The following is a 72,089-nucleotide window of genomic DNA, read 5'->3' on the forward strand; positions in this document are numbered from 1 at the left end:
CTTTAATGCTATAAAATGTTCCAATATCCTTTACCTCAAAGATGGATTCTAAGGAGCATTGACAAAACACACTGCAGAAATTCACCAAAGATCTTCAGATAGCATCTTTAGATAGATGCCATCAAGATATACAAGGGCAGTTGCTGTATGGGAATATCACCAACTGCAAGTTTTCTTCCAAGCTACCTAGCATCCAAACTTGGAAACATATCACATTCCTTCAGTGTCATTGGGTCAAAATCCTCAAATTCCTTCTCTAATGGCATTGTGGGTCTACCTGCAGCTCATCACCATCTTCTCAAGGGCAAGTAGAGACTAGCAATAGGTGCTGGCCTAGCCAGAAACACACATGTTCCACAGATGAATTTTAAAAAAAACTTAAGTAGGAAATGAGTATATTTCAACAGAGGGTCAAGGATGGAATTCCAAAGTTTAGTCCCTTGACAGCTGAAAGCATAGCCATCAACGGTATTGCAGTTATAATCCTGGTTGCTCAAGATGACAAATGGAGTAGCACAAATAATGTGGGAAGAGTCATGGACTGGAAGAGATTAGAGACAGTTTGAGCATGGGAAAGTCAGCCAGGAAGTATTGTAATAAGCCAAGGAGCGACTAAGGATTAGGGTGCATCGGGTTGAAGACCAACCTATTGGCTTGAATAGAGAATTCTTAAGGAAGTCAGAGATATAGAGTAGAGGGAATGGAAATTATATTCAAATTAGCACAATGGTTTGAGTGGTTTTGCAAGGCATCCAGCTTCTCACTATATTTCTAAATGGAGAGAGAGAGTCATTTGTCATCAGCAAGCTTAGATAGCCAGTTAGGTGGCATAGTCCTCAAGAAGGAAGTAGAAGTTGCAAAGAAACTTTGAAATAAGGCATAATTGGTAAATAAAACCTGAATACAGTAAACAGATTACCAGTTTGGATCAAATATACATTAAAATAAATAATGTTTTCTAAACAGAAGATTATTACAATGCCACAAGGTTAAATGTGCTAAATTATAAGTACAGGTTTCATTGGCAAAGTTCAAATCCCCTTGGAGTATAGATAGATATGGGGTGAGCTACTTGAGGTGTTTACCGCGATAAAAGAGTCAATAGGCAAACCATCTCCTTTCATGGGGAGGTCAAGAATAAGGCAAAACCATTAGAGCTAAGCCATTCAACAGTGAAGAAAAAAAAGCATTTTGTTTGCAAGTTGTAATTGAAATCTGGAACACAATCGTCCAAAGAGTTGTTGAGGCTAAATTGAGTTTTTGTTTGTTAGCATGCATGTAAAAAACACAGAATATTTTTTATGGATGACTTTCATTTTCAGGTAGACTGGGAAAATCAAATTGAGAAATGAAGAATTCGTACACTGTATTCAGGGAGGTTTCCCTAGGACGATGTTGCGATTTGGCTATTTTGTATCTGATAATCTGGAATAAGGCAAGTTGAATAAATCAGAATAAAAGATCTCATTGGGAAGTGAGCATAACATGGTAAAATTTAGCATTCAGCTTGAGAATGGGAAACTTGGGATGTAATCTGCTGTGCTATGATCTATAGTGCCATAATGTCATTGAATGGATCAGATCAATAAAGCCAAATAGTCTAGTTCTACTTCTCATTCCTGATGAAGAGCTTTTGCCCGAATGTCGATTCTCTTGCCCTTCGGATACTGCCTGACCTGCTGTGCTTTTCCAATGCCACACCCTCGACTCTAATCTACAGCATCTGGAGTCCTCACTTTCGCCTAGCTTTATTTCTGTCTTATAGTATTAAGCATTACCAATCATGGAAATAACAGGAGACAAAAGAAATAGGAGCCAAGGCCATTTGGCTCTCTGTGCCTTTGCCATTTGATAAGATCATGAGCTGATTACGCCTAATTTCGACTTTCCAATTTAGGTCCTATATAATCTGATTTCCCTTCTCATCAATTATCTTAAACTTTAAAATTATTCAATTTGTGTTCCAGAATTAGTGGGCGGCACGGTGGCACAGTGGTTAGCACTGCTGCCTCACAGCGCCTGTAGACCCGGGTTCAATTCCCGACTCAGGCGACTGACTGTGTGGAGTTTGCACGTTCTCCCCGTGTCTGCGTGGGTTTCCTCCGGGTGCTCCGGTTTCCTCCCACAGTCACAAAGATGTGTGGGTCAGGTGAATTGGCCAAGCTAAATTGCCCAAGCTAAATTGCCCGTAGTGTTAGGTAAGGGATAAATGTATGGGTGGGTTGCGCTTCGGCGGGTCGGTGTGGACTTGTTGGGCCGAAGGGCCTGTTTCCACACTGTAAGTCTAATCTAAAAAAAAAATTCCACAGGCTACTGACACTCAGAAAAAGACTCCTCTCAATTATAAATGGGAAACCCTTTCTTTTTAAATTATGTCTCCAGTGCAAATTCATCCTCTTGGCAGTCATCATTTCACATTCCCTCAAGATTCTTTAAAGAGATCAATAAGAACACTTCATTCTTTTATACTCTGGCAGTACGAACATAACCTGTCCAAAGTTTCCCATAAGCTAAGCTTGAAAAGCAACTAAAACAATCGCATTTAGTCTCAGAAGCTAACTGATTTCACTCTCTGACATCCAGAGGAAATGAATCCAACCTTTTTCAAAACTTATTCATTATTAAGCATTTACCAGCCAGAAATAGCGCATATTCTCAATATTTCTACAGATGTAAGGTAGAAAAGTGATGATTCCTCCAAACCTAACAACCTCTTGATGTCTTTTGACTCAACCTACATGTGAAGACTGTATAGTTGGACACTGAACGCACGGGTTTTGAATTGCTGCCCGAGAATTTTTTTTAAATCAATGTCAAGCATAGGGAGGCTAGATGATTGTATTATTGCATCCAGCCAGAAAGTAATAGGCTCAAACAGCCCTGCCATGAATTGAACAAATAAGGAAAGCTAATATTTTCAGAAATGTTGTCTGTGGATGAATCATTAAACTGAGGTCTCACTTACTCCTTCACGTGGAGTAAGTTACAACCTTCCAAATTCATACATGCTTCATTACTAAGACTGCCTACTTCTACCTTTACACACTGACCCAGACTTGGCTCTTCTGCTGTTGAAGCCCTCTTCCATGTTAATGTTATTTTTTGACTCCTCAATTGCATGGTTTTCAGGGGAGTTACTCTACACAAAACCTTTACATGTAATTCAGCTGCTCAAATCTTAACTCGCACCCAGACTCATTCACACATCATCCCTTCAAAACATACACTGATTCATTGTCCATCAATATCTCAATTGTAAAATCTGCAAGCTAATTTTTAAATACTTCAATCAATGCTCCCTCTAACATCTCCCCACTGGGAAGCTAACCAGTGTGCTAATGAAGGGCTTCCATGTTCAGAAGCCACCGGCACTCAAGGGCCTCGGAGATTCACTTAGAATAAAAAGATTTACAGAAACATTGGGCCTCATCTATTCCTATCGCTCCAGTCTCATCCACCCACAGAAACCTTACTGATCTTTGTGCTCCCACTGATCCTGGCCTCATGTCAAACCCAAGTTTTAATCACTCTACCTGTGGCTCCAGGCTTGTGGGTGCCTTGGCTGTAAATACACCCCCTTAGATATCTCCATATTTCCACCTTGCTTTCTTCAAGATTGTCCTTTTATATAAATGCTATTTCTCGCATGACTTAGTGTAATTTTGGTTCATAAAGTTTTTAATCACATCCCTTGGGATGGAAGCAGGCAGTGTTGGTAACGAAGCACATATGAATTTAGAAGGCTTTAAGTTACTCCATGTGAAGGAGGAAATGAAACTATGGTTTTCTGGCTGTGGCAATTATACTATCAACTGGCCTCCTTATACTCTACATTTGATTTTTTAAATTCTCAGGCAGCGACTACTTTTTTTCATTTGCAGCATTTGAAACTCTGTCCCTTTTGTAAAGACATTAATAATATAGCATTAATAGTTCAGAATTTAACATCCAAAAATGTGAAAATTCTCCATAAAATCAAAACCTGTACATCTAATAATTCTGATTCCAAAGAATAATTTTTATTTGTTGATATCATTAACGGCAAGTACTAAATTATACACATTAGTTTTAACAAATCACCAACATGGAAATTAAAGTTCAACTTTTCAGGTTAGCCCTGCCTCTGTTTGTGCCTGGGATGAGACTTGCAGTACACATATAATCGCCCCCGTCTACGCACAAAGAAGCAATCCTTGCATCGCTTCTTTAGAGAAGTCTTAGTTTTCATTCCTGCAAGATCCTGTACAGTTTGCAGTTGGCATGGTTGAAGAAACGGCATGGCAGCAAATCTCACTGTCTTGATGGGATCTGGCCCAATTTTGGGCTTCATTGTGACAACCATACTCAGAGGCTTATGTGTCACCAAACAGACGGATGGCCTACAGAGGACTGAACACTTGCTCAACTGCCACAGAGGCTTGTTGATCACCTGGAGCAGATTCTTCACAAGAAAGGCCATCCTGTTCACACCTACAATGAAAAAGACATGTTAAGATGATTGTGACATTTTGTTTGATATTAATTTTACTCCAGGAATTACAAATACGTTATTAAAGTCATACAAAATAAATGAATTGAAAAGCCAAATAATCTAATTAGTCAGTTTGACAAGAAAGTTTTGGTTTGCCTATATATTGATCAATGTGTGGCACAGTAATTCATTATTTGTGCAAAGCTCATTTATGTCACTACTTGTTCTGTTATTATTAGTTCGCATAAGTTTTGTACTCCCCCCCCCCCCCAAAATGCTACCCAAGCAAGTATAATGCACATTAAATTTGATTTACTTAGCATTAGATATTGAGTCAAGGGTTAATTACAAATGATATTATTAAAGCATTCACCACTGCAAATGCAGTCAGGTGCAAAATAAGTCTGCTGTTCTGACAAGGAAGGTACCAGCTTTGATATTCACGTTGTTCAGCTGGCTGCAGTAACAGTCATCTTAGAATTGGCATCAGCATTTGAGGAGGGTTAAAGATGAAATCAGTGACTGCTCCTGGACACATTAAGATCCCCAACTCACAAAGCTCCCCATCATATCGGAGGAAGCCAAAAAAGAGCTATTCACTTTAATCTCTTTGACACTTCAGGATCCATAGCCTTACAGCTTATGGTACTCCAAATGCAAATCATTTTTTTTTCCCTCTTCCCCCAAACACAAGGCAGAGGGTTTCTGCCTTTACCAGGTGGTGATTTCCAGAGCCTGCATGGGTGGAAAATTCAACTGCCCTCCAATTCTTCTGTTAATTACTTTTAACTATCTTCCTGATTATTCACATGTTCTAGGTCCCTTAATTTTATATATCTCCCTCCTCAAATGCAAATAAGCTAGGCTAATTCTTTTGAGCTGTTAACATTCTCCACACTAGACAAAATCCTAAATTTCATCATTTCATTTTCAATTACATGTTAATTACATTAAATGACTAGAATTGCATATTGTATCCAATTGTAGCTCAACTAGTTTTACATAGTTTGAGAAATAACATCGCTGCTCTTCAATTTCACCTCAGCATCGTACTGACCAGGTTTCCTCAACCGAACTAAGCCTGCATATAACCTACATCACACTAAACCTTTCCTACTCTCATATCCATCCAAATGTCTTTTAAAATTGGTAATTGTACCTGTCTCTACCACTTTCTCTGGCCGTTCAATCCAAACACGCACCACCTTCTGTATGAAAACGTTGCCCTTTAGGTACCTATTAAATCTGTCCCACCTCACCTTAAACTTATGCCCTCTAGTTTCGGATTCCCCTACCCTGGAACAGAAAACCTTAGCTATTCACCTTATCTATGCCCCTCATGATCTTATAAAGCTGTACGGTCAGTCTTCAGGCTCCAAAGTTCTGGGGTAAAACGTGCCAGCCTCTCCTTATAATTCAAACTCTCCAATTACAGCAGCATCCTTGTAAGTTTTTTTCTGCATCTCTCCAATTTAACAACATCCTTCCTGTAACAGGACAACCAGAATTATCCACAGTATTCCAAGAGTGACCTTTACCAACGTCTTGGACAGCTGCAACATGAAATCCCAAATCCTATGCTCCATATCTAATAAAAGGAAAGTATCCAATGTACCTACTGAACGATGTTATTTACCTGTCTTGATACCTATAGGGATATTGACATCAACTTCAGGATCACTCTATTCCACACAGACAGTCGTCAGAGGTTGGGAATCGAACCTGGGACCCTGGTGCTGTGAGGCGACAGTGCTAATGATTGAGCCAACATGCCGCCCTTTGTAACTTTATTGTCCTTTAAAACTATCTCCCATAAAGGGACCAACAAAGTTAGGCCAACAGGCTTTTAATTACTCTTCCTTCCTTTTTTAAAAGTAGATTAAAATCTTATTTTACAAAACTATGTTTCTACCTTAGGATTTGCAAAATGAAGGTAAGAGTCTGTTATGTTTTCCCTTACTTCTGTTTGCAGCCTGGAATAGAGTTTATTCAGACCTACACTATTCATCCACTTGTAAATACTTATATCCTTAATCGTATTGAAATATACAAGATTCTTAGGGAACTTGACAGGGTTGATGTAAAAATATTGATTCTTATTGTGAGAAAGTCTAGGGCCACAAGGCATAACCTCAAAATAAGGGCTTAAGGATATAAGAACCAGGATGAGTAGGCCATTTGAGCCCACTCTGCCATTCAATGTCATCATGGCTAATCAACCAACTCAACCGCCCCGTGGCTGAACACTAACTCCCCCTCCCACTCCCACTCCACCAAGGACATGCAGGTCCTTGGCTTCCTCCATCGCCAGACCCTGACCACACGACACCTGGAGGAAGAGCGCCTCATCTTCCGCCGAGGAACCCTCCAACCACAAGGGATGAATGCAGATTTCTCCACCTTCCTCATTTCCCCTCCCCTCACCTTATCTCAGTCCCAACCCTCGGACTCAGCACCACCTTCTTGACCTGCAATCTTCTTCCAATCTCTCCGCCCCCACCCCCACTCCGGTCTATCACCCTCACCTTAACCTCCTTCCACCTATCGCATTCCCAACACCCCTCCCCCAAGTCCCTCCTCCCTACCTTTTATCTTAGCCTGCTTGGCACACCCTCTTCATTCCTGAAGAAGGGCTCATGCCTGAAACGTCGATTCTCCTGCTCCTTTGATGCTGCCTGACCTGCTGCGCTTTTCATAGAATTCCAGTAAAATTAGTTAAGGATGACCTGCCTTTCATGAACCCATGCGGTGTCTATCCTACGGGACGATTTCTATTTTGATGTCTTGCTATTTCTTCCTCCCTAATAAATTCAAACATTTTCCCCACTACAGAAGTTAAGCTAACCAGCTTATATTTCCCCATGTTTTGTCTACCTAATTTAAAAAAAAACAGTAGCACCACATTTGCTGTTTTCTGATCTGCTGGAACTGCCAGGGCCCAGCTAATTTTGGAAAATTACTACAAATGCATTTGCTCTTTCTCCTGCTGTCACTTTTAGTATCCTGCAACGCATTCCATCAGGGCCAGCAGACTTATCTACCTTTAGTTCCATTAGTATGCCCAATGTTACCTCTTTCATGATAATGTCCGTTTCTAGGTCCTCACCTATCTTAGCCTCTTTCCCAATTACTGGCATGTTATTCATGTACTCCGCCATGAATACGGACACAAAATACCTGCACGTTTTAGATCGAGATGAGGAATTTCTTCTCTGAAAGCAGTGAATCTGTGAAATTCTTTACCACAGAAGGCTGCTGAGGCTGGGTCATTAAGTATATTCAAGGTTGAGAAAAACAGATCTTTGATCAGTAAGAAAATCAAGAGAAAGGATAGTAACATGGAGTTATGGACGATGAGATCAGCCATGATTAAATTGAATGGCAGAGCAGACACAATGGGCTGAATGGTCTACTTCTGCTCCTACATCTTATTCCCTCTTTTACATGCTTATCCCATTGCACACCTGCCCAATTACAATAAGTGTATTCCCCCACTTCTGTAAAAACAGGTGAAATCTATTCATTACAGGACTTTACTTCAGGTATAGCCCCAATGTAGGTAGTTTTGGACTCCTTACCCAAGGTAAAGGTTAATTTCACACACAATTAAGATGAGAGAAATATCCTACAAGTTAAGAATGAGAACAGATAGAATTGAAGCATATAAAACTCAAAATAGCTTTGACAGGCTAGATGCTGAGAAATTGTGCGCCCTGGACATGGAGTCACAGTCTCAAAAATAATGAATTGGATATTTTGACTTTCTTAATTTCCTTTTTAAATCTAAACTTTATTTGCCTAGCTTCCTGTAATATTGACCTGTCCCCAAAATAAGCTTTTTCCTTTTCTGCATGTTTTTTTCAGATCTGGGGTTAGGAATGTGGGTGCGGGTGAGGCAGTTATCATTAGATGATGGTGAGCCTACATTTTAAAAGTAACACACAAATACAGAAATTGCTGGAGAAACTCTTCCCCAAAGGAGAATCCCTGGACTTGAAATGTTAACTGTCTTTGCTCTCCATAGTTGCTAACAGACCTGCTAATTTCTTCAGCAATTTCAGTTTTTCTGTTCCAGCATCTGCAGTCTTTTCTTTTATGTATATATTTGAAATAAGGTGGACAATTCCAACTGCAAATTCCCAGTTCCATGATCAACAGCATATTTGTCTACTCTGGAAACTGCTGTCTGACAAACTCTATGAAAGCACTGTTACACTCACTATTGTTGCAAACAAATTCCAGACCATTACTTTGGATTTTTGTTCCAATATGACAGGATCAATGAATTACTGTAGAGTAAAGGCACCTCGAGGTGGCTTTGATCAAAATATGTCTAAACGTTACATTCAGTTTGAAATGGAGAATGGGTGGAAGACTAGTACTTTAAACTTAAGTAAGGGCTGCTCCATGTACATTAAAACTGAGTTAACTGAAGTGAACTGGTGTATTAATCTAAGCGAGAGATCAATAGTAAAGCAGGGCCAGACATTTAAAGCGATATTTTGGAATACTCACAATAAGTACATCCCTGCTAAAAAGAAAAATCCCAAAGGGAGGACTCACTATCTATAGTTAATTGATGAAGTTAAGCAAAGCATCAAACTTAAGGATAAAGATATAATTGTAATAGCAACGGCCGGTCAAAACACAGAGTACAGGTCGTTCTTCTATAACATGCATTTCGTCAGCACGATTTGGCTGTAATACAATTGGTGAATCGGGGAATGAGTTTTTTTAAAAACATGAACTCCAGTTGCCATTCCTTCCCTGGTTGCCTTCAGTCCACTCTCAGTGTTCACTTCTGCAAACTCTTGCGGATCCATATTTTAAAATTACTTCCAGTCTCCACAAACGCTCCAGATCAGACCACTGCTCTCTCTGTACTCTCCTCCACTCCCAACAATCTTTCCTATTGGTGTCACTTCCTTCAGAACGCCCTTGTCTCCAGCTTCCCAAAACCTCTTCCCACTATTGTAAACCTCGGGATTTCTGCACCATCCTCTTCTGGTTAAATCTTTCTTATCTTGTTAACCTCCTCTAGTCTCTACAACACTCTCAAACTGTGAAACCTCTTCAAGTCCCTACAATCCTCCTGACCTCCATAACCTCCTCCACCACCATGGACCCTCACAATTACTAAAGCCTTTATTTGGATTTTTTTTCTCATTACTTTTAAATGGCAGTTTTGAGAGATGCAGGAATTGGTTTCCTAGTGGCAAGAATGAAACCTTTATCTTTAACCCTGACCCATGCAGTGGAGTTTTATGGATTCTGTTATTCTCCACAGACTGTCACTCAGCCATTTGCATAACCAAGATGTGGAGTACAGACAGACATGACCTGCACTGTAACTCAGCAAACTCTGAAATCCCCTTAATGTTAAATTTATTGTATTATTTCATTAGAATATATGATTTTAACATTTACTTAGACTGTGCTACCATTTGTGTTAGGCTAACTACTATTGCCATTTCAATTTTTACTGATAGTTTTGGTGGCTCGCCCCAAACCTGTTTTCCACATAGAAATAATGGAGCCTATTGCATGATTTTCTATAACATGCACTTGCACAAGAACACAAACTACCACATTATAGCAGAACGGACTGTATGACAGAGAACAACTAAAAGATTATCGGGACAAAAAGAATGAGCAAGAGAGGAAGCTAGCTAGTAGCGTGAAAATCAATGGCTGCCATTTCTCGAGATACAAAGGCACCAAAACTGCACAGCTCTGGAGAATAAGAATGAGAGGCTTCAGTTACACAGGGCATTGGTGGGGCTACATCTCAAATACTGTGTGCAGTTTTGGTATCCTTATTGAAGAATGGATGTAAATGCATTAGAGACTGTTCAGAGAAGGTTTATTACATTGACAACTGGAGTGAGCAGGTTGCCTTAGGAAACGTTAGACAGGTTTTTTTTAAAATTACCAGAGTTTGAGCGAAGGGTATTTGACTGAAGTTTATAAGAACCTGAATAGTCTTGACCAGGTAGATATGCAAAAAGATATTTACTCTACAGGGTCAGTCCAGGACTAGGGGAGTCGAAAAGTGTGGTGCTGGAAAAGCACAGCCGGTCAGACAACATGCGAGAAGCAGAAGAGTCGACATTTTCGGTCGACATTTTAAAATTAGAGGAGTGCCCTTTTAGAAGAGATGAACAGAACAAATGAGGAAATGTTCCACCTTAGGATTAAACAAAAAAACTGCAGGTGCAGGAGATCCAAAACACAAACAGAAATGGCTGGCGAAACTCAGCGTGTCTGGCAGTATCTATGAGAAAAAAAAGCAGAGTTAAATGTTTTGAGCACAATGACTCTTCAACAGAAAGACTCAAAACATTAACTTCCCAAAGATGGTGTCAGACCTGCTGGTTTCACCAGCAGTTTTTGTAACATTTGAGGATATAATCAGGCTAAGCCAAAGCAGGCTCACATGCATCCAGTTTTTGGAGTACAATGTGCTTTTTATGCAAATTCAAAATATTAAATCAAACTCCAAACCTGATAACTCAAAATGACTCATTTCTATTTAGCTCTATGTCTGAGAATGAGAACGTACGAGGGTGTGATGATGCAGTGGGTGCATTATTGGACGAGTAGCCACAGTAGTCCCACGCATATAAAGAATATTCCAAAGGAAAGAAGTTCAAATCCCATTGTAGAAATTGAAGAATTTGAATGAACTGATTAAGCAGTTGGAAATTAATAAAATTGCAGTATAAGTGATAATGATAAACAGTTTGATTTCCATGTCTTTTAGTGACAGGTTCCATATGAAAGTGAACTTGACTATAGCAAGCAAAAGGTAACGACCAACTATCTTATGATGGACAGGCAATAAATATTGACTTCTTCAGTCATTCACACAAAGCACTTTTTAAAAAATTTAATAAGTAAAATACACTGGGTCCTAGAGATCTGAAACAAAACAGGAAAGTGCTGAAGAAACGCCGTTCTGGCAGCATCAGCGGAGTGGAAAAAAAAACTTAATGTTTGAAATCTCTTCAGTGAACAACTTTCCAAATAGTTATTGCCAAATAGTTATTGCACGCAAAATACTAAGTCAGTTTCTCAAACTTCTCTCTCTACAGATGCTACCAGACCTGAATTTGTCCAGCACTGTGTTTCTACTTTGAAATTTTGGTTGCCATATAGGGTCAGGTCTGAAGGCACAGTACATTTGCAGCTAAACATCACATTCAAACAGCATCGCCAAAGCATACCATAGCAAAATTAATTAATATTTGAAATCTTGGTGCATGCACATTAGCTGCAACAGCTCATATAACAAGCATAGTATTCAAAGTAGAACTGGAAATGCGTTGCTGGAAAAGCGCAGCAGGTCAGGCACATCCGAGGAGCAGGAGAATCGATGTTTTGGGCATGAGCCCTTCTTCAGGAATATTCAAAGTAATTTGATGAAGCAGAGTACTTAACAGACATTGCAGCATTCAACACAATAGTTTCAGATTTACAGCATATGCGGATCAAAGTTAAAAAGTGTGGTGCTGGAAAAGCACAGCAGGTCAGACAACATGCAAGAAGCAGAAGAGTCGACATTTCGGGCACTGTTTTAAAATTAGGGGAGCAGCCTTTTAGGGGACATGAATAGAACAGATTAGGAAGCGTTCCACCTGAGGATAAAACAAAAAAAATTGCAGGTGCTGGAGATCCAAAACAAAAACAGAAATTGCTGGCAAAACTCAGCGTGTCTGGCAGCACCTATGAGAAAAAAAAGTTAAATCTTTCAAGCACAGTGACTCTTTAACAGAAACAGACTCGAAACATTAACTTCTCAAAGATGGTGTCAGACCTGCTGGTTTCACCAGCAGTTTTTGTACCATCTGAGGGTGTAATCAGGCCAAGTCAAAGCAGGCTCACACGCATCCGGAACGTCGATTCCCCTGCTCCTCGGATACTGGCTGGCTGTGGCCTTCCAGCGCCACACTCTCGATTCCGATCCGCAGTTCTCACACTCTCCCAGCATGTGTGCACCAAAGGGTTTGAGGAGCTTCCCGACACCAACCCTGGATTAATGTTGCTGTCCCCTTGGCCCACTCACACTGTTACTATATTTACATTAATACCAGATTCAGTTTCAGTTGCTTACTTCTGGGGAATAAAATTCCAATGTTCTCCAACCCTTGGCTCAGGGTCAGTTTAAGGTCCCTTGCAGCACTGAGCTCGGGGAGGACTTAGAGTTGAGCATAAACTCAACAAACTTCCCCCATTACCTTTACCTTCGCCCGAATACCCTACAACTTCCGGAGACACGAAGATAACCCAGGAAGCACAACTCACGCCCGCCTCCTCCTGCGTCGCTGCTCGCTCTCACTTCCGGCGCTCCCAGGCTGGCGCTTGCGCAGTGTGCGCTCTTGACCTGAGGGACGCTGGGAGAACCGCAACCCACTTCCGCGCCCCGCCCCCCCCCCCCTGCGTGACCCTCCTGCGGAATGTCACTGAAGACCCAACGTTTTGGGCCGCCCGGCCAGACACTTCGGAGCATGCGCACTATTCCCCTCTTGGGGGAGGGGGAATCAACGGGGGAGGGGGAATCAGGCTGTGGGGGAGTGAATCGGGGGGGGGGTAGTGTAACAGGCTGGGGGGGTTAATCAGGTTGGGGGGCGTGAATCAGGCTGGGGGAGGTAGTGAATCAGGCTGGGGGGGTAGTGAATCAGGCTGTGGGGGAGAGTGAATCAGGCTGTGGGGGGGGTGAATCAGGCTGGGGGGGGGGTGAATCAGGCTGGGGGGAGGGGTAGTGAATCAGTTTGGGGGAGTGAATCAGGCTGGGGGGGGTTAAATCAGGTTGGGGGGCTAGTGAATCAAATTGGAGTAGGGGAAGTGAATCAGGGGGAGGAGTGAATCAGGCTGGGGGGAGTGAATCAGGCTGGGGGAGGTAGTGAATCAAATTGGGGGAGTAGGGGGAGTGAATCACACTGGGGTGGGTGAATCAGGCTGGGGGGAGTGAATCAGGATGGGGTGGGTGAATCTGGCTGGGGGAGTAGTGAATCAGGCTGGGGGGGAGTGAATCAGACTGTGTGGTGGTGAATCAGGCTGGGGGGGGAGGGAGATCAATCTGGGGAGGAGGGGAAATCAAATGGGAGAAAGTGAGGACTGCAGATGCTGGAGATCAGAGTCGAGAGTGTGTGGTGCTGGAAAAACACAGCAGGTCAGGCAGCATCCTAGGAGCAGGAGAATCGACGTTTCGGGCAGGAGCTCTTCATCAGGAAGGGTGGAATCAGAGAGGGGGGAGATCAGGCTGGGGAGGGGAAATCAGATGGGGGATGGGACCGGTGAATCAGAATTTGGGTTCAAATTCTGCCATGGTGGGATTTGTAGTCAATTTAGAGGATATCTGGAATTAAGTGTGTAACAATGACTGTGAAACAATTGCTGATTTTTGGGACAAAAAAAATCTGTTCACTAATGACCTTTAGGGAAGGAATTTGCCATCCTTATCTAGTCTGGCTGACATATGATTCAGACCCATAGCAATGTCCTTGTCTCCAACTACCTTCTGGGCAATTAGGGACAGGAAATAAATGCTGGCCTAGCCAATGGCGCCGTCATCCAATGAATGACTAAAAAATAGTAGACAGTTTCTTTCCCCTGCCTCCCACCTTAGGTATTGGTCTGGGAAACCTCTGAATTACTTCCAATGCATATACATTCTACCTTGTATAAGGTGACCAATGCAGTGCACTGAACTCTAGATACAGTTTCACTAATTCCCTGCATTCCTGAAGCAAAACCTCCTAACCTTAATGTTCAATTCCCCTTGCAATAAACGGTAACATTGTATTTGCTTTCCTAATTACTTGATGTACCTGCATACCAATATTTTGCAATTCATGCACAAAGACACCCAGATACCACTGCAATCTTTCACCATTTAGAATAATATACTTTTGTTTCTTTCTGCTCAAATGCATAATGTCATATTTTCCCACTTTATACTCCATTGCTACATCTTTGCTCACTCCTTAAACTATCCATATAGTTTTGAGTCAGCCTAATACCCTTGTCACAATGTACTTTTCCACATTTGGATCATCAGCAAATTTGGCAACCATACCTTCTGTCCCTTCATCTTAGTCGTAGAGTCAAACAGCACAGAAACAGACCCTTCAGTCCAACTTGTTCATGCTGACCAGATATCCCAATCTGACCCAGTCCCATTTGGCCCAGAACCCTCTAAATCCTTCCTATTCATATACCCATCCAGTTCCTTTCAGGTTGCAATTGCACCTGCCTACACCAATTCCTCTGGCAGCTCATTCCATACATGCAACATCCTCCCCATGATAAAGTTACTCGAGGTCATTCTTAAATATTTCCCCTCTCAAATTAAACCTGTGCCCTCTAGTTTTTGGCTTGCCCACCTCAGAAAAAAACCTTGACAATGCATCCTATCCATGTTCCCCATGATTATATACACCTTTAAAATGTCACATTTAAAAAGTCACCCCTTAGCTTCTGACACTTAAGGGAAAAAAGCCCCAGCCTATTCAGCCTCTTCCTATAACTAAAGTTGTCCAGTCCTGGCAACATCCTTTGAAATCATTTTTGCACCCTCTCAAGTTTAACAATGTCCTTCCTATAATTTATATAAATTGTAAACAATTGATGTCCTGGCAGCAATCTCTGTGGCACATCATTCATTACATCTTTTCAAATTGAAAAGGACCCATTTTTGTTTATCTTCTATCCATGCCAATATGCTACTCTTGTACCCAGGAGCATTTTTATTCTGCAATAATCCAAGATGCGGCACTTTAAGGTGTCAAATATAGCCTCCAACCCCAAGGGATGAACTCAAGATTTCTTCAGTTTCCATTTCCCCTCCCCCACCTTGTCTCAGTCAAATCCCTCGAACTCAGCACTGCCTTCCTAATCTGCAATCGTCTTCCTGACCTCTCTGCCCCCCACCTCCACTCCGGCCTATCACTCTCACCTTGACCTGCTTCCACCTATCGCATTTCCAACGCCTCTCCCCCAAGTCCCTCCACCCTACCTTTTATCTTAGCCTGCTGAACACACTTTCCTCATTCCTGAAGAAGGGCTCATGCCCGAAATGTCGATTCTCCTGCTCCTTAGATGCTGCCTGACCTACTGCGCTTTTCCAGCAACACATTTTCAGCCCTGAGTAACATCCAACATCATGGGCAATCCAGCATAGCCAATTCACCTGACCTGCACATCTTTGGATTGTGGGAGGAAACTGGAGCACCCGGAGGAAAACCACATAGGCATGGGGAGAATGTGCAAACTCCACACAGTTACCTGAGCGGGAATTGAACCTGGTCCCTGGCGCTGTGAGGCAGCAGTGATAACCATTGAGCCACTGTGATGATTACATTGAAATTATCTAAGTCTCCTATGATAATTTATTTGATAATAGCTTCTAATGTTTTCTGTATGCCGGATGTTACACCTGTAATTTCCTGCATTCTGTTTTTTTTTATCTCTTTTAGAATGGATGATGCAGTGGTAATATTACTGAAGCTGGCAAAAAATTGTAAATGCAGATTAATAAAATGTATAATTTAAAGCTTGTCTCAGTAACTGACCATGACGAAACAATCAAAAGTTAAAAAGAAGTTCATAAATGTCCTTTAAAGAAGGAAATCCACTGTCCACACACGTAACTTGGTCAAAAAGCAGTCTACTCTTAACTGCTCCCTGAAGTAACAGTTCAAGGGCAGTTGTGATGGCCAACAGGTGATGGCCTAATGATAGCGACTTTCCATTAAAAAACTAATATACAGAACAACCTCGGTTATCCGAACATCAATTATCAAATATCGGACTATCCGCACAAGTTGTCAAGGCCCTGCGCAAAAACAGTATCCGTTATCCGAACAATCAGTTATCCAAACAAAATACTATCCCTGCCCATTTCATTAGGACAATCTGTGATGCAAAGAATCACTTAATGCCAACTTGTCACAATTTAGAAATCGATCAACAAATGCAGATTTATCCTTTGGCCAGTTTCATTCACAAGGGCCATACATAAAGTTAAAAGAAAACACATTTGCTTGCATTGCTTTAATTCTGAGGTTTAGCAGCCACTTGCACCTTCTGCAAGCAGGGCTGTGGGAGAGCTGGCGCGCATGCGCAGCAAGGCTCCCTGAAGGTGACTGACGGTTATGGCGGCCGCCGCCGGGACTCTGCGCCTCTCGCTCCGGAGTAAGATCGTGCCCGGCCTGCCCGGCCTGCTCAGCCGCCTCAGGCCTCTCCCAGGAACTGCCGCGGTGGGCACGGCCGGCAGGCGGGCTGCGGAGAAAATAACACACACAGGACAGGTAACAGTGACCGCGGGAGGGGAGGAAGTGAGGTACAAACACTCTGACAGAGATATAGGAGGGGGAGAGTGGGGGGGGAGACACGGGGGAGAGTGGGGGGGGAGACACGGGGGAGAGACACGGGGGAGAGTGGGGGGGGAGACACGGGGGAGAGTGGGGGGGGAGACACGGGGGAGAGTGGGGGGAGAGACACGGGGGAGAGTGGGGGGAGAGACACGGGGGAGAGTGGGGGGAGAGTGGGGGGGGGAGACACGGGGGAGAGTGGGGGGGGAGACACGGGGGAGAGTGGGGGGAGAGACACGGGGGAGAGTGGGGGGAGAGACACGGGGGAGAGTGGGGGGAGAGTGGGGGGGGAGACACGGGGGAGAGTGGGGGGAGAGACACGGGGGAGAGTGGGGGGAGAGACACGGGGGAGAGTGGGGGGAGAGTGGGGGGGGGAGACACGGGGGAGAGTGGGGGGGGAGACACGGGGGAGAGTGGGGGGGGAGACACGGGGGAGAGTGGGGGGAGAGACACGGGGGAGAGACACGGGGGAGAGTGGGGGGGGAGACACGGGGGAGAGGGGGGGAGAGTGGGGGGAGAGACACGGGGGAGAGACACGGGGGAGAGTGGGGGGGGAGACACGGGGGAGAGTGGGGGGAGAGACACGGGGGAGAGTGGGGGGGGAGACACGGGGGAGAGTGGGGGGGGAGACACGGGGGAGAGTGGGGGGGGAGACACGGGGGAGAGTGGGGGGGGAGACACGGGGGAGAGTGGGGGGGGGGAGACACGGGGGAGAGTGGGGGGGGAGACACGGGGGAGAGTGGGGGGGGAGACACGGGGGAGAGTGGGGGAGAGAGACACGGGGGAGAGTGGGGGGGGAGACACGGGGGAGAGTGGGGGGGAGAGACACGGGGGAGAGTGACACGGGGGAGAGTGGGGGGAGAGACACGGGGGAGAGTGGGGGGAGAGACACGGGGGAGAGTGGGGGGAGAGACACGGGGGAGAGTGGGGGGGGAGACACGGGGAGAGTGGGGGGGAGAGACACGGGGGAGAGTGACACGGGGGAGAGACACGGGGGAGAGTGGGGGGGAGAGACACGGGGGAGAGTGGGGGGGGAGACACGGGGGAGAGTGGGGGGGAGAGACACGGGGGAGAGTGACACGGGGGAGAGTGGGGGGAGAGACACGGGGGAGAGTGACACGGGGGAGAGTGGGGGGAGAGACACGGGGGAGAGTGGGGGGAGAGACACGGGGGAGAGTGGGGGGAGAGACACGGGGGAGAGTGGGGGGGGAGACACGGGGAGAGTGGGGGGGAGAGACACGGGGGAGAGTGACACGGGGGAGAGACACGGGGGAGAGTGGGGGGGAGAGTGGGGGGGAGAGACACGGGGGAGAGTGGGGGGGGGAGACACGGGGGAGAGTGGGGGGGAGAGACACGGGGGAGAGTGACACGGGGGAGAGTGGGGGGAGAGACACGGGGGAGAGTGGGGGGAGAGACACGGGGGAGAGTGGGGGGGGAGACACGGGGAGAGTGGGGGGGAGAGACACGGGGGAGAGTGACACGGGGGAGAGACACGGGGGAGAGTGGGGGGGAGAGACACGGGGGAGAGTGGGGGGGGAGACACGGGGGAGAGTGGGGGGGAGAGACACGGGGGAGAGTGACACGGGGGAGAGTGGGGGGAGAGACACGGGGGAGAGTGGGGGGAGAGACACGGGGGAGAGTGGGGGGGGAGACACGGGGAGAGTGGGGGGGAGAGACACGGGGGGAGAGTGACACGGGGGAGAGACACGGGGGAGAGTGGGGGGGAGAGACACGGGGGAGAGTGGGGGGGGAGACACGGGGGAGAGTGGGGGGGGAGACACGGGGGAGAGTGGGGGGGAGAGACACGGGGGAGAGTGACACGGGGGAGAGTGGCACGGGGGAGAGTGGGGGGAGAGACACGGGGGAGAGTGGGGGAGAGACACGGGGGAGAGTGGGGGGGGAGACACGGGGAGAGGGGGGGGGAGAGACACGGGGGAGAGTGACACGGGGGAGAGACACGGGGGAGAGTGGGGGGGAGAGTGGGGGGGAGAGACACGGGGGAGAGTGGGGGGGGAGACACGGGGGAGAGTGGGGGGGAGAGACACGGGGGAGAGTGACACGGGGGAGAGTGGGGGGAGAGACACGGGGGAGAGTGGGGGGAGAGACACGGGGGAGAGTGGGGGGAGAGACACGGGGGAGAGTGGGGGGGGAGACACGGGGAGAGTGGGGGGGAGAGACACGGGGGAGAGTGACACGGGGGAGAGACACGGGGGAGAGTGGGGGGGAGAGACACGGGGGAGAGTGGGGGGGAGAGACACGGGGGAGAGTGACACGGGGGAGAGTGGGGGGGGAGACACGGGGGAGAGTGGGGGGAGAGACACGGGGGAGAGTGGGGGGAGAGACACGGGGGAGAGTGGGGGGGGAGACACGGGGAGAGTGGGGGGGAGAGACACGGGGGAGAGTGACACGGGGGAGAGACACGGGGGAGAGTGGGGGGGAGAGACACGGGGGAGAGTGGGGGGGGAGACACGGGGGAGAGTGGGGGGGAGAGACACGGGGGAGAGTGACACGGGGGAGAGTGGCACGGGGGAGAGTGGGGGGAGAGACACGGGGGAGAGTGGGGGGAGAGACACGGGGGAGAGTGGGGGGAGAGACACGGGGGAGAGACACGGGGGAGAGTGGGGGGAGAGACACGGGGGAGAGTGGGGGGAGAGACACGGGGGAGAGTGGGGGGGGAGACACGGGGAGAGTGGGGGGGAGAGACACGGGGGAGAGTGACACGGGGGAGAGACACGGGGGAGAGTGGGGGGGAGAGTGGGGGGGAGAGACACGGGGGAGAGTGGGGGGGGAGACACGGGGGAGAGTGGGGGGGAGAGACACGGGGGAGAGACAGGGGGGAGAGACACGGGGGAGAGACAGGGGGGAGAGACACGGGGGAGAGTGGGGGGGAGAGACACGGGGGAGAGTGGGGGGCAGAGACACACGGGGGAGAGTGGGGGGGAGAGAGACACGGGGGAGAGTGGGGGGCAGAGAGACACGGGGAGAGTGGGGGGCAGAGAGACACGGGGGAGAGTGGGGGGGAGAGAGACACGGGGGAGAGTGGGGGAGAGAGAGACACGGGGGAGAGTGGGGGGGAGAGAGACACGGGGGAGAGTGGGGGGGAGAGAGACACGGGGGAGAGAGACACGGGGAGAGTGGGGGGGAGAGAGACACGGGGGAGAGTGGGGGGGAGAGAGACAAGGGGGAGAGGGTTGGGGGGAGACACGGGGGAGGGGGGTAGACACGGGGGTGGGGAGACACGGGGGAGGGGGCGGACACGGGAGAGAGGCGAGGGAGGGGGAGAAGGGTGGGGGAGAGGTATAAGTAGAAGTTGGTACCCCAAAGGTATATGATGCAGGAACCAGATGTACATGCCAAGCAATATCTGTGACAGAGTGCAACCCTGTTTGATGCTACTGTGAACCTCAAAGGATTCAGATGTTAGCCTGACCTAGCTGTCCTTGTCCATCAGATTATGAAAAGAGGATGTTTGCGCTGAACATCTTCAACAAGCAGCCAGCTTTCTTCAATATAAATAGACCCCTTCACTCACATGATCAGATGCCTCAGTGAGATTGATGATGGCAATATATAATGCTACTTTGTTCATGGCATCTCTCTGCAGATGATGCCAGAGCAGCTGAGTATTTGCCACCTTGCCTGTTTTTATTTCAGAATTCTAGTCCATGGTTTGGTAGTAATTCTAGAATGAGGGATCTCTTCAGTTATGAGAATACAGGTTCTGATGGAGTATACAATTTTCTGCTGATAGTCATAGAGCTGTACAGCATGGAAACAAACCCTTCAGTCCAACTCATCCACGCTGACCAGATAGCCGAAATTTATTTAGTCCCATTTGCCAGCATTTGGGCCATAGCCCTCTAAATCCTTCCTATTCATGTATCTATCTGGATGTCGTTTAAATGTTGTAATTGCATGAGTCTCCACTACTTCCTCTGGCAGCTCATTCTATGTGTGCATCACCCTCTGCATGAAAATGTTGTCCCGTAGGTCTCTTTTAAATCTTTCCCCTCTCTCCTTAAAGCTATGCCGTCTAGGTTTGGACTCCCCTATACTGGAAAAAACGAACGTGGCAATTCACCCTATCTATGCCCTTCATGATTTTAAAAACTTCTCTAAGGTCACTTCTCAGTCTCTCAGGCTTTAGGGAAAATAGCTCCAACCAATTCAGCCTCTCCCTATATCTCAACCACACCCCCCCCTCCCCCCCTCAAAACCCTGGCAAGATCCTTGTAAGTCATTTTTGAACCCTTTTGAGTTTCACAACATCCTTTCTATAGCAGGGAGACCAGAATTGAACATAATATTCCAAAAGTGGTCTCACTAATGTACTGTGACATCCCAGAACATCTCATAATTTTAAGCTATTAGATTTGTTTTAAATCTTGTCCTATTTAGTGCAGAATAATACCACACGACACTCTAGGTTCTAGACATTACTCTGGTTTGAACGCAAAAAATGGTGCTGGCAAGTCAGTTATTTGGCTAAGCCAGCAAAGATCATGCCTATTTAAAACTTGTAATTTTGTTTACTTTTGCGTTGTCTGTTCCAATCAGCCCTGGTTGTAAATGCTTTGGTTACTGATTATTTTAAAAGATTAAATGTAAAAAATTATATTGCAGGTGAAATCATTATTTTTGTTATCTTGGGGACAAATCAGACCTAACCAATGATTTAGAAAGATACAGCATAGCATACTTTGGTTTCAACTGCATCTCACCAAAGTTAAGCACTGCTCTCCTCAACTAAATTCCTAGATGCATTTCATAAAATTGTGACATGCAGTAAACTACTGAATCGGAAGTTCCAAGGAGTCACAGTTAAAAACGCAGCTTGCTTTGCTTTGGGCAAGTTGAAATACTGTGCAGTACGTGCATTGCTAGCTGAAATAGCAAATAAATATAAAAGAAACACATACATCAAGTCAAATTAAGTAACAATCATCAGCCCTCCTTTCTTCTTAGACAGTCCTTTTGAATGCGGGGATAGAGTGCTTCCACTCTGATTTGATAGGTTCTGAGGTCCAACGTGTGCTTCACAGTCTCTGTTGCATTGGTCAACTGTTGCTTGATTGGTCAGTAAGTTAAATTGTTTGGAGGTTTTGCATGCTTTCCACTAGTTTGAGTCAACATGTTCCCAACGAAGTCTCTCCCTAATTGAATGAATCTATTCTTTTTGTTTTGTCGCCTGGAGTTGACCGGGATATTTGACTTGTTTACGGGGTATTTCAGGATGTCCTTAAAGTAGTCCAAGTCTCAAATATGGGTGGGAGTGTAGAAATCGCTGTTCTTTGGTGACCTAGGTTTGAGATTCAGGTCCTCCAATGCTCTTATCCTGAATCTGCTTACTGCTGAGTTGGCACACTGATGTCAGTGATGAATTTCAACACTGACTGCTCATCTACCTATCACATTCCCAGCTAACCTTCCAGCTCCACCCCTCTCCCATTTATCTCTTAGCCCCCTTGGCTCCCCACCCTATTCCTGATGAAGAGCTTATGCTCAAAACGTTAACTCTTCTGCTCATCGAATGCTGCCTGACCAACTGTGTTTTTCCAGCATCACATTCTTCGACTCTGATCTCCAGCGTCTGCAGTCCTCACTTAGTCTGAGGTGGAGATGTTGTGCTATGGAACGTGTTTAGAAGAGGACTTTTATTTTCCAGGTTTTTGTAGTGAAAGATCTGTTTTCTGAAATCTGCTTTTACCCAGAGGAAATAATGTCTTCTAGGTACAAAAACTCAGTGCAGAATGTAAAATTATTTTAGTTTTGAATTGGGGATGGTCATATCCTAGTGGAGCTAATGGAATAAAAGGCTAGGATCACCATTGATCTTAAAATATACATGTAAGGTTATCAGAGACTGAGGCGCTTCAAGGAAGTAACTCATCACCAGCACCTCATTAATGACTTTTTTAAAAATCTGTTGTCTATGGATATAGGCACACCCATAAAAGGTAAAAACAATGACTGCAGATGATGGAAACCAGATTCTGGATTAGTGGTGCTGGAAAAGCACAGCAGTTCAGACAGCATCCAAGGAACAGGAAAATTGACGTTTCGGGTAAAAGCCCTTCATCAGGAATACAGGCAGATTGCCTGAAGGGTGGAGAGATAAATGAGAGGAGGGTGGGAATGGGGAGAAAGTAGCATAGAGTACAATAGGTGAATGGGGTTGGGGATGAAGGTGATAGGTCGGGGAGGAGGGTGGAGTGGACAGGTGGAAAGGAAGATAGGCAGGTAGGACAAGTCATGGGGGCAGTGCTGAGCTGGAAGTTTGGAGCTGGAGGGAGGGGAAATGAGGAAATTGGTGAAGTCCACATTGATGGCCTGGGGTTGAAGTGTTCCGAGGCAGAAGATGAGGCGTTCTTCCTCCAGGCCTCGGGTGGTGAGGGAGTGGCGGTGAAGGAGGCCCAGGACCTCCATGTCCTCGGCTGAGTGGGAGGGGAAGCTGAAATGTTGGGCCACAGGGCGGTGTGGTTGATTGGTGCGGGTGTCCCAGAGATTTCCCTAAAGTGCTCTGCTAGGAGGCGTCCAGTCTCCCCAATGTAGAGGAGACCACATCGGGAGCAATGGGATACAATAAATAACATTGGTGGATGTGCAGGTAAAACTTTGGATGTGGAAGGCTCCTTTAGGGCCTTGGATGGAGGTGAGGGAGGAGGTGTGGGCGCAGGTTTTGCAATTCCTGCAGTGGCAGGGAAGGTGCCAGGACGGGAGGGTGGGTTGTTGGGTCCATGGAGGAAGTCACGGAGGGAACTGTCTTTGCGGAAGGCGGAAAGGGGTGCGGAGGGAAATATATCCCTAGTGGTGTGGTCTGTTTGGAGGTGACGGAAATGTTGGTGGATAATTTGGTTTATGCGAAGGTTGGTAGGGTGGAAGGTGAGCACCAGGGGCATGCTGTCCTTGTTACGGTTGGAGGGGTGGGGTCTGAGGGCAGAGGTGTGGGATGTGGAAGAGATGCGTTGGAGGGCATCTTTAACCACGTGGGAAGGGAAACTGCGGTCTCTAAAGAAGGAGGCCATCTGGTATGTTCTATGGTGGAACTGGTCCTCCTGGGAGCAGATAAGGCGGAGGAATTGGGAATACTGGATGACATTTTTGCAGGAGGTAGGGTAGGAAGACGTGTAATCCAAGTAGCTGTGGGAGTCAGTGGGTTTGTAAAAAATGTCAGTCTCAAGTCGGTCGTCATTAATAAAGATGGAGAGGTCCAGGAAGGGGAGGGAGGTGTCAGAGATTGTCCAGGTAAATTTAAGGTCGGGGTGGAATGTGTTGGTGAAGTTGATGAATTGCTCAACCTCCTTGCGGGAGCATGAGGTGGCGCCAATGCAGTCATCAATGTTGTGAAGGAAGAGGTGGGGAGTGGTGCCGGTGTAATTACGGAAGATGGACTGTTCTATGTAGCCAACAAAGAGACAGGCATAGCTAGGGCCCCTACAGGTGCTCATGGCTACCCCTTTGGTCTGGAGGAAGTGGGAGGATTTGAAGGAGAAATTGTGAAGGGTGAGGACCAGTTCAGCCAAACAAATGAGAGAGTAGGTAGAAGGGTACTGTTGGGGACGTCGAGAGGAAGAATTGGAGGCCCTGGTCATGGTGGATGGGGGTGTAGAGGGATTGGATATCCATGGTGAAGATGAGATATTGGTGGCCGGGGAAACGGAAGTATTGGTAGAGGTGGAAGGCATGGGTGGTGTCTCGAACGTATGTGGGGAGTTCCTGGACTAGGGGGGATAGGACAGTGTCGAGGTAGGTATCATTTATCTCTCCACCCTTCAGGCACTCTGTCTGTGTTTCTGATGAAGGGCTTTTGCCTGAAACGTCGATTTTCCTGCTCCACACCCATATTAGTGTTACAATGGAGATTTGAGATGGCCCAGGGAATCCCTTGTGCTTTTAAGCACTGAATCATTCTGTACCTGAGGCTGAGATGTTACAGTGAGGTTGCATTTAAACTGATTCATTAGTCATCGAATTAAACATGCTTTCTTTTCAGGGTTGTGATTCAAATTCAAAAAAGACATAAGATCTGATTAGTTAAAATTGACAATGGGGCAGTCTGTAAGGTCTGTAGAGTGGTCTGCAAGAACAGCAAAAAGTTAAAGCTTCATCAATATTACCTTTTACAGAGTTTATATTTAATAACCGGAAATGGCTACTCAATATCATCATAATGCAATTAAATTCAATCCATAGCAGATAAGCACTAAAAATTAATTTTCACCTGGCTTCAACAACCTCAGCACTAAAATGCGCGCTCTCTCTCGTGTCCTTTTGAACTCTCAAGTCAGGGTTTTGTAACTGCAAAGATTTTTTTTCTCTCTATGCCTGCTCCGCTTGTAAGCGGTAATAGGAATCCATTATAATTAACAGCATCTGACCATTAATTACAAAGTTTTTGATAGTACCGAGTTTCGTTTCCGGGTCAGAATCAAACGCTGTCATTAATTTCACAAGGGAATGGCTGTGAATGTTATCACTTGGTGTCCTGTTCACACAGATTCACCGATGCTAAGGCAAATGTTCTTAATTGCCTTACAGCATCCTGTTATCACTTGATGAGCCCAGTTGTCCCTATCTTCTGCATTCCTCGAGTTCCCCCTGCCTTTTCCTGAGCTTTCCTGCCTGTCTATTTTCTAGTGCAGTAAATGTGTTCTTTAATTGAGCATTACATTTTAATCTAAATGTTTAAAGACAAATTTTAAGGCTATAGATTTTCTCATTAGGAATTCATTTGCCGGTTGATCTCTTTGTAACAATTAATATGATCACGGATCACTCTGTTCACTTTGGCATCATGCAGTCTGTTGGCCATGCTTCTTCAGAGCTTCCATTTCTCTTTGACGAGTTGGAGAGCTCCTGAAGTCATTTAATTGACAAAATCAAATATTTTGATGTGATGCAGGGATAGGAAGCTAGACCAAATCATTCTCACTATGATTGGATTCACAAGTAGGTAAAATGATAACATTCAATGACCGTTAAAATTGCCCAAGTCTTTCTAAGTAGACTTTTCGAATAATAGATCTAGGATAGCACAATTGTAACTTAAACAATTATGTAACTAAAGAAGAACACAGATAAACAACAAGATAATCTAATCAGTATCCGCAAACTAAAACCCAATCATCTTTGATCATAACACTCTCTCTCTCTCTCTCGTAATCAGACAGACACAAAGGATAATTTTGAAATAAATAAATAATTGTAATATTCCAGATCAATAAACAATTTCAAATGCTGAATACCAGTCCTGTGGAAATCCTTGTACAGTGGGTTGTTTACAGGCAAGTAAACTGTGTATTTGAGTTCTGAGACCATCAGTTAATGTTAATAGTTTCAGCAGATTTTTAGAAATATTTACTTACTTACAGACTGGGATTTTTTTTCCCCAAGCACTCAACTATTCAATAATGAAAGAAACTGGAGGGAGACAGAATAAAGTAGTTCAGTCTCCAGATACTTTCAAGCATCACATTCTTCTACCAAACCCAGTCAGAACTGGTTCTGTTTTTTTTCTGTTTTCCATCAGCATTCTCTATGTTTGGATCAGTGGTGCTGGAAGAGCACAGCAGTTCAGGCAACATCCAAAGTGCAGCGAAATCGATGTTTTGGGCAAAAGCGTGGAGAGATAAGCTAGGGGAGGGTGGGGGTGGTGAGAAAGTAGCATAGAGTACAATGGGTGAGTGGGGGAGGGGATGAAGGTGATAGTTCAGGGAGGAGAGGGTGGAGAGGATTGGTGGAAAAGGAGCTAGGCAGGTAGGACAAGTCTGGACAAGTCATGGAGACACTGCTGAGCTGGGAGTTTGGAACTAGGGTGAGGTGGGGGAGGGGGAAATGAGGAAACTGTTGAAGTCCACATTGATGCCCTGGGGTTGAAGTGTTCGGAGGCAGAAGATGAGACGTTCTTCCTCCAGGCGTCTGGTGGTGGGGGAGCGGCAGTGAAGGGGGCCCAGGACCTCCATGTCCTCGGCAGAGTGGGAGGGGGAGTTGAAATGTTGGGCCACGGGGCGGTGTGGTTGATTGTGCGGGTGTCCCAGAGATGTTCCCTAAAGCGCTCTGTTAGGAGGCGCCCAGTCTCCCCAATGTAGAGGAGACCTCATCGGGACCAACGGATACAATAAGATTAGCACTGTTTTCCTCCATGATTGACCAATTTACTGTCCAGCCCTGAGCATTGCAACCATTCAGTACCTGTTCGTCTACACTGTCCTTGGATCAATAATTAAGTTGCATTTTTTCCAGACCAGTTCTCAACAGAGTGTTGTCTTTGTTCTCTTTATTTCTTAAAACAACCTGGGGTTCCCGCCTCAGGTGATTGAATGTGTGCAGTTTGCACGTTCTCCCCGTGTCCGCGTGGGTTTCCTCCCACAGTCCAAAGATGTGCAGGTCAGGTGAATTGGCCATGCTAAATTGCCCATAGTGTTAGGTAAGGGGTAAATGTAGGGTTATGGGTGGGTTGCGCTTCGGTGGGTCGGTGTGGACTTGTTGAACCGAAGGGCCTGTTTCCACACTGTAAGTAATCTAATCTAAAAGTTCAGTTCTTAATTTCAACTCTCCATTCCAAACCAAAACAAAATGAGAAAAGTAAAAGGAAAATAGTGGCGGTCTCTGTGTGGTTTTTCAGTGCAACCTTACCCTTCAGCTCAGTGTCTCTCCAGCTGCATTAAGTCTTCAATAGATAGTTAGTCTTTGAGACTTGAGCAGTTCCATCGTATCAATCTCATCCACTTTATTAAAGCCAGCCTCCTTCACCAAGCTGATGATTTCACATTGAACCTCAGAATAGCATTGTGAGATTGTGTGGTTGCAGGCACATCGGGGTCACACGTTCCACCAAACACTATTCAGGTGCAACTGTGTGAATCAATACCATGAATCAAACAAATTGTCAATGTCCATGATGATGTTAACATGCCAAACTATCCTGACCGACATGCTCTCACCACAAAGAACAAAGAAAATTTACAGCCCAGGAGCAGGCTGAGCTCCAAGCCGGGGCTGATCCAAATCCACTGTCTGAACCACTCGCCCAATTCCTAAGCATCTGTATCCCTCTGCTCCCCACCTACTCATGCATCTTAAATGAATCTACCATGTCTGCCTCTACTACCTTTGCTGTCAATGCGTTCCAGGTACTTACCAGTCTCTGTGTAAGGTACTAGCTGCATGTATTCCCCTTAAACTTTTCAACTCTCACCTTGAAAGTGTGACCTCTTGTTATTGAATCCTTCACCTTGGGAAAAAGCTTATCTCTGTCTACCTTGTCTATACCTTTCATGATTTTGTAGACCTCAGTCAGGTCCTTTTTTCTAATGAAAACAATCCTAACCTATTCAACCTCTAGCTAGCAACTTCCATACCAGGCAACATCCTCGTAAACCTCTGCACCCTCTCCAAAGCGTCCACATCCTTTTAGTAATGTGGTGACCAGAACTGTACACAGTACTTTTAAGTGTGGCTGAACCAATGTCTTGTCCAATACCCCGTCCAATGAAGGGAAACATACTATATGCCTTCTTGACTGCTATCCACTTGTGCAGTAATCTTCAGGGTAAAATGTACCTGAATTCCCAGATCTCTCTCTGCTCATCAACTTTTCCCAAGGCTCTGCTGTTTATTGTATAATTCGCTATAGAATTAGACTTCCCAAAATGCATCATCTCACATTTGTCTGGATTGAACTCTATCTGCCACTTCTTCGCCCAACTCTCCAGTCTATCTATATTCTTCTGTGTTCTTTAACAGTCTCCTGTGCTTTCTGCTACTCCACCTATCTTCATGTCATCTGCAAACTTGCTGATCATACCAACAGTGCCCTCTTCCAGAGGATTTATGTATATCACAAACAACGGTGGCCCCAGCAGTCATCCCTGTGGAACACCACTGGTCACCTTCCTCCATTTCGAGAAACTCCCTTCAACTACTACTGCCTCCTGTTGCTCAACCAGTTCTTTATCCACCTAGCTAGAACACCCTGCACACCATGTGACTTCACTTTCTCCATTAGTTTACCATGGAAAATTTTATCAAAGCCTTAAAGTCCGTGTATATGACATCTTAAAGCCCTTCATCTACCAACTTGGTCACTGGAGTCGTAGAGATGCACAGCATGGAAACAGCTGTCCAACCTGTCCATCTGCCCAGATATCCCAACCCAATCTAGTCCCATCTGCCAGCACCCGGCCCACATCCCTTCAAACCTTTCCTATTCATATATCCATCCAAGTGCCTTTTAAATATTGCAATTGTACCAGTCTCCACCACTTTCTCTGGCAGCTCATTCCATATACGTACTACCCTCTGCATGAAAAAGTTGCCCCTTTGGTCTCTTTTATATCTTTCCCCTCTCACCTTAAACCTATGCCCTCTAGGTCTGGACTCCCCACCCCAGGGAAAAGACTTTGTCTATTTATCCTATCCATGCCCCTCATGATTTTACAAAACTCTATAAGGTCTCCCCTCAGCCTCCAACGCTCCAGGGAAAACAGCCCCAGCCTGTTCAGCCTCTCCCTATAGCTCAAATCCTCCAACCCTGGCAACATCCTTGTAAATCTTTTCTGAACACTTTCAAGTTTCACAACATCTTTCCAATAGGAAGGAGACCAGAATTGCACACGGTATTCCAACAGTGGCTTAACCAATGTCTTGTACAGTCGGCAACATGACCTCCCAACTCCTTTACTCAATACTCTGACCAACTAAGGAAAGCATACAAATGTCGCCTTCGGTATCCTATCTACCTGTGACTCCACTTTCAAGGAACTATGAGCCTGCACTTCAAGGTCTCTTTGTTCAAGAACTCTATTAAGTTGATAAGGCACGATCTCCCCCACACAAAACCATGTTGTCTATCACTGATAAGTCCATTCTTTTCCAAATATAAATACATTTTAACCCTCAGTAGCTTCTCCAGCAACTTTCCCGCTACTGGTCTATAGTTACCCGGAATATCCCTACTGCCCTTCTTGTATAGGGGGACAACATGAGCAGTCCTCCGGTACTCACCTGTGTTTAAGGATGCTACAAAGATATGTCAGGGCCCTAGCTATTTCCTCTCTCACCTCCCTCAGCAACCTGGGATAGATCCCATCCAGTCCTGGGGATTTGTCCACCTTAAAAACCTCTTGCCTACCCAACACATCTTTCCTACCTATGTCAACGTGATCCAGAGTAATCAAACTTGTATCTCCAATCTCAACATGCATCATAGCCCTCTCCTCAGTGAACACTGATGCAAAGTAATCATTCAGAATCTCACCCATTTTCTCAGGATCGACCCATAGCCTTCCTTCCTTAACCTTTAGTAGACCAAGCCTTCTCTATTTGCCCACTTGCATCTTATATGAATAAGGCTTTGGGATTCTCTTTAATTCAGCTCACTAAAGCTATTTCATGACCTCTTTTAGCCAACTTGATTCCTCTTTTAAGACTGGTCCTACTCTCCCGATATTCCTCCAGGGCCTATTTCCTTTTCCTCTTGGCTAGTTGTACTATTTTTCCTGTCATCCACGGTTCACGAATCTTGCCTTTCCTATCCTTTGCTTTCAATGGGACGTGCCTATCCTGCACTATCTTTGAAAGCCTCCCACATGTGGACTTCCCTTAAAATAGCTGTGTCCAATCCACATTTCCCAGCTCCTGCCTAATTTTGATATAATTGGCCTTGGCCCAGTTTAGTGCTTTTCCCTTAGGATCACTCTCATCTTTGTCTACGAATATTCTAAAACTTACAGAATTGTGGTCACTGTTCCCAAATAAATCCCCCACCGCAACTTCTACCACCTAGCCTGGCTCATTCCCCAACACCAGATCCAGTACAGCGCTTCCTTCGTCGGACTATTGACATACTGCTGGAGAAATCTCTTCTGGGCGCTTCTTACAAATTCTACCCCATCCAGACCACTGATACTAAGTGTATCCCAGTCAGTGTTATCATTATAATGTCCCATCACCACCCTGTCACTCTACGTCTTTCCATAATCTGTTTACCTAAGTGTTTGTCTACCTCCTACTCACTGTTAGGAGGCCTGTAATACAACCCCAACAATGTAACTGCACCCTTCTTATTTCTCCGCTTCATTCATTACGCCTCACTACTCAAGTCCTCCATAGTGTCCTCCTTTAGCACAGCTGTGATATCATCCTTGACCAGCAATGCAACTCCTACCTCCCTGTCTTCACTTTCCTCCCTGTCCTGTCTGAAGCATCTATATCCTGGAACATTTAGGTGCCAATCGCACCGATCTGTGATTGCAATAACGTCATACTCCTAGGCACCAATCCACTTCCTAAGTTCATCTGCCTTACCCACTATACTCTTTGCATTAACGTGGATGTACTTAGGCCGCCAGTTCTTTTGCGTTCAACTGCTCTCTGCCTGCTCTTCCTCTTATTAATGCTAACTTCATGATTCTTACAGTCTCCAGTTTCCACATTGCTGTCCACTTGTCTTTTCTTCTGGTTTCCAGCCCCCTGCCATATTAGTTTAAAACCTCTCCAACAGCAGTAGCAAAACTCCCCCAAGGACATTAGTTCCAATCTGGTTCAGGTGTAGTCCTACCTTCTCTAGAACGGGTCCAAATGTCCAACAAATCTGAATCCCTCCCTCCTATGCCATCCCTCAAGCCATCCTTTCATTTCTACACTAGCTAGCATGTGGCATGGTAGTAATCCAAGATCGCTATCTTGGAAGTCCACCTTTTTAACTTCTCTCCTAGCTCCCTGAATTCTGCTTTCAGGACCTCATCTCGTTTTTTGCTCATATTGTTGGTGCCTATATGCATCAAGACATCTGGCTGTTCACCTTCCCTTTTTTAGAATGCTCTGCAGTCAATAGGTGAAATCCCTGACCCGAGCACCTGGGAGGCAGCATACCATCCGGGTGTCCCATTTTCGTCCACAGAACTGTTGATCTACTCCCCTTATAAAAGAATCCCCTATGACTATGGCCCTATGAGTCTTTTTCCTGCTCCTCAGAACAGCAATGTCCACCATGGTGCCATGATCTTGGCAACTGCTGCCCTCCCCTGGTGAGCCATCGCCCCCCCAACAGTATCCAAAACGGTATACCTGTTTTGAAGTGAGATGACCGCAGAGGGCACCTACACTGCCTTCCTGCGCTTTTTCTGCCTTTTGGTCACCCATTCACTGTCTCCCTCAGCGATTCCAACCTGCGGTGTGACCAGTTCACTAAACATGCTATCCACGACCTCCTCAGCATCGTGGATGCTCCACAGTGAATCCATCCACAGCTCCAGAGCTGTCATGCAGTCAAACAGGAGCTGCAGCTGGACACACGTCTTGCAAGTGTAAGAGTCAGGAACATCAGCCACATCCTTGGGCTCCCACATCAAGCAAGAGACACATGCTATGGGTCTGAAGCCCCTTGCCATTGTAAGCCTTAGCTTTAAATCAACTAACTAAAACCAAAAAATGCACTTAAATATATGAAATATATAATATGATTTATTCTGCTTAACACTTAAGTTGCAGCACCTACGTGATTTGATTTTGTCTGATATCACAGATTGCTTGAGATTTCCACTATGATGCTGAAAACAATCTACTGAGATGGATGACCTGTTCCCCAACCTCCATGTTTTAAACTATCAATTTCACTGCTGAAGTTTTTCTTGTTTCCGTAACAGCAGCGATCCCATTACTATTACTTGTTGGGGTTTATCCCTACTGTTTGATAGTGATTGCAGTGCCTAATTGCAAGCCTGAAACAATCTCAAATGACTCTAAAATGACTTCTCTGTCTCACCTTCAGTGAATGCCACTCTCTGTCTCACATATTGTAAAGTTGAACAACTACTCCAAAATTAATCAAAAGACCATGGATTCAGATTCTTGAAAGTATTTCACCTGTGTTTTCCACCTAAGCAAAATCTGGACAGAAATCAAATTTACCTGTGTACCATAGCAAATGCCCCTTTCCCACAATTTTTAAATGGTCTCTCTGCCTTACCCAATCTCAAGCTGCACATGAGACAAACTAGGGCTCAGATATTAAAATTGGTGTGCCCAGTCATTGAACAGTTCTGTTCCATGTGATATCCCTGTAGTTACATTTATGTTTTTGTGAGGAAAGGTGATCTGAGATTGTGACCCAACAAGAATGAAGGATCAGTGCTATAGTTTCAGGTCAGGGTGATGTATATCTTGAAGAACAGCTTGATTGGAGAGGGGAATCATGAGGATGGGCATGTTCCTGTGCATCTACTAGCCTCGTCCTTCTAGCTGGTAGAGGTTGCAGATTTGGAAAGTGCTGTTCAAGGAAACTTGGTGAGTTGCTGTAGTGTATCTTGTAGGTGATGCACACTGCTGCCACTGTCTGTCAGTGGTGGAGGGAGTAAACGTTGAAAGGAGTGCCAGTCAAGCAGACTGCCTTGTCCTGGAACTGCATTCACCTAGACAAGTTGAGAATATTCTTTACACTCTTGAATTGTGTATCGTAGATTGAGGGCAGAATTTGGGGACTGAGGACGTACATTACTCACCACAGAATTCTCGGCTTCTGACCTGCTGTGTAGTCACAGTATTTATATGATTGTTCCAGTTCATTTTTGGTCAATGGCAACCCACAGGATATTGATATTTACAGTGGTAATGCCATTCAGTGTAAAGAAGATATCTAGACTCTCTCTCATTGGAGATAGTCATTGCCTGACACATCTGTGCTATGAATGCTATTTGCCACTGATTAGTCCAAACCTAATATTGTCCAAGTGTTGCTGCATTTGGACATGAACTGCTTGATTATCTAAGGAATTGCAAATGATGCTGAAATTTGTGCAATCATCCACAAATGTCCCTAATTCTGATGATTTGATGGAAGTTTCTGGTAGCTCATTTGAAGAGAAGTGAAGTTTCTGTTCCAGTACCTCTCCCCCAACTAAAAATGAGTTAATTGTTCAGGGGACTTGGAGTGTAAAAGTTTAAGTTTATCTATAAAGGTAGTACTTCAAAATTAATCAAGTGGAAACTACAAAATTTTATTAGTCAGAAGTAGCAGAAAGTAGTAGATTTCAATTAGACTGTAAATCTTCACTTGTTTTAAAATAATGAAATCTCCATAGTTTTCCAGTTCACTTCTGTAAGTTTGCAAAGGTAATTTCTTTATGAAAAGCATTAGTTGGAACTGAACCATCAACAATGCTGTAACTTAAAATACATGGAAAGGCCTAAATTACCAGCTTGATCATATTCTTCCCTTCCTTTTATGAAAGAACATTAAATAGATTTGTTTAAAATAAGGATCTGAATAACTTAAGACAGTCAATCATATTATATTTCAAAGCCATAGAGCAATGAAGCTACAACTTGGGATTATGTTCATGCTAAATAGTGGGGAAGCTGCGTATGAGACAGAGCTACGTGATCTCAGTTGCAGATCAGATATAAGCTGTACAATCGTACTACTTCCAATGATGAATATTGGTAGACAATTTAAATGACTAACTATTGGTGGAGGCTGTACTAATGTACCTATTCTCAATGATGGGCTGAAGCCCAACATGTCAGGACAAAAGAATAGGCTGGCACATTTGCATTCATTCTCAACCAAAAGTGCGAGCAGGTGATCCATCTTGGCCTCTTCTCAATGTCCCAATTTATCAATAACACTTCTGTGTTTCAAAAAACTGAAAACACTGCAAATGCTTAGAAGGTCTGGCAGCACTTTTTTATATAGAGTAATAAATTTAATGTTTTGAATTAAATACAACTCTTCAGATGCTGGGTATATTTAACGCTATCTTTAAGATTTCAGTCTTCACCCATTTTGATGCGGTCTACCTAAGATCACAAAATGACTAAAAGGTACTTAATACAATTTAAGTGTGGGTTATGATAGTGTCTGATGGTAATGCTGAAATATGTTCAAATTCAAACTGCACCCCTGGTTATGTACAACTTCTGTGCTACTATTTTCCATACAAAGCGGTAAATAATTTGCAAGAATAAGTTACTGTTGCCCAATACGGTAGCTACTAACCTCTTGTGTCTCATTGGAAATCTAGATAATTATTTCCCTCAATAGTTGGAATGCAGTACGATCACCAGTATACTTTTCCATAATAATTCAGACTGTAGATGTCATTAACAAAGCAAACATTTATTGCAGTTCTCAAAATTTTGTTAGCTGTGTGACTTGCAAGGTTTTTATAGATCACGTTTACAAGCTGGAAAGTCGTAGGTCAAACTGGGTAAGCATGGCAAATTTCCTTCCCTACACCTTTTATGACAATCTGGCAGTTACATGGTCACTATTGCTGACACTAGGTTTTTTTTATTCCAGGTTGTTTAATTTTAATTAATGGAATTTAAGTTTCATAGCTGCCTTGGTGGGGTTTGAACTTGCCTCCAGATCATTATCCAGGTTTTTGAATTATGAGATAAATATAATCGCTATGCTCGTGTTTCCTCACTGTGCTAGAAAATAGAACACTTCAATTTCTGGTACCTTATGTGAGGACTGGACACTGTCAAGCCTGATATGCTGTATGTTTGACTTGGACCAAAAACCTCTGATTTTTATTTCAAAAAATATAGATGTTGCTTTATAAAATTTGTGCAGTTTTGAGATTTCAGCATGATCATAATTGTTTACACTAGTCTTCCAAATAGTTGCTGTAAGTAAAGTTGTCAGTTCACATGTGTGGATTGTTGATCCACACAGACTGTGACCTTTCAGCAGCTTGGCTCAGTCCATTGTTGTACCCTTACTGATTCATTCTTGTTCAAAAATCTGGATTATGTTCAAATCCACTTCCTAAGGTTGAAAAGGCAGTGTTGTAGCTCATTGCACAATTCATTCCCTGAGCCCCCAAACCTAATTAAATTCTAAAATTCCAAATCTGTTACTGCAATGCGTCTCATACCCAAAGGCAATGTTTAGTAGAAAAGCCAAGTTTACACAAACAGTGTCCCATTGGAGTTTTAGTGGAATTCTATTGCATTGAGAAATTACTTTTGGGGAATTGCAACATCTGGACATATTTCCAGATAGTATTCTTAATAAGGTATACTTTCTACACATGTATAATCTGCTCATTAAAGGTTTCCAGCTTTCAGTAATTTAATGTTTACCAATGCACTAAAGTGTGTAATCATCTAAAGACTCTAAGGGCACTGTCCTTCTGCTCCAATGTTATTTCACTGTAAGAAATATCTTGTCAAAACGTTAAAAATTACAACACCATTTTTCACTTTTTTGCAGACCTGGCGTGTGTGGTATTTCTGATATGCTGAACATTCTTAATGTGAAATGCTGTGCACATCCCCTTTATATTACAATGAAGTGTGCTAATACACAGCCTCTGCATGTTTTAAAAGTTCCAGACTGTTTCAAGATGAAATTAACTTAGAGTTGATATCATTCATAGCCACCAGTTTACACTGTGCATTCTCTTGAAAACATAATTTCAAAATCTAATAATCTAGAGAAGTTATTTGGTGGAACTGAGAAATAAGAAAGGGATGATCACCTTATTGGGATTGTATATAAACCCCCTAATAGTCCACAGGAAATTGAGAAACACATTTTTGGGCAAAATAAGTTAGAAATTTCTGTGGTGGTGATGCCAGGAATGTAGGCTGTATCACTCATTTTGTGCAAGATAAATGCTGATTTTCCCCTTAAACTGGTATTCTTTATTGTCTTGAGTGCACGACAGAAAGCTTTGACAAAATGTGTATTCTTAAGCAATGCTAAATTATTATGTTGTGTTTAAGGATGTGACTGATGCTCATAAATCTTTGTTTATTGCTTATCCTCCATTATCTGTCCTAAAATAATCATCACCTGTGTTTCTTGTGGTTATGGTGACCCCGCATGGTGTTAGATTCATTGATGACAGGATAAGTGATAAAGTACATCGGAGTAGTGTATACCAAAAGTGAAACTTGGAGGTGATGTTTATCCTTTGTAGTGATAGAAATTGTAAGGTGTGGAAGTGTTGTCAAATTAAGCTTTGAGTTAGCAATATAGGATTTATGAGCAGGTGTAAGCTGTTTGATCTTTGAGCCTGCTCCACCATTCAATATGGTTATGGCTGATCTGGTTGTGGTTCACTTCACTTTCCTGTCTGCACCCATTAGCCCTTCTCTCCCTTGTCTATCTAAAACTGAACTCTGCCTTGAATAAATTTAAATACCCAGCTCTACTAAGTTCTGAGGGAGAGAAATTTACACTTTTATGATCCTTTGAAGGCAAATAAAATTCTCATCCTAAACTCAAAAGGGAAACAGTGCATTAAACAGTGTCTTCTAATTTTAGTTTCACCGTGAGGAAGCACCTTCCAGGTGTCCATCCTACCCATTTACCTCAGATCTTATTAATTTCAGAAAGATTATCTCTCATTCTTCAAGCTGTGTTGAGTATAAAGGTAACCTGATTATCCTTTACTCATGAGATAAACCCTTCATCCCAGTGGACAACTTACATTTTTTACATTTCAGAAAACGTCATCAGAAAACTTAGCTATCATAATATCTGATTCCTTCTTTCATATTATAAGTATTGATTCTAAATAGTTGAGGAACCAGCACTGACCATTGTAGCACATAGAACATGGAACATTACAGCACAGTAGAAGCCCTTTGACCCTCGATCTGAAGCCCATCTAACCTACACTATTCCGTTCTTGTCCATATGCCTATCCAATGACAGGTGATACCTTACCAAGCTGGAAAAGATCTATTTATCACCACCATCTGCTTCCTATTAGCTAATCAATCCTATGTTCATGATAACGTACTATAATACAGTCTACAGTCACTTCAAACTACCATGTGCTGATAATGCAAGTAGTGGGTATTGAGTCAAAGTACACAGTTAAAGTAAATGTTTTGGCTTGGATGGTGAAGAGGATCTTAAGTACAGTATAGCTACATACATTATGGAAAGTGATAAGTATTACATCAGTTTTGTGATTTGAGCTTTGTGGGTAGTGGAGGGACATTGGGAAGTGAGGAGATCAGCTAATCAATGAATATTCACCATCATCTCTTGCCAAAGTGTTCTAACCACAGCTCTAGTCTGGTTAACCTTCTGGTTGATGGAGATTCATGAATATTAACGACGGAGGCTCTGTGATTCTTAAGGGGTGCTGGTTGGATCTTTTCTTGTTTAAATGATCATTGTTTAGCATTTGCATGGTATATGTAGTTATTTGAATACAGCAGTAGGCTGACATGATCTTGACTGTCATTGGAATTGTGAGGGTATGCTGGAATCATCAATATTCAATGTCAGTTATGAATTTCTGACCAAGGTTGTGTCATTGATGAAGGTCTTTCAGCTGCATGCAACTGCTTGTTTAGTGAAATTTTTGTTGTATGTTTGTTTGTAATGGCACTGCCTATGTAAAAAAACTTGTTCTGTTATACCTTTCTACTAATATGCTGGTATCTCAGATTTATTATGCAGTATGCAAGCAAAAGAACTGGGAAATGCAAGTCATTCGCTTTAAATAATTTTTGCTTCTCAATTCGATTATCTAACTATCCATCTATGAGATAAAGGTGAATAAAGTGGTTGTTTTTTAAATGCCATGCTAGTCTGCTGACTGTTACGACAAATAGTTTATGATGTCCACTCTTGTCATAAAACAATCTCATGGAACCTTCTTGAAGAGGAGTAGGGAATTGTCTTGTCTGGTGTTCTTATAACTCTGAGGACGTCTCTCTGACTCCTCCCTCTGTGAATACAAAGCAGTAGCTGTATGTACCATGTGCTGTACAAGGTGCACTGCAATAACTCCCCAAGGCTTCTCTGGCAGTACTTTCCAACCCATTGAACATGAACACTTAGAAGAACAAGGCAGCAGATCTATGAGAATACCATCACCCGTAAGCTTCCTTCCAAGCCTCTCACCATCCTGACATGGAAGTATATCACCGTTCCTTCATTGAGACTAGCACAAAATTCTGAACTTTCTTCTTGACAGCACTTTGGGTGTCACAGTATCCCAAGACTTGTATTATTCAGGAAGGCAGCTCATCACTGTCACCTTTTCGGAGCAATTATGGATGGGCAATAAATGGTGGCCTAGCCAGCCTGGCCTAGAACACCAGACAAGACAATTCCCTGCTCCTCTTCAAGAAATGACATCTTATGAACGAATTTTTACAAAAGCATCATAACTCAGCGTGGAAACAAACACTTTGGTCTAACTTGTCCAAGCTGACAAGACATCCCAATTTGACCAAGTCCCATTTGCCAGCATTTGGCCCATTTTTCTCTTAAACCCTTCCCATTCATATACCCGTTCGGATGCTTTTTAAGTATTGTAGTTGTACCCGCCTGCACCACTTCCTCTGGAAGCTTGTTTCATACACATATTACCCTCTGTGTGAGAAGGTTACCCCTCAGGTCCTTTTTAAATCTTTTCCCCTCTCACCTTTATCGAAAATAAACTCCCTTAAATCAATGCCCTCTAGTTTTGGAGTCCTTCACCCTAGGAAAAAGGTACTTGTTGTCCTTTCTCCTAACAGCATGAAAATCTGCTTCATTTGTCCCAGTGACTTTTTTGAACCCAAGCCCAATGTTAATCTCAGTTTATTGACTTCCAACAGCCTAAACGTGAAATCAAGTGAAACTTCAATCCATCTTAAGCATTCAGCACCAATGCCGTGACAGCAGTATGCACCAAGTCCAAGATGCATGGTAGCAACTTCCCAAGACTCCTCTAACAATACCTTCTAAATTGGAGAGCTGTACCACTTAGATTCAAAAGGACAGCAGATGTATGGGAATACCACCCCCACTAAGATCCCCTCCAAGTCATAAGCCATCCTGACCTGAAATTTTGTCCCTATTTCTTCATTGTCACTGGATCAAAATCCTAGAAATTCCTCCTTTTATTGCAGTTTGTGTGGATTTGGGGAATAATTGTGTTGTCAGTACGGGTCACAGGTAATGGGTAGTCAGGGACTAATTAGGTCTGATCAGGGACGTATTAGGTGGTTTGAAGAGGTGTGGACGGAGCATTGTGTGTAATTGGGAAAGGTGGTTGAGTAGTTACCCAGCGATTATGCTAGGTTTTTACTTTACTAACATTTCCTGCATAGCTATCCAAATCGGTATACCAGAAGTGTCTGATGTCTCTGACATTTGGAGACTGAAGAGCCCTGAGGGGTGGGGAATTTCTTTTATTGTGACTTCTCGGGAGTCCCATAGCACATCTTCAAGGTATGTCCAGTCTCTGACTTTCTGGAGACTGTGTGGTCTGGGTCATTCTTGTTCCACATGCTACTGGTCCTGCGTTTTTGTTTTTTGTTTCAAATTTGAAACATCTGCAATATTTGCTTTTGTAAAGTATGTTGCGCGATTTCAACCAGGACAGTTGTAGAGATCTAGGTATTGGATTCAGTATCCTGGTCTGGGAGGAGTAAATTTAACTGATACACTATTGCGTAAAGTGATCAGTGACTCCTGTTTTGAAAGTGTCCATATTTTGTTGTCTGATGTGAATTTAGCTTGACTGAGATTTGTTTCCTAATATTAACTGACCCAGAAAGCTTTAAACATGAAGTCATCCTGTCTTGGTGAGGTATCAGAGAAACTGTTGTCCACAGAACAGCCCGTTACAGTTTAGGAGCAGTAATTTATTTTGACTCCGGCCGAAGACTTAGTGGTCTTTTTTAATTCACTCATGGGATGTGAGGGTCACTGGCTGGCTAACATTTACTACCAATCCCCAGTGCTAAAAGTTTAAACCATATATAGTATTAAATGTATTATTGTCAAAAAGAAAATAATTTAATGACAGGGTCAAAGTTTGGCAATGTTTTCTTCATAAAATATATTTATCATGAGCTGACAGATTTTTGAAATTTCACTATTCTAATTGATGGGTTTGAAATTTCACAATTCTAATTGGGGTAGATTCCTTCACAGATGCTGTGATAATTACTAAGTGTTTCTAGCATGTTCTGTTTTTATTTCACTTTACTAAAGATAAGCTCAGCAATTATTCCACACTATTTACCCAAATTTAGCACAAAATTTAACAAACTGAAAATACACCTTTCTAACTTTTTTTATCAGTGAATGTTTAATTTAGGTAGGATCAAATACATGTCATTTTGTACTGCTCAATCACTTTCAAAACTGTGTACAAATAAATTTGCAAGTCTAATGAAAATATTGACCAAGATAATTTTATATTCACATAACAACAGAAATTTTAAAATTTGACTATCTGTTAATGCTGAATATTATGAGGACTTTGAAGGAATTATATACAGAACTTTTAAAGTCCTTTTGTGTTTTTCTTTCCAAATGATCTCATGTTTGCAAAGAGATTAATAGTTAGAAGCCTCTTTCCTAGAATTCAGAAGACATCCATCTCTTTGACTGTACAAACTTACCTAGTAGATTATTCCAAATATTTATCGCCTTTTGTGTAGACGCATTTTTCTAACATCTGCTTTAAATTTATGTCCTTGTGTTCAACTGCCCTGACTAACCTTAAAGCAATGTTTTTGAATCATCTTATCTACATCATCATTGTATAAATCTCAGTGAAATTCCCTCAACCATATCCTTTGATTCCACTCATACATACATTTACACCAAATTACAGCAATTTAAGACCTGTAATTACTAATTTTTTCAAGATAATAAATGTGGCAAAGGGTGGGGGGAGTGGGGTGTGTGGGGGGGTGGGGTGGGGGGTAGTGGGGTAGGAAGAGAGAGAGAGCGCGCGAAGGAATGACACTTAATGCTTATCATGTTTTCCAGAACTCTCTTCAAGGCTTTCACATGAAATAGGTTCCTTTTGAAGCCTAGTAACCTGCTATTAGTTTTGAAGTATAGCAGCTATTTTTCATGTTGCAAGGCTTTACAAATAATAATAGGATACATATCCAATTAGTGTTATTGTGTGGAGGTACTTGAGGTGGAGGAAAAAAATTGACTTTAATGTGGAAATATTTGCTACTGATTAAAAAGATGTTTCATACGCAGAAAATTTGTTCGCTTTTTTAAAATTTAAAAACAAATGCTGTGAAAGACTTAAATCTTTGTCACAGTTTTCTGATTAGCTGTTTAGTATGTATTGACCCTGAACTATTTGTTAACAGTCTATGTACTAAATGTTGCAGGTGGGCACTCTACTTTGAGAAGGAGGTATAGTTCAAAACAGGAGTAGAAGTAGGTCATTTGGCATTGAATCCACTCTGCCATTCAGTGCAATCATGGCTGATTTGATAAACTTAACTCCACTGTCCTGCTTTAGAAATCTGTCCATCTCAGCCTTGAATATACCTAATTATCCAGCCTCAAAAGCCTTCAGTGGTAAAGAATCCCACAGATTCTCCATACTGTGAGAAAAGAAAATCCCTTCCATCTCTCTTTTATGAGTGACACCTTACTGTGAGATTATGCACTTTGGTTCTCAATTCTCCTACAAGGGATAACAGCCTTTCGGCATCTACCCTGTTATATTCATTAAGAATCGTATATTTCAATAAGATCTCCTCTCATTCTTCTAAACTCCAGTTAATACAAGCTCATTTATGTTAATCTCATTTATACGGTTTTCATAAGCCTTCTGTATTTGTTGGGCAATTCTTTGGTTCAGGCTAATGCCCTGAGGCATGTTTCAAATCTCACCATTTTGGAATTTAAATTCAATTAATGAAAAATAAATCTGGAATATAAAGCTAGTCTCAGTAATTGTGCAATATTGTGGAAAATACCATTTGATTTACTCCTGTCCAATATATCGGCTAGTCTTATCTGGTGTGACCCACACACAAGTCCAGATCTACAGAACTCTGGTTTACCCTTAACTGTCCTCTGAAATGGCTTAGCAACCTTTGAAGAGGGCCATTAAGGATAGTCTGAAAATTGTAGCAGTGCCAGGGATACCTGCATCTGATGAAAATACTTTTTTAAAAAATGGAGATGAACATACAAACAAAGATTCATGCTGCTGCATCGCTTTTTTTTAAAGTTATATATTGAAAATTTTTCATGCATAGGGCCACACAACTTGACAATTTTTTTTAATACATGTTTGCTATTGTATAATATAATCAGTGCGGAAGCATGTTATTTCATGCCACAGGTGCCCTGTAGTTTTTCAGTTCTGCATGAACGTCCTCCTGTTATTCTTCATTCATATAATCCCGTTCACTATTCCATTTACCCTCGTGTCATCAAACTTCTCTTTAAATGCATTTATGCTCATTGTTTCAAAATCTCGTAAAAATTCAAAAACAGAAAGTGTGTATATATTGTGAATTAAAACTCTGGTACTTTGCTTTTTTTAAACTAATGACTAAAAATGCTATCATTTTATTACCCATTCATTTTTTGATCGATATTATTTCTCAGCAGTTGGTGTGTTTGGTTTCCTCACATGATGAATGTTTACAGCATTTTCTGTGTTAAAAGATTTGAAACCTTACTTCCAATCGTAATAGTAGACAGTACAAATCATAATGTTGCAATTTGTTTGAATGATAGTTATTATACTCACAGATGAGCATTATTGCAGTCCCTCAGAATAGTATGTATTATATATTGAAATTCGCAAAGATCGATATAATGAAATTTGTGCTGCTGATGGTTAAAAAAACACTTTATTTTGTTTCAGGTTTACGAAGAGGGTGATTACAGAAAAGTCAGATTTGTCGGTCGACAGAAAGAAGTAAGTTTTTCAAGGTTGTAGAGATATTTGGAATGCTCTGGATATTTCTGTCTTCCTAGTTGTGCATGATTTCAGCTCTTAAGTTACAATATTAAAATTGGCAGTAAGGGTACTTAAATAGTCGAACTAAAAAAGTCACCATCATTTGATGGCTGTTCTCTCATTAGAGAGAGAGATGACTGGTGGTAGGTTTAACCTGAGAGTGACTACATCTCAGGTGAGGAGTGAGGTTGAGCAACCTCAACCCGTGTAGAAATGAACCCATGCTTTGTAAACCAGCTATCCAACCAACTGAGCTAACACCGCCAGTATTCAGACTCGCTTTAGACTAAAGTACAAAGTGGCATGGGTGAAGAATGTACTCTGGGTGGGGGATTTCAAATCTGCCAGACCATACCAAAGTGGCTCAACAGCAGAACTACTGACTGAGCTGGTCAGGTTCTAAAGGCGATGGCTGCCACGCTGAGTCTGCGGCAGATAGTGAGGGACAAACATTCTTGACCTTATCAACCTGCTGGCCTCAAATGCATCTTTCCAAGTCAGTTTTGGTAAGACTAACCACCTTACAGTCCATGTGGAGACAAAGCCCCGCCTTCACGTTGACAATACCCTTCTTCATGTTGTGTGGTAGACTTCAAACAGATCTAGTAACTCAAGACTAGACATCCGAGGTGCCACAGTAGCAGAATTGTACTCCAATGCAATATGAAACCTCATGATTCAGCATATTTCCACTCAATCATTACAATCATGCCAAGGGATTAACCCTGATTCAATGGAGAGTGTAGGAAGGCTTGCCAGGAACAGCACCAGGCATATCTAAAAATGAGGTGTTAACCTGGTAAAGTTACCAAATAGGACTACTTGCACACCAACCAGCATAAACAGGAATTGATACAGCTAAGTGATCCCACAACCAATAGATCTGATCTAAGCTCTTCAGTCCTGCCACATGAATGGTTGAAGACCGTTAAACAACTCACTGGTGGAGGCTCCACAAATACCCCATCTGCTATGATGGAAGAGACTACTATATCAGTGCAAAAGATGAGCCTGTAGCATTTGCTGTAATCTTCAGTCAGAAGTGCTGAGTTGATCCATCTTGGCCTCCTCCAGTGGTCCCTAGCATCACATACCTGTGTTTAGCCACTTTGATTCGCGCTAAGTGATATCAAGAAGTGGTTGGAGACAATAGATACTGCTAAGGCTATAGGTCCTGATAACATTCTGGTAATAATATTGAAAACCTGTGCTTCAGAACTTGATGCTATCCTAGACAAGCTTTTTCAGTACAGTTACAACATTGGCCTCTATCCAACAAGGTGGAAAATTGTCCAGGTATATCCTGTACAAAAAGCAGGACAAATCCAACCTGGCCAATTACCACCCAATCTACTCTTCGATCATCAGTAAAGGAACAAAGGTGTCATCAGTTAGTGCTATCAAGCAACACCTATTCAACAATAACCAGCTCACTGAAGCCCAGGGTCCGCCAGGATAATTCTGCTCCTGACCTCATTAAAACTTTGGATCAAATGTGGACAAACAAAATTAGATGAGACCGATAGCCCTTGACATCAAGACTTCCATTTAAAAGGTTCCTCATGGTAGACTGGTTAGCAAGGTTAGATCTCATGGAATACAGGGAGAACTAGCCGTTTGGATGGAGAACTGGCTCAAAGTTAGAAGACAGAGGGTGGTGGTGGAGGGTTACTTTTCAGACTGGAGACCTGCGACAGTGGTGTGCCACAGGATTGGTGCTGGGTCCACTGCTTTTCGTCATTTATATAAATGATTTGGATGTGAATGTAGGTGGTATAGTTACTAAGTTTGCAGATGACACCAAAATTGGAGTTGTAGTGGACAACGAAAAAGGTTATCTCAGTGCAGTGGGATTTTGATCGGATGGGGGCAAATGGGCTGAGGTGTGGCAGAAGGAGTTTATTTTAGATAAATGGGAGGTGCTGCATTTTGGAAAGGCAAATCATTGCAGGACTTATACACTTAATGGTAAGGTCCTGGGAGTGTTGTTGAACAAAGTGACCTTGGAGGGCAGGTTCATAGTTCCTTGAAAGTGGAGTCACAGCTAGAAAAGATAGTGAAGAAGGTGTTTGGTATACTTTCCTTTATTGGAATAGGAGTTGACCATACCAATCTACAGCTGTACAGAATATTGGTTCGGCAACTTTTGGAATATTGTATGCAATTCTGGTCTCCCTCCTATCAGAAGGATATCGCGAAACTTAAAAGGATTCAGAAAAGATTTACAAAGATGTTGCCAGGGTTGGAGGGTTTGAGCTGTAGGACGAGGTTGAATAAGCTGAGGCTGTTGTCCCTGGAGCATCGGAAGCTGAGGCGTAACCTTATAGGGGTTTATAAAATCATGAGGGGCATGGTTAGGGTAAATAGACAAAATCTGTTTGGGGGGGGGGGGGGGGGGGAGGTGAGTCTAGAACTAGAGGGCATAGTTTTAGGATGAGAGGAAAAAGATTTAAAGGGGACCTAAGGGGCAACATTTCCAACCAGATGTTGGTGCGTGTGTGGAATGCCAGAGAAAGTGATGGAAACTGGTATAATTACAATATTTAAAAGTAAATGAATGGGAAGGGTTTGGAGGGATATGGGCCAAATGTTGGAAAATGGAACTAGATTAATTTAGGATATCTAGTCGGCATGGACAAGTTTTGGTGCTGTACTTCTCTCTGACTCCCTATGACTCTACATTCAACTGACTGTGGCATCAAGGAGCTCTAGCAAAACTGGAATCAATTAGTTTCAATGGGCAAACTATTTGCTGGTTGGAGTCATACCTGGCACATAGGAAGATGGTTGTGGTTGTCAGAAGTCAGCCATCCCCGCATTAGGACATCTCTGCAGCAGTTCCTCGGGGTAATGTCTTTGACCCAATTATGTTCACCAATGACCATCCCTTCTGTAAAACATTTTATTTAGATCATTCACAGAGTGCGGATGATGATTGCCTATTCTTAATTTCTCACTGGTTTTCCCCCATTTCTATGGGTCTGGAGTCAAACAAGATGAGAAAAGTAGTTTCCTTCCCTAAATGGCATTAGTGAACCAGCTGAGCTTTTCCTGGCAATCACCAGTAGTTTCATGATCATCATTAGATTCTTAATTCCAGATTTTTATTGAATTCGAATTTCACCATCAGCCATGGCAGAGTTTGAACATGAGTCCCCAGAATAATACTTAGGTCTTTAGATTAATAGCCTGGTGATCAATGCCACTAGGCCACTGTAAAGGTCATAAGTGTGCAATCACAAGGGAACCTCGCCAGTATTCAGGATACTGATGCAGTTCATGTTCAAGTGTAACAAGATCTGGTCAGTATGAAGGTTGGGTCTGACAAGTGACCAGTAATAATCACACCACCCAAATGGAAGGCAATGATCATTTACAGTAAGAGACAATTTAACCACTGCCTCTTTGACATTCAATAGTATTAACATCACTGAATCTAACCCATGACCAATATCCTGGGGTTATCATTGACCAAAAGCTCAACTGGACTCGCCACATATACACTGAGCAGGTCAGAGGCAGAAAAAATACAGCAAGTAACTCACCTTGTGACTGTCTAAAGCCTGTCCACCATCTGCAAGGCACAAGTGAGTGTGATGGTGTCCTTCCTACTTGCCTGATGCGTACAGCTCCAACACTTAAAACTTGACATCTTCCAGGACAAGCAGCCCACTCAATTGGCACAATATGCACAAGTATCCACTCCGCCACCACTAATGTTCAGTGACAGCAGTGCGTACTATCTCCAAAATTCACTGTAAAAATTCAGCAAAACTCTTTAGACAGCACCTTCCAAACCCATGACCACTTCCAGCTGGAAGGGCAAGGGCAAAAGATACATGGGAACACCACCAGCTGGCAGTTCCCTTGCTAGCTACTCACCATTCTGACTTGGAAATATATCGCCCTTCCTTTAATATCGCTGAGTCAAAATTGTGGAATTCCCTTCCTAAGGGCATTGTAAGTTCAATGTATAGTATGTGGACTGCAGTGGTTCAAGAAGGCAGCTCACCACCACCTTCTCAAGGGCTGCTAGGGCAATAAATGCTGGCCAGTCAGCAACACCCATGTCCAATGAGTGAATTTTAAAAATGTTTGAACATTTTGATCTCCTTACCCTGTCCTTATTTTAGTTCTGTTTGCCTCCTTTCTGTTTTTTTCATGTGCTGCTTTAATTTTTAACTTTGATTTCATTTTCATAATTTGGCTGGGCAAGTTTACATTACTGTAACATCAGTTACAGTAATGTAAACCTTCTTTAAAAGTCAGTCTTTTAGCTGATTAATATGGTCTGACGATGATGACGCAGGTGCTCAGTGGTTAACACTGCTGCCCTGCAGCACAAGGGACCCAAGTTTGATTCAATTCTCAGGCGACTGTCTGTGTAGAGTTTGCACGTTCTCTGTGTGTGTGGGTACATTTCCTCCAAATGCTCCAGTTTCATCCTATAATGCAAATATGTGTAGGTTGATGGATTGGCCATGCTAAATTGCCCATAGTGTCCAGGGATGTGCAAATTAGATGGGTTAGCCATGGTAAATGTGGGGTAATGAGGATTGACTAGTGGTTGTAGGTTGGGATGGGATGCTGTTTGGAGGGTCAGCATGGACTTGATGGACCAATTGGCCTGCTTTCACACTAGAGGTATTCTATGTAACCAGAGGGAATGAGTCTTTGAAATGGGCATCTTTGTCTGCAAACCCTGCAACCTGGCAATGATGAATTCCTGTGTAATACTTGAAGTAAGATCAATGTTAGAATACAACCAAACAGAAGGATCATTGTGTGACATTTAAGCATTTCTATATGTTGCATTGTAACATGATTTAACTTTTTAATGTTTCTAGTATTCATCATTTAATTCTTCTATATAATTTTAAAACAGCAATTCCAATAAGAATTTTTTCGTTATGGTAAAGATTTTGCTGTTGATTCAGTTACTTCCAAACCATTCCTGATATCCAGAAACTGAAATGCTTCTGGTCAAGTGCTAACAATATTATACAGTTTCCTTTCAAATGTACAAGTTCATGGCTGTGTTATCTTAAATGTAAATTTCTGATGGGTCTCCTTGCAGTTTTCCTTGTTGGAGCTCTTATTAAAAACTTCCATCTGTTCCTGCAGTCTGCTTCACAAGTTGTGTCCTGTTCAATTTTGCACTTTTATCTGGGACAGATTGATTCCCTATACTCAAAGTGGCAATACTATGGCTTTAAGAGGTGTATTTTGTCCTGGTTTATTTATTGAAGAAAGATTGAAACAGAGGTGGTGCAGAGTCTATTCAGAGCCCATAAAATAAACAGTTTGTGAGACCTTGTGTAATTTTTTTAAAAAGTTGGAACAATAGAAGCAGCCTGAATGGGTGAGGTGGTCAAGCTCTCATAGATCCAGGATTTGTAGCCCTGGTTTTTAGTGGCAGTTGCTGCTGGGGTCTTGAAGCTGGATTTGGTAGCTACAATACAACCCACCTGGCTCCTTTGAGATTTCTCCTGATGTTTGTCCTTTGGACTAGAAAACTGCATGTGAGAAATCTATTTTTCTGAATTTGCCTTTTCCACAGGTGTGTTTATGGGATGCTACAAAATGGAATAGTTAGATTAGTAATTAATCTATTATTCTGTTAAATTTTCCAGTCGAATTGAATTCTTCCCAGTTTCTTTCTTCCTTTTGCTGTGCTTTGTCTATAGTAAATGAACAAAAAATGTTTTGCTTCAAGACTAATTAAATTGCATCTGGAACACAAAGCCTGACTCTTGTTTTTAAAATAAAAAGTTAGGGTTTAGATTATCTTAATATATTTTGAAGGTGTTTGGTCTGGTGCATAACGCCAATGTATCGATTCTAAGATTCTGTTGCTCATTTTGAATTCTTGCAAGAGTTTTTACCTCTTGTTTGATGTTCTATAACTATATCTTCTAAGCCACACTGCCTTTTCTTATCGCTTGTATGATTTTAATGGTTTCCTGTTTCCCTTACCGCAAATTGCTTTGCCTTTGTTCTTTTATTGCTTTTAAAAATCTGGGCCCAATAAGTTTCTCCTTCCCCTGCTTAGATTCCACTTATTATAATGTGTGGGATATATTATTATAATGTGTGGGATATATTATTATAATGTGTGGGATATATTATTATAATGTGTGGGATATATTATTATAATGTGTGGGATATATTATTATAATGTGTGGGATATATTATTTCTAGGTTAAAACACTAATTGCATAATTTTTGGTTCTGATACTTTGTTTCTTATCTTTGATTCTCTAACATAATGGACCTTAATAACATTAAAACAATTTTTCAATGCCAAGGTTTGGGTGGTTTCTGTGATGGTGATGCCAGTTGAAAGGATTAAGCGTCTTTCAATATAAAAAAAGTCTATTGAATTTTTGTGATCTTTAGCCTATTATTTCTGTCAATATATTTGGTGCAATTACTCACCAATTTTTGTTTTATTCAAGATTGTCTGTTGGTAACAATAATAAATATTACTAATTGCTGTTGATGATTCTTGGTTAGATTGAATCAGAAATGGAAAAAAGTGACATGCTGAATATTATTTTGGTGACCAGCTTCTTTGCTTAAACAAAACTTTGTGCTAATTAAGTGAATGGTATAGATTTTAAGGATATTGGATACTGCACATCAGAATACTAGTGATCCAAACCTTTTAGATTGGTTCCAGTTTTCAAAAGCAGATTGAAATGTCCCTAGTTGACCAGTTTAGACTGGCAGCACATGCCGTATCCAATGACAGCAATAGCTAGTGGGCGTCAGGTGTGTTACTTAGAAGAAGCCATGTTCGTCAATGTATATCCTTATAGTCTCGAAAATGTCTAGAAAAATTTTCTTTCCCTCTTTTGATTTTGTCCCTGAAGTTGAATGTCAAAATAAATTTCTACACTTGCAAATCTGTATTTTTAACCATTGATCCCACAATTGTGAAAGAAAGTGACATTTGTAATATATCCTGATAATTTTGAAGCAACTTAACTTGATTATGAAGACAATTAAGATAGTTGATAGATATATGAATAGAAATGGTTTAGAGGGATAAAGGCTAGTTTAGTTTGGCATGGACTGGTTGGACTGAAGGATCTGTTACTATGCTGTATGATTCTGACAATATTTTACGTAAGGTGGCTATTAATTTGTCATACTTGAAGTGTTATTATCTATGGGCAGAATTTTCAAAGCTTTTGAAAAACATTACAAATAGAAAAACTTGCTAAAATTGAAATGGTAGAGACAGTGGCCAGGATTTTGTAGGTAAAATAGCAGTGAGGCTAATAACATTCATCATTACCAAAGTTTAAATCAGATAGCAACTTCATTGCACGTGTTTAGTTAAATATTTTAATATTTTCTTATTCTCTTAATTCCATTTGTCTTCCCCTTGTTTTGTTTTCAGTACTGTAACTGATTTTCATTGAATTAATTAAATTTCCTCATTCAGTCTCTGCCTGCCACTGTTAAATTCTTCAATCTGATTAAGAAGAAATATAAGTAGTTTTTGCTTCTCACAGATCCTAAACCCTTGTAAAGGGTACTGCATCTAACTAAATTTTTACACTGCATGTTTCAGTGCAATACCCCATTAAGACATTTTCAGGCAAGTGTTCTGCGTATCATTTACTGTTGATCTTAAATTCTGTCTCAACGATGGTCATTTATGTAGCGTTTCCAGTTTTGACCAAGTTCCAATTCTTTGACCGAAACTTGTAAGTTGCATTGTCAGGAAGTTCCAGGGAACCGTAGATCTTAAAATGTTTAGCATAGTTTATAATATTCTGATGTTCAAATTTATACCATTTTCTCTTCTTTCAAACATATGAAATTCAGTTGTTCAAGGGACTGTTTAGAATTAGATTTGTCACTATATTTAATGTTCTGACAACATTTGTTAGTGTCAAAGCTTAGAAGTCAAATTGTTGGAGTGAACATTTTATCATCTGAATTATTCTATCAGATTCTACCCCTCCCTCTCAATATTTCCTAAAGAGTGGAAATATTTGTATCAATATTATTCACAATTTTAAAACAATCATATTTTTATGTCTTTCTAAGCTCCAATGAAACTAACACTGTTACTTTAAGTGTCTCCTCATAATGAATTTTCTATTCCTGGCTTCATGGTGAATGCTTTTTCGCTTATACGATCGCCAGAATTGACCAGCTCACTAAATGTGGAATAACCTCCTGCTTTGCATAACTTTATTATTCCTCATTCCTGAAGAAGGGCTTATGCCCAAAACATTGATACTCCTGCACCTCGGATGTTGCCTGGCCTGCTGTTTTTCCATCATCACATTTTTCAACTCTGGTCTCCAGCATCTGCAGTCCTCACTTTCTCCTAGTTGATCATAACTTTATTATAACAATTTTCTATTGTTATCTTTATATATATTTCTGAAGCCTAAAATGTTTGCTCTTTCGGACTTCATGCATCCATATTGAGACTTTAAGATAGAATGATATACTTCAATTATTAACTAATTTAAATTCTATTGTTTCACATCCTGCAGTGATTTTGCGCTAAGTGCGTACTCGCACTTCTTGATTTTTCCTCCCAAAGTGTGTTGCTTCATTCTTCTCAATAGTGAATTGTATTTACTATCTGACTGGCCACTCTGCAATGGTGTCCACATCCTCCTGAAGTCTTATGTTCTAGCTTACTGCTTGCTAAATTGACTTTTCAAAATCAACAAATTTGTGTTGTGCTGTTTCAGTTGTACTCCCATTTACCACCTTAGTTGTCTGCTCCTGGCCTTTTTAGTAGAGAATTTTTTTATTATATAACATGCAGAGATCCAAAATTTAATGTGAAATAATATTGTAAATCCAAAGACTGAGATTAGCATGCATTATTTTATGTCGAGTAAAACCAGTACTTCTGTCTCTCCAAATTTGCACCAAGAATGAAAAACCATAAACTCTCAATCTATGTATTTTGATATAACTTGAAATGCTGGTTTTGAGGTAGATGCTTGATAATGGTCTCTACCACTGAGTACTATTTTAAATATCAAATACCAGGTGCACAATCCATATCCGAAATCCGAAAAACTCCGAAATCCAAAGTTTTTTTTGTGAAGTTGTTTTCTCCGTAACAAGATTGTTTGGCGTGCAAACAGTTAACCCAACTCCACACCCACTCGACCCACGTCACTCCGATGTGATGTTGCAGCATGGCCCAGCACTGGCAGGCATCAATTCTGTCTCAGAGCTCGAAGTACTCACAGGTGTGTCTGCTGTTCGGTAAGATTATTTTTATTTCACCGTGAAACTGTCACTTAATCTGAAATCCAAAAAATTCGGAAAACCAGCTAGCCATGAGGGTTTCGGATAACAGATTGTGTACCTGTAAAACAAAAGTGAAAAATAACTGGAGCATTTGCAGCTCCTGAGAGGGAATTTTGATGTTTATTTTAGTCAAAGCTGAATATTAAACTTTGTGTTCTTCCAACTGTATTTTGCTAGGTAAATGAAAACTTTGCCATTGATTTAGTAGCTGAGGAGCCTGTAACTGAGGTATCAGACAGAGTGGTTTCATGTGATGGTGGTGGTGGAGCTCTTGGGCATCCTAAGGTGTATATAAATTTGGTAAGTATTTGATTGCAATATGTGTTCTTTAAATGTTGATGGTAGAAAGTTGGGATCTGTCATAAATTCCCTTGAATTTTGAATCACAGCTATTAAGTATCTGCACATGACTCTTGCAAGGCATGCTTTGTATGAAGATAAAGCTATTGTGCACATGCAGGTTATATGTGGGAAGAATGTGTTTGGCTTGTATTCATTCAGATAATCTAATTACATGAACAAAGCGGTTTTTACCAACTTTCATATGTATAATTCCTTGTTGAAATGCTAAGAATATGCTGCATTTATGGGAAGGTTTTTTCTGATTGTGTTTAACCTGTGAGGGTGAGCATGCTGGATCGTGCCAAACACGCTACCCAAACCGCTGAGAAAATATGCAGTATCTCTTCCAGTTAGCCCTTTAAGAGCATTCCAGTTCACCAGAGACTACCAGCCAATCAGGGGTTGGATTCCAAAGTTCACTGGTTGAGGCCTACTGCTTGGGGTATCCATCGACAGAAAGTTGAGTGTTTCTTAATGCACTGTTCGAGAGGTTGAGGTCACGAGGGGAGGGAAGGCTATCGATGACAAGGCAGTGGTATAGTTTTCAGAGACCACCTCTTGACCTCGGCTGGGCTTGCCCCCAAAGTGGAGCAGTTGGAGGCCCCTACCTGCTCCCCCAACCCATCATGCAAGTCGCCCTGGTTTTCCAACTGGGGAAACTAGCCACTTTTCTCTACCTTCTGTAAAACCGATGATTGGGAAGTGGTAGGGGTCGAAAAGATTGTCCGTGAACACGATCAAATCACCTGATAGCAAGGTTGCTTTCTCAGAGAGGTCAGTTTTGTATATACATTTGTGACCTCTGTTTTTCTTGAGACTACATCCGAAAATAAAACATTCAAGACAATTATTGGAAACCACCTCTTTGCTAAGCACAGTGTATGGGTGGTTTGGGAAACTTACAATTTAAAAAAAAGTGAATAATGTAAATTTGGTTTTAGATGTTATAGCCTGACATTGTTTAAATAAAAATATTTCATAGAATATTGGCATCACTGCCAGGGAACATTTATTGCCCATCCCTAATTGCCTTTGAACTGGATGAGTTGCTTGGTCATTTCAGAGTCATCGCTGTGGATCTTGAATCACCTGTAAGCCAGACCAGGCAGATATCCTTCCCAACAGGACGTTTGTGAACCAGATTGCAGATTTACACCGATTGACAATGGTTTCATGATCAGCTATATTTAGCCAATTTCTTAATTTTGGGTTTTATTAATTGAGTTTAAATTCCACTAGCTGCCATGATGTCATTGCCACCGTTTCCCCATCTCTGCATAATGCATCTAATAGGAGCAAGTGAGGACTGCAGACGCTGGAGATGAGAGCTGAAAAATGTGTTGCTGGAAAAGCCAAGTCAGGCAGCATCCAAGGAGCAGGAGAATCGACGTTTCGGGCATGAAGGCTTATGCCCGAAATGTCGATTCTCCTACTCCTTGGATGCTGCCTGACTTGCTGCGCTTTTCCAGCAACACATTTTTCCACTATAATGCATCTCATGTTTGTTAAAAATTAATTTCAGACATCTTGATTTTAATAAATGGAACTGAATGTTATTAGAATCAGCAATCGTTTTAGTTGTTCTCGAAAGCCATAGGTTTATGAACTTTTAAATGATTAAAGTATTTGCTAATCTTATAATCACTACAGGCCAATTGACAATCTGAAGGAATCACAAGACATTTTTTGACACAAGTTAGTAGAAATCTGAAATTCTCTATTGTAAAGGACTGTAGATATTGGATTACTGGCATTTTGTTAGGCAAGGGTGATGAGGGAGACAGAGCTGAGGCAGGTAAATAGATTTAAAGTAGTGATCAGTCATGAACTAATTGAATTGGGAGGCAAGCTTGCAGAGTTGCATGCCCTACTGATCTAGTGTTTGTATGTTCACTTGTTGCAAAAACAGTGCAGCTTAATTTGTAACTGCTGCCATGTCTCATACTCACTTTCCAGTCCTTTGAAAGCCATATTCGGTTCAAATCCCAAGGGAAACCATTGTTTTAGGCTATCATATAGAGTCATAGAGCTGTACAGCATGGAAACAGACCCTTCGGTCCAACCCATTCATGTCATCCAGATATCCCAACCCAATCTAGTCCCACCTACCAGCACCTGGCCCATATCCGTCCAAATCCTTCCTATTCAAATACCCATCCAAATGCCTTTTAAATATTGCAATTGTACCAGCCTCCACCACATCCTCTGGCAGCTCATTCCATACACGTACCACCCTCTGCGTGAAAAAGTTGCCCCTTAGGTCTCTTTTATATCTTTCCCTTCTCGCCCTAAACCTATGCCCTCTACTTCTGGACTCCCCAACCCCAGGGAAAAGACTTTGTCTATTTATCCTATCCATGCCCCTCATAATTTTGTAAACCTCTATAAAGCCACCCCTTAGCCTCCGATGCTCCAGGGAAAACAGCCCCAGCCTGTTCAGCCTCTCTAGAGCTCAAATTCTCCAATCCTGGCAACATCCTTGTAAATCTTTTCTGAACCCTTTCAAGTTTCACAACATCTTTCCAATATGAAGGAGACCAGAATTGCACGCAGTATTCCAACAGTGGCCTAACCAATGTCCTGTACAGCCGCAACATGACCTCCCAACTCTTGTACTCTGACCAATAAAGCTGAAAATGTGTTGCTGGTTAAAGCACAGCAGGTTAGGCAGCATCCAAGGAACAGGAAATTCGACGTTTCGGGCCAGAGCCCTTCATCAGGAATGAATCTCCAGCATCTGCAGACCTCACTTTTTACTCTGACCAATAAAGGAAAGCATACTAAATGCTGCCTTCACTATCCTACCTACCTATGACTCCACTTTCAAGGAGCTATGAACCTGCACTCCAAGGTGTCTTCGTTCAGCAACATTCCCTAGGACCTTACCATTAGGTCCCCAACGCCTTATCTTCACGATGGACATCCAGTCCCTGTACACCTCCATCCCCCATCACGAAGGACTCAAAGCCCTCCGCTTCTTCCTTTCCCGCCGTACCAACCAGTACCCTTCCACTGACATCCTCCTCCGACTGACTGAACTGGTCCTCACCCTGAACAACTTCTCTTTCCAATCCTCCCACTTCCTCCAAACCAAAGGAGTTGCCATGGGCACCCGCATGGGCCCCAGCTATGCCTGCCTCTTCGTAGGATATGTGGAACAGTCCATCTTCCGCAAGTACACTGGCACCACTCCCCACCTTTTCCTCCGCTACATCGATGACTGTATCGGCGCTGCCTCGTGCTCCCACGAGGAGGTTGAACAGTTCATCCACTTTACCAACACCTTCCACCCGACCTCAAATTCACCTGGACCGTCTCAGACTCCTCCCTCCCCTTCCTAGACCTTTCCATTTCTATCTCGGGCGACCAAATCAACATAGACATCTACTATAAACCGACTGACTCCCACAGCTACCTAGACTACACCTCCTCCCACCCTGCCCCCTGTAAAAACGCCATCCCATATTCCCAATTCCTTCGTCTCTGCCGCATCTGCTCCCAGGAGGACCAGTTCCAATACTGTACAGCCCAGATGGCCTCCTTCTTCAAGGACCGCAGATTCCCCCCAGATGTGATCGACGATGCCCTCCACTGTATCTCCTCCACTTCCTGCTCCTCCACCCTTGAGCCCCGCCCCTCCAACCGCCACCAGGACAGAACCCCACTGGTTCTCACCTACCACCCCACCAACCTCCAGATACAACGTATCATCCGCTGTCATTTCTGCCACCTCCAAATGGACCCCACCACCAGGGATATATTTCCCTCCCCTCCCCTATCAGCGTTCCGAAAAGACCACTCCCTCCATGACTCCCTCGTCAGGTCCACACCCCCCACCAACCCAACCTCCACTCCCGGCACCTTCCCCTGTAAACGTAAGAAATGCAAAACTTGTGCCCACACCTCCTCCCTTACTTCTCTCCAAGGCCCCAAGGGATCCTTCCATATCCACCACAAATTCACCTGCACCTCCACACACATCATCTATTGCATCCGCTGCACCCGATGTGGCCTCTATATTGGGGAGACAGGCCGCCTACTTGCGGAACGTTTCAGAGAACACCTCTGGGACACCCGGACCAACCAACCCAACCACCCCGTGGCTCAACACTTTAACTCCCCCTCCCACTCCACCAAGGACATGCAGGTCCTTGGACTCCTCCATCGCCAGGCCATAATAACACGACGGTTGGAGGAAGAGCGCTTCATCTTCCACCTGGGAACCCTCCAACCACCAGGGATGAATTCCGAATTCTCCAGTTTCCTCATTTCCCCTCCCCCCACCTTGTCTCAGTCGAATCCCTCGAACTCAGCACCGCCTTCCTAACCTGCAATCTTCTTCCTGACCTCTCTGTCCCCACCCCATTCCGGCCTATCACCCTCACCTTGACCTCCTTCCACCTATCACATCTCTATCGCCCCTCCCCCAAGTCCCTCCTCCCTACCTTTTATCTTAGCCTGCTGGACACACTTTCCTCATTCCTGTTGAAGGGCTTATGCCCGAAACGTCGAATTTCCTGTTCCTTGGATGCTGCCTGACCTGCGCATTTTCAGCTCTGATCTCCAGCATCTGCAGTCCTCACTTTCTCCTTACCATTAGGTGTATATGTCCTACTAAGATTTGCTTTCCCAAAATGCAGCACCTCTCATTGATCTGAATTAAACTCCATCTGCCACTTCTTAGCCCATTGACCCATCTGGTCCAGATCCTGTTGTAATCTGAGGTAACCCGCTTTGCTGTCCACTACACCTCCAATTTTGGTGTCATCTGCAAATTTACTAACTGTACCTCTTATGCTCGCATCCAACTTATCTATGTAAATGACAAAAAGTAGAGGACCCAGCACCGATCCTTGTGGCATTCCACTGGTCGCAGGCCTCCAGTCTGAAAAATAACCCTGCACCACCAAACTCTGTCTTCTACCTTTTGAGCCAGTTCTGTATCCAAATGGCTCGTTCTCCTTGTATTCTATGAGATCTAACCTTGCTAATCAGTCTCCCATGGGGAACTTTGTCGAACGCCTTACTGAAGTCCATATAGATTACATCTAACTGCTCTGCCCTCATATATACTTGTGTATTGAGTACCATGAGTGCATTCCTAAGCATCGAATAACAAATTGAAATATAAAAATTACAATTATATTTAGTAATTTAATTCTCAGGTAAAATATTTTGAGTTTTGTTCAAATTTTGAATGATGTCTTGATTTATCTTTCTTTCTTTCTCAGGACAAAGAGACAAAAGTTGGAACATGTGGTTATTGTGGACTTCGGTTTAAGCAGATACATCACTGAAAGGAACCATTTGGAATTTACTCACATTGTTTCTCTTTATGACAGTGTTGTACAGGCTTCAGCTATGAAAGTTGCAAACAATAAATTAATTGAGCTCTGCTTGTGTGTTGCTCTATTTAAAGTGAAGTTCGAATGTAAAGACCATATGAAATAGGAACAGAAGTATGCTGTTCAGTCCCTTAAGCCAGCTCTGACACTCCTCATGTCCACTTTCCTGCCTTTTCACCATAATCCTTGATTCCCCTTCTGATCAAAAGTCTACCTCAGAGTTCAATATACATCTGATCTGTACTCTCAGCTCCCTGTGGTAAGGCGTTCCAAAGACACTTAACAATCTGAGAGAAGAAATTCCTTCTCACCAAAGTCTTAAATTGGTGTACCTTAATTTTGAGACTATGCTATCTGGCCCTAGACTCTCCCATGAGGCAAAACATCCTTTTGGCATTTAACCTGTCCAGCTCCTTAAGAATCCAATATGTTTCACCAAGATCACCTCTCATCTTCTAAATTCCAATGAGTAGAGTCCCATCCCGCTTAATCTTTGCTCATAAGGCAATCCCTTCTGACCAGGGATCATAGTGGACATTCTCTTAACTGCATCCAATTAAATAATATCTTTCCTTAAGGGCGTCAAAACTGCTGACAGTACTCCAGATGTAGTCTCATCAACACCTTGCAGTGCACTATAACACCAAGTCCCTCTGTGTAGCAGCTTTCTGCAATTGTTCTGTATTCGAATAATGCTGCTGTTTGTTCTCTCTTCCGAAATGAACAGTTTCACATTTTCAATGTTATACTCCATTTGCCAACAATTTGCTTATTTTTCTTTCTATCCCTCTCACAGCATGCCTTTCCACTTATTTTTGTCAGCTTCAAATTTGACTAAATATATTTACTTTGCTCAACTCATTAATATATATTGTAGACAGATGCAGTCCACCACTCATTCCTGTGGAACCTCACTGGTCACAAGCTACTAATCTGGAAAAGAACCTATTATTCTCACTTGTTTCCTCCCCATTAGCCAATTCTCTATCCATGCCAATATACAACCTCTGACACCATGTGCTCTTATGACTTAAGCTTTTGTGAGGTATGTTATCAAATGCTTCATGGAAGCCCAAATTCAACGCATCTACTGGCTCCCCTTTATCCACCTTGCTTGAGTCTTCCTTGAAAATCTCTAAAATAGATGTGATTTCCTTTTGGTGAAGCCATACTTTGTTTGATTATCAATTTCTAAATGTTCAGTGATTATATCCTGAATGAATGATTCCAATATGTTTCTACCAAGAGATGTTAGGTGAATCTGCCTATTGTTACCTGCTTTTTGCCTCCCTCTGTTTTGAATAGAGACGTCACATTGGCAGTTCTTCAATCCTCTGTATTTCTCCAGGATCGAAGGTTTTCTTTTGAAAATTACAACAATGTCTTTCTTTTTACATATTCCTCGCTAGTTTGCCCTCATAGTTTACTTTCTTTTTCTTTATTATCTTTTATAAATGCTAAATTTATTCCAGTCTTTAGGGCTCACTAACTTTTCACTATCTCTCTAGCTACCTCTTTTAGGATCCTAAATTGCATGCCACCAGGGCCTTTAGCTCCTTTTAGTTTGTTTAATACTATTTCTTTAGTGATGGTATTTAGTTCCTCCCCTGTATTCTTTTTCACTTCCTCCTTCCCCATAAGAGATCCACTGCTTCATTTTCTAAAAAGGTTGTGTTCACTTTGACTTCTGTCTTTCTTTTTAAATATTCCTTGCTAGTTTTCCCTCAGTTTCTCTTTCTTTCTTATCCTTTTAGTCCTTTTATAAATTCTAAATTTATTCCAGTCTAGGGCTAGCTAACTTTTGCACCTTTAGATGCTTTTTCTTTCAATGTAGTACTTTCCTTGGTTGGCGTTGATTGACTTATCCCTCTCTCAGGATCCTTGCCCCCATAGCAGAATGTATTTTGCTGAGAGCCATGAATGACCACCTCAAGGTTTTGTACTGTTTTACTATTCCTGCTAATCCATCTGTCCAGTTCTCTTTAGCTAACTTTATCCTCATTTAATTGTAATTCCTTCATTTAGCCAATTATTTTTAAATGAAGTTACTCACTCTTGAACTAAATATTACATTCATCATGTTAAGATCACTCCTTCCTAGGGGATCTCTTACTCTGAGGTTATTTATTAAACCTGCCTCATTACCCATTACGAGATCCAAGAAAGTCTGAACCCTGGTTGACTCCATGAGACATTATTCCAGGAAACTATCTCTGTGAATTTGATGGAAAAGCTACCTTTTCCAATTTGATTAACACAGTCATGATGAAAATTAACATTTCCTTCAAGAAAACATTTCTTGTGAAGCCAGTATGCCTTTAAGTACAAAAAGTGTGATTTCAGTTCCAACTAGCTGTCAATACACTGGGCTATCTCCCCAAAATGAATATACAATCAATCATAAAGTCTCTAACTGTGTGTTTATCAGAGAACTCTCATTTCCAGTTATTCCATTTAGTATTGCTCAAGTTTTTGCACAAAAGTGTGACTGACAGGCCTAGTAAATAGCTTCTACTTTGGCCATGGTATGTGATAAAGCTAATTCAATTTGATTTGAAATCTACAAATGATATGTTTGTTTATTAATGTTGAAGAAACATTTGGAATGCTTACTTATGGCCTGGAATTTGCTGGACTTGGGATTTCTTATGGTGTGTTTTGCTAGTTATATATTCCCTCATCCTTTAGCTCAGATGTTTTGCCTTGTATGTTGTTTGAATTTTAAGCTGGAAATGGCATAGCAAGTGAACTTTCATGGAAATGACGGGATCAACAGTCTATTTCCTTAGCCAATTTGATGTAAGGGAATGTACAGGAAACAGCTGAATGATGGAGAAGGATGAATTAGAGACAGATTAGATTTATGTGAAAAATAGAGTGAAAGAAAGATTATGTTAAAACACAGGCAAAACGAAGAGGCAGGGAGAGTAAGAAAAATAATTCCATAGAAAGTAGGAGTTGGCCCTCACTTTGAGCCTGCTTAACCATTTATTGTGATCATGGCTGATCATCTAACTCAATATCCTGTTCCTGTTTTCTCTCCCCTTTCCTTTGATCTCTTTGGATTGTTTAGCCCAAGTGATATGTCCAACTACCTCTTGAAATTATTTCTCAATGTAAAAATTTCTAACAGAATATCCATGATTTTAAATTCTTTTCTGTACTGAAGAGATGGTTTGGTATGAGAGAAGCATGCAACTCATTCCTTTTATGAATACCTGTCATTTAATTGTCAATTAGTATGTAGATTCGCATTTCATTTTCACTAGACTAAAGGGAAATAATGTAAATAATAATGCAGCTTATAATGTGCAATTGGTGGGGTATATTTTCCTTATCAAAAGTTGCTGGCAATTTACAAATGAATAAAACAATATTGTATTTGCCATGATTGTAGCAACAGATTCTGGGCCACTATACGTGAATATAACTCATGAATAAGTTTGCTAATTTTGTTGGATTATATTCATGTTCACAGCATAAAACATGATGTTTTAAATGACCACTTTGTTTTTGCAGCTAGGTGCACCTTATAGCTCACTTTTCATTAAAGCAGTATTTACTCTGATACAGCAAATATGGCTTGCATTTATCACAATTTAACTATTTTTTTCTTTTTTTAATGCTTTTGAGAATTTTAATTGGCTTTCGCATTTTGCTTTTATTGCACATTGTGATAGAATTGTCACTAATAGTGCCAAATTTGTATTTTTTAAACTTAACAAAAAAAACGTAAAATTTGCTGGGGCACTTTTGGGTCAGAGACACTGTCTTGGCATTGAAATAAATCTGGTGAATGTGGCTGCATGTTTCTTCCTTATTGTGGTCCAAGAATATTTTGTAGGTTATAATTAGTTCAGAGACAAGATACCTTATTATTATGTTTGTCATTGATAACTTTCTTCTTTGCAGTTAAAGAAAAAGAAAATAATGAATACTCTTTTTGAGAAAATTATGTAAGATTATTCTTAAAAATGTTTCATCTCAATAACGGCCTCTTTATTCTCTCAGTTGGATACTGAAACTGGATGAAAGTTTGTATATCTAGTGTGAAAATTCAAATTAATATCAATGATTTTGTCCTTTGATGTAACATCAATCTGTGGTAGTCTGCAGTGTTCCAGATGCTTCATGCTGTTTGTATATTATTGGAAAAATTATTTCAGTGATCTTTACGTAGTATTTTATCATATCTTAGTGAGTTATGAATCTTTTGTACCCATGCTAGATGTTTTGTAACTCATTGTCACTGGTGAAGTATCCAAGCTGTTTTATTAGTGTGTAACTAAATATTAGGCATTCCATATTGCTGTAATTACTATGAGATTATATCCCACTTAAATCAGAGTTTAAAAATATCCAGATTTAACATAGTTTATTCCAGTTGCCAGAATAGCTTCCAAATCACCTGGAGCACATTTGATCTGTTTGTTTGTATCTGTGGAACTGGAGAGAATAAGTGATGATGGATGCAGGCCTAGAATTTGTTAGGAGCTTCCACATCCAATTTGTTGGGATCCTCAACTGACACAAAATAAAGGAAATTTAGGAATGATGACATTTGCCATTAGTTATGCCACTACAAATCTTTATAGAACTTCTCTGCAAGCATTCTATTGATAACCTTTCTCAAATGGTAAGAAGAGAATAAAGCTTCCCTCTTCCACCCCCAGAGTAAAATCCCTTGCCAGTTGTGTATTTGTTTGCTCTGGCATATTGTACTGATTGTGACATATTCTTGCAACTTTCATTTGCATAATGGTTTCAATGTAGTCGTTAAAACCATAATTATCAAAGATATTGTGATGAACATCAAGGACATGCTAGAGAACCTATAACAAGAAATGGGAAAGGAGAAATTAAGCATTTTATCATTCAACAGTATTTCAGCTGAAGGATGTTCATGCTGGAATAAGTAATAATCAGTAAACCTAGGAAGGCTGAAAGAAGTAAGCGAATTTGTAAATGAGATAAAGATAATGATCCCTAGAAAAGACAAGGAAACCACAAACACAAATGAAGAATCGAAACAGATTAAGGAATCTGTTAATGAAAAAGGGCAAGACTTCAAGGTTTTTAAGAGGAAAATGAATTAAGATATCAAAGCGGCACGGTGGCTCAGTGGTTAGCACTGCTGCACTCACAGCGCCAGAGACCTGGGTTCAATTCCCGCCTCGGGCAACTGTGTGGGGTTTGCACATTCTCCCCATGTCTGCATGGGTTTCCTCCAGGTGATCCAGTTTCCTCCCACAGTCCCAAAATGTGCAGGTTAGGTGAAATGGCCATGCTCAATTGCCCCTAGTGTTAGGTGAAGGGGTAAATGTAGGGGAATGGGTGTGAGTGAGTTGCTCTTCAGAGGGTTGGTGCGGACTTGTTGGGCCCAATGGCCTATTTCTACACTGTAAGTAATCTAATCTAATCAGAGGCTATAAAAAGAGTGTTACAAAAACTGAAGAATGGAGAAAATACAAGAACATCAATACAGCAATTTGAACTGCAGACAAGAAGTAAACACAAATTAGAATTTTTAATTCAGAAGCATAATATCTGCAAATCGAAGGTGCATTAACAATAGCAATGAGACAGGCTGTATTTTGTTAGAGACTGTTACTAACCATAAAGCTGAATAAACCACTTGTAAAAAGCTTAATATGGTATGTTGCCTTGTATGGATGTGATGGAAGAAGGTGACCAAATATGCTCTGTTATGGACAGATTGAGAGTTTTAAAACTAAACATGCTCTCTCTTATTTTCACCAGTTCACGAGCAGATTATGATTGTTTTTCCATTATATGTGCTGTTGTCTTTCCCCACTCTCTCTCTTTGTGGAGCCTGTCTTTGAAAAGACTGCAACAAAGCTCTTGTAGGCTTTAACCAATGGAGGTTTAATATCACGCACCCTTAAATGTGGGAGAATATTTCGCAAATGTTTGCAGGCAAGCAAGGAGCGCTCAATCAACGAAGGAGAAAGAGTTTATACAATCCACAATAACTTAAAAACAAAACAAATTTATCAATGTTCCTTGCATAGAGACAAAAACTGGAATTCGCAGTCCTGATTCCTTTCTGGAGTTGGGTGATTGCCTAGCCAGCAATCGAGTTGTAGATCTCTCTGTAAGTCCTCAGGAACACTGCTGGAATATAAATGTTATTAAGTTGGTTACTTGATTAAATGAAAGCGCACAAATACAAATTGGTTGGTTGCTTTGTAGTCTTTTTTTTCTTTGTAGTCTAGAGTTAAAGGATTTAATATCATTTGTAGATACTGTTTAGAGTATTGCTAACTCCTTAACTGTCTGCTGTTTCAAAGCATTAAGTTAAAAGGCAGTTGGATTCAGTATTGTGAGACTTGTGTCAAGCTTTCTTAAAAACGGTTTGGGGAAACCAAATTTCACGCTGCAGGTAACAAATTGTATATGGCATGTTTCAAGAGGTTAAGTGAAAAGTCATTAATGTATCAGACAAGATTGTTGTAACTTGCAATTCTACTGTGTAGATTTATTTTTCTTGATGACCTCTTTGGTTCTGGGATTGTACAACACAATATTTGCCATGCAAGTCCCATCGGGTGTGTAGATTATCAAGCAGATTTTGGCTCTTGATTAAAGCAGATATTTTTGTGTGCTACTTATGTGTATATTCAATGACTTTCTTAAGAACACACTAACTACATTAAAGTTTGATTAGTCCATTTTTACACTTTGAAATATGGTTTGAAAGATCAACAGGACAGGAAAAAATGAATTGCTGAAGAATGTGACGGAACAAATAAATGTATTAAACATAGAATTGCTGCAGTGCAGAAAGAGACTGTTCCATCCCTTAAGTCTGCACCTACTTTTTGAATAGCATCCCATCCTCCGAAGAGCTCTCTCCCAAACCTGGCCCCTTACCCTATCCCCACAAGCCCACATTTACCATTGCTAATCCACCTAGCCTGCATATCGCTTGACATTACTGACAATTTAGCATAGCCAATCCACCTAACTTGTATATCTTTTGACTATGGCAGGAAACCAAAACATTCAGCAGAAGCCCACACAGACTTGGGGAGAATGTGTAAGCTCCACACAGACAGTCACCCAAGGTTGAAATCGAACCAAGGTCCCTGGCACTGTAATAGCAGTGCTAACCGCAGAGTTACCATTGCACCTTTGCTCAGCACACAATTCCTATGCCTTGTGATAAGTTAGGTAGGGCATTTTCTTTGCGAGAATGCCTCATCGCCAGAACTTTCCACCAAGCACCAAGATATGGCTTGGCTGGTGGTGAGAAGGGCTCTACCTGTGAGATCGTTTATGCACGCCCGGACTCTCTGCCGCACCGCACGCTGCCCTCGAAGCAGCTGCGGGGGGGGGACAAGACTGTCACACACCTCCTTCTGGAATGTACCTACGCAGAGGAAGTCTGGAGAGGAATGCAGTGGTATTTGTCGAGGTTCGTCCCGAGCAGCGCCGTGACGCGGGACTCCGTGCTCTACGGCCTGTTCCCTGGGACGCACACTGAGACGAACATCAACTGTGCCTGGAGGATTATCAACTCGGTGAAGGACGCTCTCTGGGCGGTCCGAAACCTATTGATCTTCCAGCTGAAGGAGTTGACCCCGACTGAGTGTTGCAGACTGGCACATTCCAAGGTCCAGGACTACGTGTTGAGGGACGCGCTGAAGCTTGGGGCAGCTGCCGCCAAGGCGCGGTGGGGAAAGACCACGGTTTAACATCTGCCTGTCTAAAGAAGATCAGGGGGCCCATGCAGTCACTTGGGCTCTGCTGACGCCTCAGCTCAATATATGAGTGAGAAATGCACAGACCTGCATGTAATAATGAAAATTCTGAGCTGTGTATGTAAATGTGGAAATATGTATGGCATTACCTAATGTACAGTATATCAAATTATTTTATGAATATTTTATGAATAAAGTATATTTTTGAAATAAAAAAAAATTTTTTTGCAAGGATCGCTTCTCAGCCTTTTGGCTAAGATCAAATGTCTGTTCTTATCAGGACGGGGGTTGAGTTGCAAGTCATCAGAGCTAGTGGAGATCATCGTGATCGGATGTTGGAGGATCGTTTGGTCGTGCTGACCTGCTATTGATGGATCTTCATGCTAGCTTCAGCCTAACGCCAATTCGGGGACCAGCCAACCTCAGAGCTATGGCCTCAGCAGCTGCCCACACCCCAGGCCAGGTCGTTTGCAACACCGTCAGGGTGACTGAAGAAGTTGGAGGAGCGTACACAGGTCGATCGAACCCGTTCATCAAGAAGGTACTGTTGGGATGCTGTGGGTTTGCCGCTGCGGATGTGTACTGCCTGCAGGATTTCCCTGGGGCAGGCTACTTCGACGTGACCTTCAGGAGCGTGAAGCAGTGTGAGCAGCTCCTGAAGGTCTTCAAGGAGAAGAAAGGAGAGCCGCTGTTCTCCATCTTGTCGGTGATCCCGTTGTGTGTGCTTCCTTCACAGAGGAGTCGGGTTGTTACAATCCATATTTACAACCCCTATGTTCCAGCGGCTGATGTCCTGACCAAGGTACGTCCAAGTTGAGGGAGAAACCACCCATGTGGTCGACCCCTTCAGGATCTGGACCAGTAAGCGGCAGGTCAGGGTAATTCTGAGGGTCGATGACAATGGGAACATTTTCCACCCACCCTTGAGCTTCGCAATTGGAGGGAGCAGAGGCTAACTGACATATGTAGGGCAGCTGAAAATGTGCCGAACCTGCGGGAACGCTGGACACGTGGTGGCGGATCGCAAGGTGACCATCTGCAGGAATTGCAAACAGAAGGGTCACCTGACTAAGGACTGTCAGGAAGCAAAGAGCTGCCAACCTGTGCGGAGAGGCGGGCCACATGTACAAGACCTGCCCAAGACGGGCGGGGGCGCCCACTTACGCACAGTTGGCTGGAGTTGGCAATGTGAGCCGTGGACCCCCAAAGACTAGCAAGGTCCACCCAGGCAGCAGGGAAATGGAGACTGGTGGCACCCAGAAAGAAGAACAGGCTGGAGCGGAGGAGGCAGCAGCACATTCTAGCTCTAGCTGAGCAGATGGAAACAATGGAAGAGGAGGTAATCGAAAAGGCAGAGGAGTGGATACCTGTTAATAATAGGAAGAGAAAATCCAGCCAGGCCCCCAAAGCCTCCCAGCAAAGGGGGAAAAGACAGCTGCACGAGGGAGGGATGGCCAGCTCTTCGGATGGTGAAGACGGGTGCAAGGAAGGTCATCACCACCAGAAGAAGAGACAGAGCGCCGTAGGTGAAGAGGAGGGCATTTCCTCCCAACCAGGAAACAACGGACCCCCCGAAGTCTATCCTCCACCCAGTGAGAACCAGGGGGTACCCACTGCCCCAGAGCTACAGGTAACTGAGAGCTGTGATCCTCTGACAGTCCCACTGTCAGACACAGAACTGGACGGTGCGGGCCCTTGCCTTGGCTCAATGACACCAGAGCGGGTAAGTGACCCCAGTGAGGAGCTGGATAGCTACCTCAGCCCAGCGAAGGTCCAGCAGTTCATGCTCACCATGGGGATGCAGACAGCTACCCTAGAGACAAGACAGTCAAGTGGACAATGGTAACCCCATAAACTGGGTGTCAAAGAAGGTTCCTTTGCTATTGTATAACAGGGCACCCACTCACTAGGTGGGTTCTACTGAAGCCACAGCTAAATACTAAAAGACTGGATGGTTAATAAATGGAACTGTAAATATGATAACTGTAAATTCGATTAATTCAATCTGTTCTCAATGTGTATATATATGAATGACATGACCAATTGTACAGGTACCAAAGATTTATTTCTATGAATAAAGTATATTTTGAAATTGAAAAAAATGTTTTTTGTCGAGGTTTGTCCTGAGCCGCACCGTGACGTGAGACTCCGTGTTCTACTGTCTGTTTCCCGGGACGCATACCGAGACGAACATCAACTGTGCCTGGAGGGTTATCAACTCTGTGAAGGACGCTGTCTAGGCGGTCCAAAACCTGTTGCTTTTCCAGCTGAAGGATTTGACCCCGACTGAGTGTTGCAGACTGATATATTCCAAGGTCCAGGACTACGAGTTGAGGGACGCGCTGAACCTTGGGGCAGCTGCTGCCAAGATACGGTGGGGAAAGACCACCGTGTAACATCTGCCTGTCTAAGAAGAACAGGGGGCCCACCCAGTCATTTGTGCTCCACTGATGCCTCAGTAGAAGAGCTGAATAGTAAATGTACAGACTTGTATATGGAAAAAATACATTTCGATGTATGTATGTATGTAAAGAAATGTAATGTGTGCACAAAAATGGCATGATCAATTGTAAAGAGATCCAAATAATTTTATGATTAAAGAATATTTTGAAATTTAAAAAAGTTTTAAGAGGAAACCGTTTTGTAAGATGTTATGGGCAGAACATTTCAAGGAAAAAAAAGGATAAAAGGGAATATTAGTGGTGGATGTCTCAACATTTTCAGGAAACTATTGGCAAATAAAAAGAAATGACAAAAGATAGAAATACAAAGACAATGAGTGCCAGATCAGGTTCAGACAGAGCATACCCAATGATTGGAATTGGCCCAACAATTAGAAAATCTTCGTCAAATTAAAAGTTTAAAAACAGCTTCTTGTGCAAATGATTATGAAGCCATTTTATTTTCAAAACTTAACTTTGATATTTATGTGAAATCAATTTCTGAGTCTAGCAATCCTATAAAACGCTGATCCATCATTGGAATATTAGTTGTTTCTATTGATGGCAAAATAGTGTGCAAAGTATGATGCATATATTCTCAAATCTTAATTTCAATATTATCCAAACAAATCCAATAAAAATGTTTGGAAAGCGAATTCTGCTTATGAATTATGTATGTTTTCAGAGTTTGGACAGGTAGGCAGGATAACTATGTAGAATTATAATTAGGAAATAATATTATTGAATGATGTGCTTTTAATTTTGATTTCCTAGTGTGAAAGAAAAGAGTGAAATGAGTTTTTCTTTGTTCATAAACTAAAACTAGGTAGGTGCATTACTTTTCTTGCAGGCTTTTACTTTGAGAGTAATTGACACTCCTACCCTGGGGAAAAGACTCTGACTATACATTCTATCAATGCCTGTCATAATTTTGTAAACTTCTGTCAAGTTGCCCCTCAACCTCTGATGTTCAAATGAAAACAAACTTGAGTTTGTCCAATCTCTCCTTATTGCTAATACCCTCCAAACCAGGCAACAGTCTGGTAAACCTTTTCTGCATCTCCTGCAAAGCCACCATATCCTTATTTTAATATGGCAACCAAAACTGTAACATATATTTCCAAGTCGGGATGGTGAGTAGCTTGAAGGGGAACCTATGGTGATGGTGTTCCCATGTACCTACTGCCCTTGGTTCTTCTAGGTGGTAATTATGAGTTTGAAAGTTACTGTATGTGAATTTTTGCAGTGCATCTTGTAAATTGTACACACTGCTGCTACTGAGTGTCAGGGGTAAGCAGACTGTTTTTGAGTGTGGTGCTATTCAATCAAACAGGCTGCTTTGGCCTGGATGATGTCAAGCTTATTGAGTGTTATTGGAGCTACACGCATGCAAGCAAATAGGGAGTGTTCCATCACACTCCTGACTGCATTGTAGGTGGTAGATGGGAATCAGGAGCTGAGTTACTCACTGAAAGACTCCTAGCTTATGACCTGCTCTTGTAGCCACAGTATACGTATGAGTGGTTGCGTTGCTGGTCAATGGAAACAGCTGGGATGTTGATGATGGTGATTTAATGTTAGTGATGCCATTAAATGACAAAGGGTAATGGTTAGATTCCCTGTTATTGAGATGATCATTACTTCATAGTTGTGCAAGCCCAAGCCTGAATATTGACCTGGTCATGTGACATTGGGCATGGATTGTTTCAGAATCTGAGGAGCCTCGAATGGTGCTGAACATTCTGTCATCATCACCGAACATCCTCACTTCTGATCTTATGATGGAGGGAAGGTCATTGATGAAGCAGCTGAAGATGGTTGAACCAAAGATACTACCCTGAAGATTTCGAGCAGAGACGACTGAACTGTAACCACAATGTGCCAGGAATGACTCCGACTGATAGTGTTTCCCTCGATTGCCATTCTTGCTAGAACTCCTTAATGTCACACAGTAAAATGATTTTTTTTTATGTCACGGGCAGTTGCTCTAACCTGATCTCTTGAATTCAGCTTTTTTTTTTCTGTTTGGACCAATCACATCATAAGGTCAGGAGCACAGTGGCCCTGGTCATACCAAACTGAGCCCCAGTGATAAGGTTAATACTAAGCAAATGCTGCTTGATAGAATTGTTGATGACACCTTCCATCATTTTTCTGATTATTGAGAATAGACTGATGGATTGTTAGTTGTCTAAGTTGGATTTGACCTGCTTTTTCATGTTCAGAACATACTTAGGCATTTTTTCATATGATTGGGTAGATGCTAGTGTCGTAGCTGTACTGGATCAGCTTGACTAAGGGTACAGCATATTATGGAGCATAGGTCTTTGGTGCTATTACCAGATATTGTCAGGGCCCATCGCCTTTGCAGTATCCAGTACCTTCAACCATTTTTTGACATCATGCGGAGTGAATTAAATTGGCTGTGGACTGGCAATCTATGATGCTAGGTACCTTTGAGGAAATCCAGGGTGGGTCATCCACTCAGCATCTCTAGGTGGAGATCATTGTAAATTCATTAGCTTAGATATTCTACTGGATGTATCAGAGATAAAGCATACTCAGTCATAATGTAACATCTAATGTACTGCTTTTTAAAATTCATTCACGATCAGTGTGTGTCTCTGACTAGGCCAGCATATATTGCCCATCACTAATTGCCTAGAGGGCAGTTAAGAATCAATCACATGGGTGGGGAGGGGTGGGGGTGGGGCGCTCACTGTTAACTCTAGCTCGGTATTATATCTAAATCCTATTAAGGAGCGCCCGGGTCAAGGGTGGGACACTGTTTGGGAGAGGATATGGTGGACCTTTAGAAAGGAAGTAAGGCCCCCTGAGAACAAGGGGGAGGATCTCCATTCAAACATGTTTTTTTTTGTTCTTATTGTTTGGAAATAGTTCCCTTTTTATTATACTGTTATGAGTGTATTAGAGAACATTTTCTCTTGTTTGAAGGATGTAAGTGACTCAACTATACACTCTGGATAATTGTGGATTAGATTAGTAGTTAACTGAGTTTCATTGTTTTTCTTTCTTCTTTAGTATCATTCCTTTGAATTTTGATGATTATATATTTAAGATCTATTTTTATATTAATGTTTGTGCTTGAAAGTTCTGTTTATTTTTGTAAATCTATCAAAATATTAAATTTCTAATAAAAATATCTTTAAAAAAAAAAGAATCAATCACATTGCTGTGGGTCTGGGGTCACATGTAGGCCAGACCAGCTGAGGATAACAGTTTCCTTCCCTCAATGGCATTAGTGAACCAGATGGGTTTTTTCCCCAACAGTTGGCAATGAATTGTGGTCATTATGAAACTCTTCATTGAAAATTTTCACTGCTATGGTGGGATTTGAGCCCCACGTCCCCAGAACATTCCGCG

General features: G+C 42.5%; 2 protein-coding genes across 2 annotated transcripts; one reads left to right on the forward strand and one right to left on the reverse strand.

Annotated features, from left to right (window-relative positions):
- Positions 1–3,997: 3,997 nt before the first annotated feature.
- mrpl36 (mitochondrial ribosomal protein L36) lies at positions 3,998–12,569 on the reverse strand. The gene is made up of 2 exons (XM_060825324.1): positions 12,356–12,569; positions 3,998–4,470 (listed from the first exon to the last, which is right to left on the reverse strand). The coding sequence occupies exons 1-2, from the start codon at positions 12,459–12,461 to the stop codon at positions 4,112–4,114; spliced, it is 465 nt and encodes a 154-aa protein (XP_060681307.1). The 5' UTR covers positions 12,462–12,569; the 3' UTR covers positions 3,998–4,111.
- Positions 12,570–16,602: 4,033 nt separating this feature from the next.
- ndufs6 (NADH:ubiquinone oxidoreductase subunit S6) lies at positions 16,603–58,591 on the forward strand. The gene is made up of 4 exons (XM_060824574.1): positions 16,603–16,782; positions 43,458–43,511; positions 53,031–53,153; positions 58,427–58,591. Exons 1-4 carry the CDS (start codon positions 16,627–16,629, stop codon positions 58,490–58,492), a joined length of 399 nt encoding a protein of 132 aa, XP_060680557.1. The 5' UTR covers positions 16,603–16,626; the 3' UTR covers positions 58,493–58,591.
- The last annotated feature ends 13,498 nt before the right edge of the window (positions 58,592–72,089 follow it).

This window comes from Hemiscyllium ocellatum, chromosome 5 (assembly GCF_020745735.1).
Source record: "Hemiscyllium ocellatum isolate sHemOce1 chromosome 5, sHemOce1.pat.X.cur, whole genome shotgun sequence".
Lineage (NCBI taxonomy): Eukaryota > Metazoa > Chordata > Chondrichthyes > Orectolobiformes > Hemiscylliidae > Hemiscyllium > Hemiscyllium ocellatum.

What these genes read in the sequence shown, in the direction of transcription:
- mrpl36 (XM_060825324.1), bottom strand. Translation starts at nt 12,461, where the DNA reads ATGCTGGGAGAGTGTGAGAACTGCGGATCGGAATCGAGAGTGTGGCGC. An exon ending in AATCGACGTTCCGGATGCGT is followed by an intron (nt 4,471 to 12,355) that starts GTGAGCCTGCTT and finishes TTTTCATTGTAG; the next exon opens with GTGTGAACAGGATGGCCTTT.
- ndufs6 (XM_060824574.1), top strand. Translation starts at nt 16,627, where the DNA reads ATGGCGGCCGCCGCCGGGACTCTGCGCCTCTCGCTCCGGAGTAAGATC. An exon ending in AAATAACACACACAGGACAG is followed by an intron (nt 16,783 to 43,457) that starts GTAACAGTGACC and finishes ATTTTGTTTCAG; the next exon opens with GTTTACGAAGAGGGTGATTA. An exon ending in CTAAGGTGTATATAAATTTG is followed by an intron (nt 53,154 to 58,426) that starts GTAAGTATTTGA and finishes TTTCTTTCTCAG; the next exon opens with GACAAAGAGACAAAAGTTGG.